The following is a 72,089-nucleotide window of genomic DNA, read 5'->3' on the forward strand; positions in this document are numbered from 1 at the left end:
GGTCTATCAATGAATGAGATTCTATATTTTTGGTCTGCTCCACCTGTATTGTCCAGATATCAATCGCTATAAAACTAAGGCCCTGGAGAAAAGGGGCATCTCAGATTGTGAGGAAGATTTGAGGCACACTTCATTAGAGGGGACCATTGACTCAGAGCTTTGACTCAGTGTTTTTTTTTGTGTGTGTGAGTGTGTGTTTTTTCAGATTGGACAATTTTGAAAATTCCCACAATAGAGAATTCAAGTCCAATTAAACAATTAAACTTGAGTTGAAGTCATACGTCTGACACATTCAGACTGCATTACCCTCAGCAAGACTGACAGGTACCAATATGCATCGGTAGAGGGTGATTCATGATACACAATTCCCTACACCAATGAAATCACAGATTAAGTAAAACACACAGTTAACATGAAATGTGTAAACAAAAGTCTTTATATGGTCCAAAGGTGGGGGAAGATCATTTTGGTTTTGGCAGGTATCTTGGTGTAGTGTAAAGAAGGTGATCATAGAAGCTTAATGAAGGACAAAGCATTTTGTTTTGTTTTTGTTCTTCTTTTTTTCTTTATTGTGGGTCAATGGGGGTTAAGTAACTTCCCCAGGGTCACACAGCTAGTAAGTGTCAAGTGTCTGAGACCGGATTTGAACTCAGGTCCTCCTGAATCCAGGGCCAGGGCTTTATCTACTGTGTCACCTAGCTGCCCCCCCCCCCCCCCCGGGAGAAAGCATTTTAATTGGGTTTTGAAGATTGGGGAATATTTTAACAGGCAGAGATGGAAGATAGAAAGCTTTTTTAAGTATAGAGAAGAACGGCCAGATATGTATGTCACTCAAAAGGCTCAGAGTCTTTTAGTGGCTGTTGGCTATTTAGTAAAGGGGGAGGGGAATAAGCATTTATATATCACCTACTGTATGCCAGGCTCTGTGTTAAGTTCTTTACAATTATTAACTCTTTTGATCCTCGCAATAACCATGGAAGGCAGGTGCTATTGCTCCCATTTTACAGATGAGGAAATGGGGCAAAGAGAGGTGAAGGGACTTCCCCCCTGGCTCAACTACCTAGTAAGTGTCAGGATTTCTTGACTCCAATTTCAGGGCTCTACTACTGTGCTACCTAGATGTCCTGTAAAGTTAACATTCTTTATCCTGGTATTTAAGCATGTACCTTGTTTCACTGCACCAAACCTTTCTAGTTTTGCCATTTTGTTTTACTTCCCTCTAGCTTTTGGACAAACTTGACCCTGCATATGGTTGTATGTCTCAGCTCCGCACTATTGTAATGTGCCCCAAACACTCTGGCTCTCTTTCTTGACCTTCTGAATTTCTACCTAACTTTTCCATGCCACCTCCTCCAGCAAGTAGAGTGAATTGAAAAGTCACCGGATCCGGGTTCAAATCCCACTTCATTCAGTGTATCCTGAAGCAATCTTTCAATATGCTTGGACCTCAGTTTCTCCAGCTGTAAAATGACAGGGTTGAACTAAATGACCTCTGAGGTCTTGCATTGTATAGTGCATTGAATTTGGAGTTGAGAAGTTCTGAGTTTAAATCCTGCCTATGTCACTCTGGGCAAGACACTTAAACACTATCTCAGTTTCTTCACCTGTAAAATGGGGATAATAATAGCACCTACTTCCCAGTGTTGTTGTGAGGATAAAATGAAATAATATTTGCAAAATCCTTTGCCAACCTTAAAGTGCTATATAAGTGCTAGCTATTGTTATTGTTTTGATGGCCTTATGAAACTTTCCTTTATCCTCGACAGGTAACAATTATTTCAACTTGAGTCTTCGCAAAATATTTTGTTTTGTATGGCTATAATGATCAGATCACATATTACTTTGTGTTATAGTCATTCTCCTCTGTGCTGTATTCCTGTATGAGACTGTAAATTATTTCAATTTACGTTATACAATTTGTGTCTCTTCCAGTCCTGACTACATGACTTTATACACAGTAGGTACTTAATATATATTTTTTGAATTGTTAAATTCTCCACTTAGCCCAAGAAGAGCAGGATGAAAATGGGCTCTGGCCAGACTGGCTTTCTAATTTCAGGGTGGTGTCTAGCCAACACTTAACATCTATTTCTGTAACTGCTGCAAAATCCTGAACTTACCTTCCAAATGAATGCAAAGTAAATAGTCCTGGTAAATGCATAACTTCATTTAAAAATCCAAATGGATACCAGTGGTTAGAGTGAGGTTGATGACTTAAAACCCGGGGCCTCTTTACTTTGGTAAACATAAAAACTTCCTTGAAGTTTGCTAATGTTTTCCTTTTCTGTGACCCCCATGGCTAGCAGCCGAGATGGTATCTGAAATTAGACCTATCCGGTTCCCAGAAATGAGGCCTTCTATGTTTTCCCTGGCAAGCAGAGGTTATGGCTCACTTGGCCAAATGCTGGGAAGTGTCTCAAGATTGATTGACCCAAACATTTTCTTGGTTTCATAAAATGCAAATCAGGTTGGTCAGCGAAGTAAGGATTCCTGAGCCTGTGTCTAACCCTTTAGTTTAGGAAAGCATTTGAAAGGGGAAAAAAAAAAACCTGAAGTGAACAGTAAGAACAATATTTAATTACTACCAAATTAGACTGAGTTCAGCTGTGATGATAAAAGTTTGGTATTTCAAGTAGGTCACAGTTATGAAGAGGAAGCAAAGCATTGTAGTCAATGTGAAAGCCAGGGGACCAAAATGGGGAAAAGAGCCCTGGGTTAAGAGTGAAGGAACCTAGCCTTGAGTCCAGGCTCTGTCACCTACTAGCTATGTGTCAAGTGACTTGGCCACTGTCATATAGGAAATCCTCTTTGAGAATTCCTCCATGACTTGAATAGTGATACTTCTCTACCTTCACACACCTAAGGCCTCCAGCCCAGCTCCCAAACTCATCAACAGTTGGTCATTGTCTCTGCTGTCACACCTGGAGCCCCATGGCTCCTTGTTGCATCTGGATCCCTGAAGGATATAGTAGATGCTGCCAAGTTCTTATTAAGTACCCAAGCCCATATTTCTGAAAGGCCAGCTCCCCAGTGTTCACCTGTCTGTCTGTCTATCTCTCAATAGTATTTTATTTTTTCCAATTACATGTAAAGATAGTTTTCAACATTCAATTTTTATTAAATTTTGAATTTCAATTTTTTCTCCCCTCTCCCCTCTCCCCCTCCCCAAGACAGAAAGCATTCTGACACAGATTACACATGTGCAATCATGTAAACATATTTCCACATTAACAGGGAAAAGCCATGCAAAACAAAAAAGTGAAAATAGTACAATTCTATATGCATTCAGACTCCATAGTTCTTTTTCTGGATTTGGATAGCATATTCCATTATGAGTCCTTTGGAATTTTCTTGTATTGCTGAGAGGAGCTAAGTCTATCATAGTTGATCATCACACAATATTGCTGTTACTGTATACAATATTCTCTTGGTTTTGCTCAATTCACTCAGCATTAATTCATGTAAGTCTTTCTAGGTTTTTCTTAAATCCACTTGTTCACCATTTCCTATAGCATGATAATATTCTATTACATTCATATACCACAACTTGTTCAGGTAATTTCCCAATTGATGGGCATTCCCTTAATTTCCAATTCTTTGCCACCAAAAAAGAGCTGCAGTAAATGATATTGTACATGTAGGTCCTTTCCCCTTTTCTGTCTTTGGGATACAGACCTAATCATAGTTTTGCTAGATCATTGACCATTTATCAGTTGGAAAATTACTTGCTTTCTTATCAATTTGACTCAGTTCTCTATGAGAAATGAGGCCTTTATAAGAAACACTTGCTGTAAATTTTTCCTCGTCTTTCTACTTTCCTTCTAATCTTCATTGTGTTGGTTTTGTTTGCACAAAACCTTTTTCATTTAATGTAATCAAAATTATTCATTTTGTATTTCATAGTAATTCCTATCTCTTGTTTGATTGTAAATTCTTCTCTTCTCTATAGATATGACTGATAAATTATTCCTTCCTCTCCTAATTTGATATTACCCTTTATATTCCCCAATCTCCTTTTTAAAGGGAATCTGTTATTGTTACTTATGTGACTTCAGACAAATAACCTCTTGTATTGTTTCCTCTTAAATAAAATGAAGAAGTTGGGCCAGGTGTTTTCTAAGGTCTAATCTAGCTCTAAATGTATGACCCAATGGGGAAACAAGCCATATACATATAAAATATTTAGAGAAGAACTTATGAAAGTAAATAATCATTACCAGACAGTGTAAAACATTTCAGGGAGAGAGTTCTGGGATCACTCCGTGACCTTAAGGAACTTACATTCTAATAAGAAAGATAATATGTACAAGATATACACATAGGTGGCATAGCAGAAATAGTGCTGAGCCTGGAGTAAGGAAGACCTGAGTTCAAATCCAGCCTTAGACACTTACTAGCTGTGTGATCCTGGGAAAATCACTTTACTGTGTCCACCTCAGTACCCCTATCTCTAAAATAAGCTGGAGAAGGATATGGTAAACTATTCCAGTGTCTTTGCAAAGAAAACCCCAGATAGGGTAACAAAGTCAGACACGACTTAAAAATTACTAAACAATAACACATACATAAGTAAATACCAGATATATGCAAAGTACATGGAAGGTACCTTTAGAGAGGAAGGTACCATCATCTAGGGATGAAGGTGTGGGGGGGAATCCTCCTTCAAAAGTTGATGTTTAATCTGAGTCCTGAAGGATTCCAGAGAAGCAGAGGCAGAAGTGAGGGGAGCAATGAGTTATAGGTATGAGACACAGTCACTATATGGAGGGTGGTATGTGAGGAACAATAAGAAGACCAGTATGGCTGAATCATAGTTTGCGAAGGGCAGTAAAGAGGAAGATGAATGGAAAAGTTGGAAGGGGCCATGTTGTTAAGGGTTTTAAATATGAAAGAACTTTATATTTCATCCTGGAAGTGAAAGGGAGCCAATAGAGTCTATTGAGTGGGTGTGAGTATGTGTATGTTGGGGTGACATGGTCAGACTTGCACTTCAGGAAAATTACTTTGGTAGCTGAAGGCAGGAATACTCAGAATGGGGAGGGACTTAAGGCATGAATTTATGGTTCAGGGATGGAAAAACATCAAAAAGAGACCAATTTCAAAGTGGTCTGGCTTGCCTTAGAAAGGAGGTCATCCTTACACCTATTAGAGGTCTTCAAGGACAGGCAAGATCCCCTCTTCTTGGGGATGTTGGACAGGATGGAGATGTCCCAACTCAATGATACTGTGAATCCAGAAGAAGTCCAGAGAAAGCTGAGAACAGTGTAGACTGGAATAACCAGGGAAAGTTTTGTTAAAGAGTAAACATAAACTGGGTATTGGTGAATAAGTTACTTCTAGACAGGCAAGGAGAAGAGAGAACCTTATGGTGCATTTGTTGAGGGGGACACGGGTGGAATGATTGAGTGAAGCCACAACATGCTATTAGTATGTTGGGTTAACAGTGGGTAGACCTTTTGGGCTCGAGTGGCAGAACTACAAGGGGGAGTAGTTGGAGTTAAGATTGAGCCATATTAGGAATGTCAATAAAACAAGTTAGACTTGATCCTATCTGAAAGGGAACATTTTGTAGGAACTTCCTGCTTTTCTGTCTATTCTTTAGGGCAGCTAGGTGGTGCAGTAGATAGCCACATCTGGATTCAGGAAGATATAAGTTCAAATCTGGCCTCAGACACTAATTAGCTGTGTGACCTTGGGTGTCACTTCACCTCAGTTTTCTCATCTATAAAATGGGAGTAATAATAGAACCCACCTTGCAGGGTTGTTGTAAAAATCAAGCGAGATAATATTTGTAAAGTGTTTATCATGGTGTCTGGCACATTTAGGTGCTATATAAATGTTAGCTATTCTTATTCTATAATACCCAAGTGGTTAAAGAGTAAAAGGCAGAACAGTTATCCCTATGGTGTCTAAATACTTCATTTTTCTGGACTTATTTCATCTGTGTAGGGACCTTGAAATGAGGAAACTCCCTCCATCATTCAACTGGCAACTATTTGGTAACTTATATTCTTAGAAATGTGCCTTGGGCACTAATTTGCTTAGTGTACTGAGAATTTGAATGACTTGCCCAGCTTCACACAGAGACATGACTTGAATTCAGATCTTACTGCCTCCCAGGAAAGTTTTGTCCAGATGTGGTAAAACCCCACACTGTCCATGATACTTCCAGCAGTGCTGAAACCAATGTCCATGAAATTGCTCACTTCTTTTCCTTTAACCCTAAGATTCAAAGTCTTGCTTGGGTCTGAAGGTTTTGACTGGTGTAGGTGGCATCTTTCCCCACTTCTTTTGATGGGCTCTGTGATTCCCTTAGAGACAGCTGAGCTTCCAAATCACCCCAAACCTGGTGCTCCCCCCTCCATGAGGGAAATAGTGCAAACATTTGTATTGTACATTTATTTTGCATATTGAAAAAATGCCAAGTTTCAAAGGGGTTAGATGACTTGCCCAAGTTTACATACCTAGTAATAAGAAAGGATTCTGGGAGTGAAAGACAAATAAAGGATATTCATGATGGGAGAACACATTCCTTTAATATAGGCATATTCCAAAGAAACTAGAATATATTTCTAAAGAACTGTTAAAGGAAGTCCCCAGACAAAGCTCCAGAAATTGTAACCCAACCAGACAGGGGAATGGTGTCATTATATTTAGAGGAATTTTAAAATGTATTATAAGAAAAGGTATATCCTTGATCTGAATCATGGGAAGTAATTTTCTCATTGTATTCTGATGATCAGACTCCATTTGGAGTATTGTGTTCAGTCCTAAGCATCTCACTTTTAGAAGAGACAATGATGAACTAGTAAACAGGCAGAGGAAGGCAATCTGGGTGGCAAAGGGCCTGAAAATCATGTCATAAAAGTGATGGGTACAGGAACTGGGAATATTTATCTTGAAAAGATGAAGACAGTGTGGGGAACATAATGATTGTCTTTAAGTATTTTAAAAGGCTGTTAGGTTAGAAGATGGAATAAATTTGTTCTGCCTGGCCCTACAGGGCAGAACATTGGTGTCATGAATGGGAGTTGCCAATAGTTAAATTTCAGTTTGATGCAAGGAAAAACTTGCTAACAAGTACAGTTGTCCAAAAGTGGAATGGACTGTGTTGGATTGGATCTCCTTCAGGGGAAGTCTTCAAGCAAAAGCTAGGTAGCCATTTATCAAGGACATTGGAGAGGGCATTCTTGTTCAGGTATGGGCTGGATGAAATATCTTTTGAGGTCTCTTCTAATCACTGATATTCAGTGTGCATCATCTTTGTCTTTAAATACATAAATGGTTGACATATTGAAAAAGATAGACATTTTGTTGAAATGTTCTAGAAGGTAGAACTAAGACCAACAGGTCAAAGTTATAAGGAAGCATATTTGGGCCAGCCATCAGGAAGTTCTTTCAATCCATTAGAGATGTCCAACAATGAATATGCATATGAAATCTTGACTGCCCTGCCACTGGAGGTATTCAAGGAAAGGCTGGCCATGTCTGGCATTTTGAAAAAGGAACTCCTTCATTGGTGAGAATTTGGACTCAATCTCTCCAAGTTTTTAGGATGCTAAGGTTATAATTCTGACATTTAAAGTTTTAAACTATGATCTAATATTTTACAATAGACTCATACACTTCAAGTGCCTCTTTTTTTTGGCTAGGCAATTGGGGTTAAGTGACTTGCCCAGGGTCACATAGCTAGTAAGTGTTAAGTTGGATTTGAACTCAGGTCTTCCTGACTCCAGGGCCAGTGCTCTATCCACTGTGCCACCTAGCTGCCCCCATGACTCATACACTTCAGAGTTGTAAAGGATTTTAGTGGTGCCTTCCAACTAGTGGTCATGTGGATCAAGCCATACCTGGAACAGATTCACTACAAAATGCTGATAGTTATCCAGATTGAAGACCATCAGTAAAGGGGAACCCACTCTATCTTGAGACAACCCATTTTGCTTTCAGATAGTTTAAATTATTAGGAAGGTTTTTCCTGATATCAAAAATTAATTTGACTCTGAAGACCTTCTATCCTTTTCTTTTAGTTCTGCTTCCTGGCATCAAAGAAATCAAGTATAATATCTCTTCTATAGAACAACCCCTGCAGATACTTAAGGGCAACTAGTCATCTCCTTTCCAGAATAGTCATTTCCAGTTCCTTTTATCCATTTTCATGTTATGAACTTGAGGTCCTTCACTATCTTGGTTGATTTTCACTGGAGTTTCTCTAGCTTATTAATGTCCTTCCTAAAATGTGACACACAGAACTGAAGACAATACTCAACAATTCCTGATTTCTAGCATAACCAGGAATTTTACTGAATGAGCTAGTCATGATACCAAAGTCAATTTTTTTTTTGCCATTTTCTGATGTTGAATTCAAAAGTTTAATCCAACAATGGTCCAGCTACCTTCACTTAGAGTTTTTTTTTCTGAGATTTCTACTGTTGAAATAAAAAAACTAGCACCTCTGTTGTGGGGGCTTTCCAAGCCCCATTTAGGGCTGCTCTTCCAACTTTGATGTCTACCTTTCACCCAATTCTCACCTATGGCTCCAAGAAGATGTAGCATGCACAGTGGTCATACCCAGCAAAACCATCTCAGCAGATGGCCTAACCCAGGTTGAGGGTAACTGACAGGCCTCAAAACGATTGGTGAGTTAGGAGGATGTCTACCCCAAACATGTGAAGACTTCCCCTGGCAGAATGGGCAGATGAGAAAACTTGTTCCAATGACCATGAAAGTGGCTGAAGCAGGCACTGTGGCATACTGAGTGCTTGGTCAGATGTCAAAGATGCCAAGTCATTCACTGAATCCTGAGCCATCACCAGTCATCCTGACTTTTGCCTTGCCACTTGACTTTGATGACTCTGGGAGAAAGAATGAGACTGATGACTTTGTCAAACTCTGCCTCACTTAAATCCAATTCACTCACAAATCAGTACATTACCTCATAATGTCATTGGTCCTCTAAGACAATGGAAGATCAATAAGAACAACAACTGACCCTCTCTATCCATTTGAGAAAAATGCACATACTTGTCAAAGGGGAATGATGAAGAAAGGTCATTCATTAATGACTACTGGCAAAAACTGATCTTATACTGATGGTGAGTTACATAGATTATTTGCTCATCTTAGAACCACTAAAACACAGAAGGCTAAACCTGAAAGTCTTCACCAGAGCCATAAACCCATTATGTCATTTAGTGGGTATTTCATCATTGGAGATATTCAGGCCCCAAATGAAAGTCTCCACACCCTTTAGATTCTTGCCATTTTCTCTGCCCCTAATATTATGTGTGTATGGGGCTTTGATTAAAAAAATTAAAACAAACAAAACACATGTATATGTTCCTGATTTCCTAGGCAAGTAAAGCATATTTTGTAGCAGTCAGTGCAAATCGTGGGTCACACATCTCAGAAATGCCAATTTATTTATAGGAGTCAAGATATGTGCTTTCCCTTTTGACAGCAATAGTACGAATTTAAATGGAAAGAAAGTGTATTTATAGGTAACCCTTCAGAATCTCAGAAGCAAAATTTTCAAAGAATAGAGGAGAATTAGGAGGGACTCCCTTGAAAACTATTTGAAGTACAAATTTGTTGGTCAACACCAATCTTCTTTTTTTTTTGTTTTGGGTCAGGGCAATGAGGGTTAAGTGACTTGCACAGGTCACACAACTAGTAAGTGTAACACCAATCTTCTAAAGATGAATTACCTCCCTCTTTCCCTTGGGACCCCCTCCATGACTCCTTGGCTTATAAAAGCAACCAATGTCTGTCCTTTGAGAGAAAGAATGTGGGTGGGATGGTTCTTGGTCCTTTTTGCTATTCTGTTAATTGGGCTATTCATGGCATCATTTCCATGAGGAAGACTGAAAATAATCCACAATGGCTTTTGGAGATGTGTGTATATATATATATATATATATATATATATATATATATATATATATATATATATATACACTCATATATATACACATATACATATATATATGTATCAGTTTACATTTGTAATGAGAATATAATCTTTTCAGTGAGACATGCCACATTGCTAAGTCACGGAACATTACATAATAGTACAATAAGATGGGGGTGATGAGAGGCTGCTTTTGCTCTTGTAGGTTCAAAAATGGTAAGCACTCCTGAGCCTCTCACCTGAGAGAGAAGTATTTAGCTCATTTCTCTATCTTTTCAGCTGAGGCAATGTCATGAGTCTTTATATGCCAAGTGCTTCTGATAGTCCCATTGCTCCCTTTTTTAAGTTGGTGGAATAGGTACCTTTACTCTCTCTTCAGAGGGACCACATTGACAGGTCATTACTTTTTCAAGAGTTGGAGAGCTAATAAAGTTGAGCTCATGTACTCCCTCAGTGCTGATGCTCTTTTAAAGGTACCGATGAGTCAGAAGGGGGCCTGCTTAGGTGAAACAGCACATTATTCTTTAATATCTCATGCACTTAATTCTTGGGGGGGCGAGGAGGGTTGGAAGAGGTGATTGATGGATAGGAGTTTTCCAGGGGAGCTGGAAAGCTGTATAAGAATCAAGAGACAAAAATCACAGAGTTCCTGAGCTGGAAAGGATGGTTGAGATCACCTACTCCAAACCTTTCAGTATGGTAGAGATGGGGGGCAGAAGTCTCAATCAATCAATAAATAAATACCAACTATGTATCAGGCATTGAGAATACAAAAATAAAATTGAAAGAGTGCCTGGCTTTAAAGAGCTTAAGTACTATGGGGAAGATAATATGCAAATATGTAGGTATATGAAATACACATATAAAATAGACATAAGGTAATTAGGACGGGAGGGCAAACAGCACCTGGGGAAGTGTCATGAAAGCTTTGTGGTGAATATGGTGCCTGAACTGAGTCTTGGAGGAAATAAAGGATTCTAAGAGAGAATTGAAGGTGGGAATGCATTCTAGGCAGGGAACATGATCAATACAAAGGCACAAAGATAAGAGATAGATTGTCATTTATGTGGAAGAGAAAAAAGGCCAGATTGGATGGGCCATCAAGTGCTTGAAGGGGAGATATGTATAAAATGGCCAGAAGGTTTAGTTAGAGCTATATTATGAAGTTTTTTAAATGCCAAGCAGAGGATTCTGTATTTGTTCCTAAAGGTGATAGGAAACTACTGATGCAAAGTGAATAGGAGAGTGATTTGGTCAGAACTACAATTTAGAAAAAAAAATACTTAGGCAACTTTGTGGAGGATATATTAGATAAGGGGAGAGATTTGAGGCAGTGAGACCAAGGAGGAAGGTACTACAATAATCCAGGATAGAGCTGATAAGGGACCAAATTAGTATAGTAGGTGTGAGTAGAGAAAAAAGGGAAGGATGGGAGAGAGGCCATAGAGCTCTGGGAAATTTCTGCCCAAGGTAAAAGAGTGGTTCATAGCCAAGCTTGATTCATAGGATCATAGATTTGGAACAAGAAGTGGGCAACAGAAGTCATCCAATCATCTTAAAGATCTTATATATGAAGAATCTGTAGAACATGTAGAATGTTCATCTTACAAATGAAGAATCTAAGACTCAGAGAGATTAAGTAACTCTATTACCAAGGCCATATAGGTAGGGAAAGACAAAGGTAGGATTTGTAGCCATGTCTTATCACTAGATCTCTTGGTTTTCATTGCTTTGTACCCATGAGATATCAGTCCTAGATGTAAGTGGTTAAGACATAAAATGAATTGTCAAATTCGTGTCATAGGTCAATAATAAACTACCCAAGATATCCTCAAATGGGATGATTACCGTATTCTTCATGGTTCTGTGATCACTAGTTGAGGAGATGAAAAGGATCCTCCATGCTTTAGATGGATGACAATCTTGAGACTGAAACACACTCCAAATCCTTGGTACACATCTATCATCCAAATCATCACACTTCCAACTATCCATGCAGACTGCAAAATTTATTTTACTACAATGTGGGAAATCTCAGGGTACATACTAATTACAGAGAGGGTAATTACTCCCCTGTAGCTGCCTAACACCCTGAGTTATTTTCTTGCTTGCTTCTTTGCTTTTTTTGTATTCTGGTTCCTGAAATCTTTCAACAGATTTATTCACTTGGCCCCTTCCTTCCATTCCTCTCCTCTTTCCTATCCCCTATCCATTTGTATGTATTTTTCCTTCCTTCCTTTCTTCCTTTCTTCCTCCTTCCTTCCTTCCTTCCTTCCTCTTCTCTCCTCCCACCTTTCCTCCTGTCTTTCTCAAATTTATATAGGCATCTAGGTGGGATAGCAAATGTAATGCTGGCCTCAGATACTTTCTAGCTGTGATACTGAGTAAGTCATTTAAACCTCTCTCAATCTCTTTCCACATTTGTAAAATAGAGATAATAACTCCTATGCTATAGGGTGGTGGCGGGGATTGAATGAGATCCTACATGCAAAGCACTTTGCAAATTTTGAAGAGCTATAGAAATGTTGGCTAATGCTATTTACTTCATGCAAACCACTGTCAGGCTTATAAGGAAGGGTGAGCAATAGCTTTCCCTTCAAGGACCTTACAGTCTGGTTGTTCTCTCCTAGTAAGCTCATAGGCTCCCACAGTTTCAATGATGGCCTCTTCATAGATAACTATTTGGTCTTCATAACTAACCAAAATCGTTGGCAGAGATTTGAGAAGATCTGAGCTTGAGGTCAAATTCTGCTACTTAATGGAGAAGTGATCTTAATTAAGTCACTTCTCTTCCCCAGTGTCCAGCTACCTCATCATTAAAATAGAGTCTTGGTCTTTAAACTGATCTTTAGAGTCACAAGAGGAGTACCTCAGTTTCCTATGTGTAAAATGTGGAGATTGAGCCCTTTCTGATTTATGATTCTATCCTTTGAAAATTTCATAGGAGGTGATTTATCATAAAGAATGTTATGATATATTCAATAAATGAATATTTTGATAGGAGGTTATTTATCATAATGAACAAATATATTTTTTGCATTTTGAAGGAAGTAGGATTTTCCTCCTCAATTTAATTTCCTTCCCCCTCTGACCCCCCACTGCTTTTTGAATCCCAAGGAACATTCTTTTCCCTGAATAGGTCTTATTCCATGATAGGATGCCATGAACATCATAAACAGAGACCACAAAATACCAGGAAAACACAGGATTTTGACATTTTATTGAGTTCAACAATTGGATTTAATGAGAATCTTTTTCACTTTTCCCTTTGTAAATCTCATATTGCAGCCAGCATTGAGGCTGGGAGACCAGGGGAGACTCAATTCTTTGCTCATCTAAGTCTTGGTTGCATCTGTTCTTGGATTAAGCCTCATTGGCTTTCTTCGATCATATTTAATCCATTCATTCTTCCTATGCACATGTTAACAATTGAAGGGTGCCTCTGCTTATCATGTGCCTCTCATTAGCTGTTCAACTCATCCTGAGCTTGTAAAACAAAACAAAACAAATTAACAAGGATCAGTCAGAAATATGACTTTTGAATTTTTTTCTTCCCTAGTAGCTACCTTATCCCAAAGGAGTACTTAGATTCCTCTTTCCCTGGGCCTGAAGTTATGCAGAGATCCAACCAGAAAGAGAGCATGAGGGCAATCACAGATAGCAACTGCCAACCTGGATGGGTACACAAAGCAGAGTGATAAAAGGGTGTTTTGAGGAAAGCAATGGAAGGTCTACTGGTATAATTCAGTCATTTTTTTCCCCAGTCATTTTTTCAGTCCAACTTTTTATGACCCCATTTGGAGTTTTCTTGGCAAAGATAATGGAGTGGTTTGCCATTTCCTTCTCCAGCTCATCTGACAGATGAGGAAACTGAACAGGGTTAAGTGACTTGCCTAGAGTCACATAACTAGCAAGAGTCTGAGGCTGGATTTGAACTTGGTTTTGTGTCTCCAGGCCTGGCACTCTATCCACTGCACTGCCTAGCTACCCCTGCTGGTAAATGGAGGGCAGGGAAAAACAAATTTGGGCAGTGATTAGTCAAGCAGTTAATTAACCAAAAAGCATTTATTAAGTATTTATTTACTATGTGCTAGGCACTGGGGATAGAAGCACAATTAATAAAGCAATTCCTACTCACAAAGAACTTACCTTCTAATGCAGGTGACCACAAGGGCATGTCTAAGTCTAGACAGAATAATTATAAAGAGAATAAATACAAATTAATTAAAGTAGTTTGAGAGATGGGGGACCAGTACTTGAGAGGATCAGGAATGGTTTCATGTAGAAGGTGCTTTGGCCATGGAGAAGTTAGGGAGAAGAGGACTTGAGTGGCACACCAGTACACTACAATTTGTAAAGGTACCTGGCTCCATCTGATCCCAGATCCTTCTGGGAAAACAGATCCAAGAGGTTCCCTGGGAGTTTAGCTGACTTTTTCTTGGAAGAAGCCTAGTAGCTTGAGAATCTGTTTGTTTCTAATGGAATCGTTTGCTTAACAGTCCTTTTTTCCCCCTTCCCCTTTCACTTAGGTGGAAAATATGATTCTAATGAGCTCTGTAAAGAAGGCAGTGCAAATGTCAGGAATAGGTCATGTTAATAATACCAGTGTCCAGATGAGCCTGAATGATTTTGCTAAGTATGATCTAGAGTTCCAGCTCAGCTTCTTTCTTTCTTTCTTTCTTTCTTTCTTTCTTTCTTTCTTTCTTTCTTTCTTTCTTTCTTTCTTTCTTTCTTTCTTTCTTTCTTTCTTTCTTTCTTTCTTTCTTTCTTTCTTTCTTTCTTTCTCTCTCTCTCTCTCTCTCTCTCTCTCTCTCTCTCTCTCTCTCTCCTCCCTTCCTTCCTTCCTTCCTTCCTTCCTTCCTTCCTTCCTTCCTTCCTTCCTTCCTTCCTTCCTTCCTTCCTTCCTTCCTTCCTTGCTTTCTTGCTTTCTTGCTTTCTTGCTTTCTTGCTTTCTTGCTAGGTACCTAGTTGGAACAGAGGAAGGGTACTCTGAGGTTAACTGCTTGGCACAACACTTTTAATTCAGTCTTCGCTAATTATAGGATCATTACAATATAGAGTTCAAAGTGAAAGGGAATAGAGAGGCTATCTAGTCTAATGCCTTCATTTTACAGATTAGGAAATTGAGGCTTAGAAAGGATAAGAGGCCTGCCCATGGTCATATATAGCTATTAAGAATCTGAAACAGGATTCTTTCACTGCTGGCTCTCTAGAGATCCTTTGACAATATTATGTGGATCTACAGGGAAGGCCTCAGGATAGTCATATCCAGTGGGAAGGTGGGCCCAGAAAAGGAAAGTGAAGGGTTTGGGGAGGGGTAGGACAAGCAAGGGAGCCATCTGGTGAGACAGGCAGTATGTCCTTTGGGAGGAGGCAGGGAAGAAACTGCCCAAACCAGATGTTGATAAATAGGGCAAAGACCCAACTGACTTGTTCTGGGTCTTACTCAAGGGATGGTAATCCCTGTACTAACTATGTGCCTTTGAGAGTTCAGTGTGAGGATCAAATGAAAAAAAAGTGTGTAAAGCTGCTTATAAAAGGGAAAAAGGCTGACTGAATATCAGCTGTTTGCATGATGCTTTACATGTTGGCATTCTTGTTACACCATGATGAAAAAAACAACTCCAGAGATGTGGAGTAAAAAACATTATCCTATGTGAGTTCATGATAGATTTCTTGGAGATGATGTTAACAATATGATTAAGTGGAATTTTCCAAGTGTTCTGTGCACTGTATTCTCTCTTCAATTTGCTGTTCATTGGCCTTTTTCCTCCTAGGAAATCAGTGCTCTTTAGACCCTTTATCCTCCAATTTCTACCCTCCAAGATGTGCCCTTTAGGGACAGAATTCATTTTTTTCCCAAAGGAGACTTTGGAAACAGTTCTCCATAGAGAAGAGAGGGAGTACTCTCAGTGAATTGTCACAACTCCATGTTTTAAAAGGATAAAAATTTCTCAACCTCTCAGTATGCTATTCCTGGATGGATTGATATGATACAGTCATTTTTCTTAAACATATGAGTCCCAGGAAGATCTCACATTCTCTGTTGAAGATACTATGGCAATACCTCCTCTGGCAGATGATGTATTTTATATTTACTGAGGTATGCAAACAGAAGTATTGGGGCATTTTTTGTTTGTTTTAGTTAGTGCTAATTCTCACTAGATAATGGGGAATGGTGGATTGAGAGCTAGACAGCTGCAGAGTCAGAAAGACCCGTCTTCAAGTCCTGAGTCTGACACATACTGACTGTGTTACTGTGGTCAAATCACTTAACCTTTCTGTGCCCCAGACCAACTCTCTAAGACTAGAATTCAGGTGCCAATCTACATTGGGATAGGGGGTTTCCTTTCTGAGATATCTCTAGGTCTGGTCTTCTTCCCACCTCCAAAAAATTATCTTCCCCATGGCATATAGGTTACCCTGAGATATTTTAAAAAATGAATAATTAATTGATTATTTTAAACATTCATTTAAAAATGAGTTCCCTATTTTCTCCCTCCCTCCTGCCCCTTTCCTAGCCATTGAGAAAGCAAGCAATATGATATCAATTATACATGTAAAATCATATGAAACACTGGCTATGTTGCAACCCTCCTCCCAAATAAAAAAACTCCAAACAACAACAATAATAAAAAGCAAGTAACATAAAGAAAGTGAAAATAATCTGCCTCAATATGTACTCAGAGTTCATCGGATCTCTCTCTGGAGGTAGGTAGCATTTTTTCTCATTTGTCCCTGAGTTCTTGATGGATATATCAACAGAGAAAAACTCCATTAATTCCTATTAAGTCAGAAAAATTTCTAAAATGGGTCCCAAAGACAGACTGTATGACACCTATCCAACAAGTATCCCAGTGAAAGCCAGATGCTCATCACCAATGAATTGGTCACCCAGGATTCATTCATTCATTTGCTTATTTGTTGGCTGCTATAACTCACAATGGTCATCTAGGAAGTCATGTTATTTATAGATGGAAGAGCCTTTGTTGTTGTTCAGTCATTTGGTTCTCGAAGACTCTATGTGACCCCTTAGTAAAGATACCAGACTGGTTTGCCATTTCCTTTTCCAGCTTATTTTAAAGATGAGGAAACTGAGGCAAACAGGGTTATTCAGCTTGTTCAGGTTGACACAGCTAGTAAGTATCTGAGGCTGGATTTAAACTTCGATCTTCCTGGCTCCAGGCCTGGTGCTCTATCCATTGCACCACCTTGCTGCCCCAGTTGAGCCCTTCTTTATATTACAGAAGAGGAAATATAATCTCAGAAAACTTACCTGTCTTGCCTGAGGTCACAGAAGGAGATATAGGCAGACCCAATGCTACAATGAATTTCTCCCAACATACTTTCCAATGTTCTTTCTGCGCACTGTGCCAAAGGATCTTAGATTTAGAGCTGGTAGAGATCTTCAAGGTCATATGTTTCATCTCCTTCATTTTACGGACAGGAAAATGGAGGCCCAGTGGGCTTGAGTAACTTGTCCAAGGTCACATACAAAGTAAGTATGGCTGGAATCTGAATCAAGCTCATCCAAATCCAAGGTTAATGTCCCTAACACTGTGTTATGCTGGAATTATAGACTGAGAGCTGAAAGGAGACTTACAGACCATGTAGTGTATGCTTTCTCTAATAAACGAAGAAGAGAGGAGTGAGCTCTGCAGTCCAAACACTCTTCTGTTTCAAAATAAATTAAAAACTTAAATGGCAAGCCATTTGGTACTACATAGAAAAAAAGAAGATGACCTAAATTTTACACGTTTAGACCAATGGTTTTAGCACTGTGTAGATTGCCTTTGGAGTTCACCACAGATATAATTCCCTTGAAAAATAACCACAAATGGAAAGGAGAAGCAGAATATATTAATTTTCTCTTGGGGCTACTATTTTTTTAAGCACTCTCTCAATGGGAGTTATTTTTTTATTATTAACCCTGGACAAAACACCTCACATCTATTTCCATGAGTATTTTATCTGTTCCTTTTAATCACCAAGATTTAAAATATTCACTATAAATTGGTTTTCACCATGATATTAGCTACTTGACAAAGAGATTTTGAGTCTCCCACTCATCTATCAATAGTGACTTCTTAGTACTGGATAGAGTATGAGACTTAATAATAGATAATGATAATAGTAACAGTATTTGTATAGCACTTTAAGGTTTACAAAGTACTTCACAAATATTATCTCATTTTGTAATCATAATAACCCTAGGATGGAAGTGCCGTTGTTATCGTCACCTTACAAATGAGTAACATGAGGCAGAGCTTGAGCAATTTGCCCAGAGCCACATAGCCAATAAATATCCGAGACTGAATTTGAACTAATTTTCTTGACTTTAGGTTCAGCATTCTATTTATTGAATCACCTTATTGCCTCATGACATAAAGTCAAAATTTGGGTTCAAATACTTCCTCTGATGCTCACTCACTGTCAACTCTCTAAGACTTATCTACCAAATTGTAGGTTTTAATTTACCTTTAGTGGATAACATTCCAAGTAATGATCTACCAAGCTCCATGGCCCCCTGGTTGGTTACCCCAAATCCTCTGCCAAAATTCAAGACTCTCCACATTATGAACCCCCTCACTCTTTCTGCCCTTATTTATGATTCTTCTCACACTGGGATGTGGAATTCTAATTCAGGCAGTGTCTTTACAATAACATGACCATGCCAAGCCTAGGGAAGGACCTGGGAGCTTTCAGTCATACTGTTGTACTCACCTGACATGCCCTGCTTTCCCCCTCCTCCTTCTACAGTTCTACTTATCCTTCTAGTCCCATGGGCTTTACCAGATGGTCCAGGGGTCTACAACATAGCATTGCAAATATGACTCATAATTTCTGTCAATGTGTCCTCTCTTCACAGGTTGTGATCAATGAAATCAGCAGTTGGGCTTATAGACTTATTATACAGGCACACCTCATTTTATTGTGCTTTGCAGAGATTGTTTTATTTTTAATTTTCACAAATTGAAAGTATGTGGCAACCCTGCATCAAGCAGTTCTATTGGTGCAATTTTCCCAACAGCACATGCTCACATCATGTTTCCGTGTCACATTTTGATAATTATCACAATATTTAAATCTTTTTCATTATTATTATATCTTTGATGGTGACCTGTGATCAGGGATCAGTGAGCTTTAATGTTACGATTGTAATTGTATTGCAGCACCACAAACTGCCCATATCAGACAGAAAACTTATTCCAGAAATGTTGTGTGTGTTCTGAACTATTCCACTGACCAGCTGTTATCCCATCTCTCTCCCTCTCATTAGGCTTCCCCATTTCCTGAGGAAATTTTGTTGTTGTTGTTTAGCTGTTTTAGTCATGTCTGAGTCTTTGTGACCCCATTTGGGGTCACTTTCTTCGCAAAAGATACTGTAGTGGCTTGCCATTGCCTTCTCCAGCTCATTTATAGTTGAGAAAACTGAGGCAAATGAGTTACATGCCCAAGGTCACACAGCTAGTAAGTGTTTGAGACTGGATTTGAACACAGGTCTTTCTGACTCCAGGCCTAGAGCTTATTTTAAAGACCAAATGATCCTAATTTTGAAATTAGGCCAATTTAATAACCCTACTATGGCCTCTAAAGGTTCAATAAAAAGAAGAGTCAATTGGTGGGACAAAATTTATCGTTGTCTTATTTTCAGAAATTGCCACAGCACCCCAACCTTTAGCAACCACCAACCTGAGCAGTCAGCAGCTATTTACATAGAGGAAAGACCCTCCACCAGCAGAAGGATTATGACTCACTGAAGGCTCTGATGATGGCTAGCATATTTTTAGCAATAAAGCATTTTTTAAATTAAGGTATATACTTTACTGTTTTAGACAAATAGTGCTGTTGCACACTTAATAGGCTAATAGCATAAACATAACTTTTATGTTCAATGGAAAACCAAAAATTTTGTGTGACTCACTTTATTGTGATAGGGGCTTTATTGTGGTGGTCTGGGAACCAAGCCTGCAATATCTCTGAAATATTCCTGTATAATTGTTACTCTATCTAATGACCCAAAGGTGGGGGCTGCTAGGTGGTGCAGTGGATAGAGTACTGGCCCTGGAATCAGGAGGACCTGAGTTAAAATCTGGCCTCAGACACTTGACACTTACTAGCTGTGTGACCTTGGGCAAGACACTTAACCCTCACTGACCTTCAAAAAAAAGAATGCTTTGTAAGCCTAATGACCCCAAAGTGACCAACCAATGAGTCCCCCTTCCTAGCATCGATGAGAAACCAAGACCAGTTCTGAGATGCTAGACTTCTGCTGCCAGTGGAGGGCTCAGAGTTGCTGAGCACTGGGATGTCTTGGCTCTCCCTCTGTGGATGCTCCATCAGCAATTTAGATAAACAAAAGAAGGGGTTTGAATGCACATCCAGTTGCCATTCTTAGGCAAAGATGAACTGGCCTGGAAAGGGTTTATTTTCAATTTGAAACAATAGATCAGGGAGATTTGTTTGGAATCATTAATTTAAAGGTGGATGGGACTCTGGAGGCTGTCCAGTCCAACCCTTCTCCCCCTACTTTTTACAGTTGAGGAAACTGGGCCTCCAACCATTAAAATGGCTGATCCAAGGTCACCCAGGCAGAAGGTGACACAGGGTTTTCCAACTCCGAATTGGCCATCCTTTTCACTATACCACAATTCTTCCTACCTCCCAGCCACACATTTTACTCATAAAAGAAGAAAAGCAAAAGCCATTCTTTTTCTTTGACTATATTTTTCAGACCCTGGTGAAAACAAATGAAGAAATATACTTCTTCCATGGTCTAGTGGCAAGGGCACTGGATTTGATGTCAGGACCTGGGTTCAAATACCTGCTCTAGACTTTGGGGCAATCTATCAATCAAAGCCTTAGCATTTATGTCTCCCATGTGCCACTTCTGTGGCTGGTACAAAAACCAAGACTGAAACAGTGCTTACTCTTAAGGAGCTTATCCCCTAGCACCAGTCACTTAACTTCCATTGGTATCATGGATAGAAATTGAGGGTTTTAGACTACATGGCTTCTGAAGACCTTCCATCTCTGTCTCTCAAAGCTGATGATTCCTTCACTAGAGATGTGGGGGACTGTGGTGGATACAGAAGGTGGCAAATGCCTGCAGATATCATTTCTATGTTGGTCTTTTTGTTCAACTGTATTTCTTTGTTAGAAAAAAGAGTTATATGGGAAGTCTAGCAGAAAACAAATGTGGCATAAAAATAAAACGCAGCAAGAAAAATGTGTGTGTGTGTGTGTGTGTGTGTGTATATATATATATATGCAAAACACATATGTATATTTTTCTATATACATATGTATACATATACCTAAAGCTGAGTCTATATGAATGCAAGTACTGTCAATGTTTTGTTGATGTCTTTTTAATATTGCATTTGTTTCCTGATATGCCCTCTCCTAACCTATACAACTTTCCCTTCTAATGAGGACAGTTAAGGAAAACTGAGAGATGGTGAGAAAATGAGAGAGAGAGAGAGAGAGAGAGAGAGAGAGAGAGAGAGAGAGAGAGAGAGAGAGAGAGAGAGAGAGAGAAACAGAGACAGAGACAGAGACAGACAGGGAGACAGACAGACAGATAGAGACAGACAGACACAGAGAGAGATACAGAGAGGCAGAGACAGAGAGAAATGGACAGTCAGAGAGAGAGACGAGAGACAGAGACACAGAGAAGCAGACATAAAGAGAGAGACACAGACACAGACACACAGACAAATAGAGACAAAGAGACAAAGAGAGACAGGGAAAGAGACAGAGAGGGACACAGAGAGAGAGAGAGAGACAGACACACAGACAGAGAGGAATCATTTCCTGCCTGACTGGGCAAATTGCTTAACTTTTCAATGACCTATCCAGTTCTCTAAGTTGCAGAGCAGGGACCTATTTGCATTGGTAGACTTACAAGGGAAATTTCTTACATAAATGAAAACAAGTTTGGTCTGCTCCCCTCCCCACCATGTCTGTCTCTGTCTTTGTCTCTCCCTCCTTCCTTCTCTCTCTTTCTCTCTCTCTCTCTCTCTCTCTCTCTCTCTCTCTCTCTCTCTCTCTCTCTCTCTCTCTCTCTCTCTCTCCTCTTTCTCCTCTTTCTCCTATCTCTGTCCCTCCATTCTCCACCCACCCCAATGGCTCCAACCTTTTCAGGCAACCTGGTTACTCCGTTATTTCTGAAGGTCTAGAAAACAAGTTTCCTTATTTATTTAGTTGTTTTTTACATCAAATATTTTCTACCAAACTCTGCTGAGTTTGATTCTGTTCTATAGCCACTGTATAGTACATTTAGACCAAGATATGGATAGGCAGAGATTGTACCTCATTGGGGGAACTTGGGTTCTTATGAAAAATCAATGTGATTTCCTTGTATTACTCCAAAGCAGTGCAAAAGTTAATAGCTTCACATGGTGAAGAATTATTAAAAGCCTCTAGGAAACTCCCCTCCTCCTCCATAACCTGCCAAGTAAGAAAACCATCTCTGTACTTTGCAAAACAGAAAACCAATTTCTCCAGTTCCATTTTTTGAAATACAATATTTACCAATCCACTTATTACATTTATTCCCTTCTAAAGACATGTTTAATTAGAACCTATTATTACTGCCTGAAATAATCACATTTCATTTATTTAAGAATAAAATATTCAGTGCCTCTTGCAATGTTGGGGGACAGAGTCTCTGATTTTCCTGCTTAAGCCCCAGGCCAAATTCCATCCATTGCTAGACAGAAGTAACACCTCCTTCAGTCTGGCAATTAAGTATTATTATGAATCACAACATCTCAGTTAGAGGTAGCTTTGTGAACCAAGGATGTCAGCAGGTCTTGGAGTAAGGAAGACCTGGTATTCTATAGAGGGGAGAACAAAGGATTGTGAGTCAGGGGACTTGGGTGCCCAATGCACTTCTGGTCCATAGCATATATGCGACCTTGGGTGTCTCACTTCCCTGAGTCTCTGCGATGTTTTCCAGTTCTAGATATGATACCATCCTCCCCTGCCCCACCCTGTTCAGTAACAACTGTTATTTCACCTTAACTCAGTGTCTCTAATTCTCTTTTCCTGTTGGGAAGGGAGGGGGTAGGGAGTTGGGGAGACATCTTTCCCTGATAACATCCTGTCTCCTAAACCTATGTGCTTGTGTAATAGAAAATCAAGAAATAAAGAGGCTTCGTGAACTTTTAGGAGCAAACAATTTATTTGGAAACAGTTTGTTCTACAGCCTGGGTAAATAATGCATTAATCCATTAAGAATGAATAAAGTTTTCATTTTGAAAAAATGTTCTTGACATGTTAGTTAAAAAACGTTCTTCAAAATATATTAGTGGGATGGTTCCAATGGACAACATGAATCCACTTAGTGTGTGGAACTCCCCCTCGAGATTCAGCGCACCTGAATTCTGTTATAAGGCCAAACCAGTGGCTGGATTCTACCTTTAAAAGAAACTCATCCTGGGCTGGCCTATTTAATACCATTCTTGTTTAGATGATCTACCTTTTAGCAGAGTTTTGGGCACCTTCTGGCAAATCTTAAAACATCTTATCACATCTTGAGGGGAAACCTGCTGTTGTTTAAAAGATGGTAGGAACAATTCCCATCTGCAAATGGTTATTTATGACTTGGTTATTTTTAGATCTATTGGATGCATCTCTCCCAGTAGCCTCTGGGCACATTTGCAGGAGTTTAATAATTAGCATTCCCATTATAGCTTACAAACAACACAGAAGACAACATAAACACAGGATCCATTCACATGCATCTGTACATAACCAGAAACAGACAAATAAAGAGATGAGCTATTATACCTTCTGCCCAGAGGTGCTCATCAATCAAGGGAATGATTAATTAAAAGCTAAAGTTGTTGCCAGACCACCAGACACAGTACAAGTAGTTCTGACTTAGGGAGACTCAATTTATGAATGATTTAGGAAACCCACCAATTCAGGGAAGGTGGACCATAGTGGAGAATGCTCTTCCCAAAATGGGGAAACTATCTTTTGTTTCCCAAATCAGAACAAGGGGTGGAGAGGAGAGGGAAAGATGAACAATCAGGAGAGTTTCCACTTTTTTTTGCAGAGATGCTTTTTATACATATGTAGAGCTAATGAATTATTGGTACCAGAGCCTCTCTTTTGATAGTTTGACTTCTCAAAGGAGCCCCTGTCCTCTAAGTTCCCTATCTAATTTTTGGGGAACCAAGAATGGGAGGGGGGACTATATAAAGTATAGTTCAGGGTTTCTTAAACTGGTGTCTATGAATTTGTTTCAAAAATATATTGATAACGATATTTCAATATATTTGGCTTCCTTTGAATACATGTTATTTTATTTTATGCATCTGAAAATATTATTGTTAGAAGGGATCCCTAGTTTTCCAAATGGGTTCATGACCCAAAACAAAAAGGTTTAAGATCTTCTGGTAAGCAGAAAACACTTCCTATTTGGCATCAGAGGCATTGGGTAGAAATCCTGGCTTTATCACTTACTACTTGTGTGACCTTGAATTTTAGCACCCTTTTATGTAAAAGAAAAAAAAAAGGTGGGGTGGATGGGGATTATTAGTTCAGACGTATCAAAGAGCCATTGCAGTTGACGATGCCACCTGAAACAGATCAAAAGTAGAATTGGGGAATATTTAACAAAATAAATGAAAACACAACTAATCAGACAATGTTAATCTGTGGTTTTCCAAGTCAGTATGTGGCCATCAGGGATGCTTAGGTATGATTTAGGTTAGTGATCCTATTTGAGTCTGATACCACTGGACTAGATGACCTCCCAGGACTCTTCCTACTCTAAAATATATAATTTGATTAAATCCTAGAATAATAAAATAATTAGCATATGTGTATACACACACATATATATGTATATATATATACACACACACACACATACACACATACACTCACAAACACACATGTATATCTCAGCCCTGGGAAGTAGGTGCTGTTATTATCCCTGTTTTACAGATGAAGAAATTGAGGCACAGAATGGTGAAATCACACAGCTAATAAGTATGAAAGACATCAACTGAACTCTGGTCTTACTGCCTCCAACTCCAGTGCTCTATGCATGGGGACATCTAGTGGCTACTACCCTCATTATTGAGTCTGTCAGTCTGTCAGTCAGCAAGCACTTATCAATAACCCACTGCCAAGTGCTAAGGCATACAAAGAGAGGCAAAAACACTGCGCCTTCCCTTAAAGTCTTTCTGGCTAAAGAAACCTATGTTCTACTGCAATAGCCTCTGTTCGATCCATCAACAGTCATTTATTAAGTATCTGTCTTATGCCAGGCACTGTGATAGGTTCTGGGGATACCAAGAAAACAAAGAACAGCCCCTGCCTTCAAAGAGCTTACATTTTATCAGAAGGAATAATACAAATAGCACACTTATTTATAAGGCAGTAAAAATATAAAGAGAAGGTAAATATGAAGTAATTTCAGGGACAGGCACTTACCACCAGAAAGGTCTCAAGTAGGAGATAACATCAGCTAAGCTTTGGCAGTTATTCCTAGTATCTTAAATTGGAGCTCAAACTGCATTTCCCTGAAGGAACCATGTTATGGATGTTGACTAAGTGTAATTGAAATGGCAAAAATACTGCTATACTACTATAGTTCAAATGGATTATGGGATGAATAGACTTGAGTGAGTCAGACTGGGAACTCAATAGGAGGAACCTTTACCTAGAGGGGATCTAGATTTAATTCTGTTTCTCCCACTTAATAACCTGGGTAGCCTTCGAAAAGTCATGGTGGTGGTGGTGGTGGTGGTGGTGGTGATGATGATGATGGTGGTGGTGGTGATGACTGCTAGAATTTATATAGCACCTACTATGTGCTAGGCACTGTACTAGTTCTTTTACCTCTTTGGACCTCTGTTATTTCATTTGTAGATTCAGGAGGTTGGACTAAATGATCTAAATATAGATACTTTCCATATTTAAATCCTTTAATCCAATTTCCATGGGAAAATGCCAAGAACTAAACAAGGGATTTGCAAAATCTTTTAAAACATCACCAATTCTTAGTCTGGATCCTGTCTATAAAATATTTTAAAGATTGAAGCAAACATCATTGTCCCTGATACCTGCTAAGGTTGTCATCAATCTTATGGAATCAATGAACCAATCAGCAGATGTTTATCAAGTATATATCATGTGCCAGACACTGTGCGAGGCACTAGAAAAAGAGGTGCAATTTATGATATTTTGTGTGAGAATCCATGAGGTAAAGACCTCTCCTTAAAATTTCAAGTCTCCTTGGGATGGATTTTAGATAATCAAAACATATTCAGCATCTTCTATATCAAGGTGACCTGTAGTACAATGAAAAGAGGACTTCATATAGACTCAGACCACTTGGGTTCAAATCCCACTTCTGACTCTTATTCTCTGTGTGACCTTGACAGGTCAACTCTGGGTCTCAGTTTCTTCTGTAAAAGAAAAGAATTGGACTATTGGACTGGTTGACTTCTACAATCCATTAAACTTTGTGATCCATGGGTCCTACAGTTTTTGCTGCTATTGTCATTATTATTAATCATTATCATTTTGGTTTTGAGTAAGTCAAAAAATAGCTAGTAACTAGTAGGGGCAGGAATCGAACTTGGGCTTCTAAGTTCTGTGTTCTTTCTGTTTTACCATTCTGTCTCTCAATTTTTACTTATCCAAAGCTCCACTGTGGCATAGAGGTAATCTTGGGCTCTTAAAGACTCCTCCAGCTGAATTACAGTCAAGCAGTCAAGAAGCATTTATTAAAGATTTACAATATACCAGACGTTATTCTAAGAACTGAGAATGCAAATACAAGCAGAAATACAGTCCCTGTCCTCAAGAAGCTTAGATTCCAATAAAGGAAAGACACAACATAGAAGCACTTGTAAGGTTTAATAAACTGGGAAAATTTTGAGTACAAGCTTAGAGATAAACTGTATGGTTTTTTTGTCTAAAAACTTGTCTAGCTAAATTCAGAAATGATGATCACCTGAGGATAGTTATTCTTTTTGGCAAGACAGAGGTGAGAGAAACAAAGACCATCTACAAAGTCATAAAGGGGCTGTGTATGGAAGACATTAATTCAAAATGATTCTTAAGTATTTATTAAAGTAACTTCAAGAACTCCTCCTAGGCTATACTTTATTTACTCAATCCTGTACTTTTTGCCTACAGTCTTGGGAGGTTACCTGGGAAACACTGAGAGGTGGCTTTCAAGAGAAATAATAAAAGGATAAAAAAAATCATGTTAGTCTAGTATTTCCTAAAGCCATGCTTATAATGGCAGCTCACCTTTCTCTCAAACTTTGTGGTTGATAAAAGCCCTGTAGAAAAAAGGTGAGCTGACATCACAAGCATGGCAGAAGGAAGCACTTGGCTAACAGGAATTTTTTAGCCCCTTGTCTAGGATGATGTGTAAAGACAACGAGACTGAAAGCTCAGAGGCCCGAAGTCCATTTATCAGGTAGTGAGGTTTATGACACAGAGATGATTGGTGTATCTATCATCCAAGTTTGAAAATTTCTATGACCACATGGTTTTTTGTAGGGTGATAGGTTTTTTAAAGTCAGAAATCATGAAATAGTTGACTAAGGCATGAAATGGTTACAAACCAAGTTAGTGAAAGGGGGTACCCATCCTCAATGAAATCAGAGTAGTGCTTGAAGCCATCAAGTTGCCAAACTATTTCCAGATGAAGAAACTGAAGAACAAAATGGTTGCGTGACTTGCCCAGAGGCACACAGGGTATAAATGTCAGAGCTAGGATTAGAATGTGGATCTTTTCATTCCAAATGCAATTCTCTTATTCCTACATATATAAATATTCCTAGATATACTCCTAAATATGCAGGAAGCAAATTTAAAAGTGCAAAAGGGAAAACAAGCTTACTTGACATTTCTTAAATGTCCACTATAGGCCAGTCACTGTGTTAGGCATGGGGATAAAATAAAATGACCCTGGACTGCAAATACCTTTCATTGTGCTGGAGAAAAATGAGCCCAGATAAACCAATATAAAATATATACAAAATAAATACAATTTCCCCTCTGGGAATGGAAAACACCAATAGCTGGGGGGATCAGGAAAAACCTTGTGTAGGAGATTGCCCTTGACCCTTGAAGAAGAGCAAAGACTTTGAGGCAGAGTCGAGGAAGGAAAGCATTGCAGACATAGGGGGCAGAGGTAATGATCATGGAAGATGGACATAAAGATGGAGTGTTGTTTATGAAGAAGAGTAAGTTGGCTGATGTAGCTGTAACAGGTGAGGGGGATAAGGTATAACTATTCTGGAAAAGGAAAAAATAACTGGGAAGGACTGAATACCCAAGGAAAGAATTTGTAATCTATTTTAAAGGCAATAGGGAGCCATGTAAGCTGCTTGAGCAGTGGAGTAATATTGTCAGGTGTGTGGCTTAGGGATATCAGTTTGGCAGTTGCATGGAGGATGCACTGGAGAAAGAAGAGGCTAGACACAGGGAGACCATTTAGGAGACTATGGTAATAGTCCAGTTAAGAAGTTCCAAATGTCTGAATGAGGGGTGTGCTCATGGAGAGAAGAGGATGGTGTGAGATATGTTATGGTACCCATGTAAGCTCACTCAGGAGTTAATACCTCTGGGGCAAACTTTTTCTTACATCCCAAAGGAAACACTATGAACAATGACATGGTTTTCGTTGAAATATTAAAAAAAAAATTGACAGAGAAATTTTTTCCTCTGCCCTAAGATCTGAACAGTGTCTATCTGGGTAAGACAGGAGTGGGTAGTGGTGGTGAACAAGCTTTACAAATTGCACCTCCAAGAAAATAATAGGGGAATGATTCACATTTTACAAGGGATTGTGGGATGCTCAGCCCACCTGCAACAAAGAAAATAGGAATAAAAGGCATGGAATGAAAAGCTTTCCAGAGTTTCCTCACACCCACCCTGGTCCAAAGCTCTCAGAGCCAAGGGTTAGTGGGGAGGACCAATGTGGGTACTGTGGTTGGGGGGGAGGTCTTAATGTTAATAGCAAGCAGTGTGGGCATAGAAAAAAAACTGGACAAAGAGGAGAAGAAAGGGGATGAAAGTCATATATACTTTCCTGATCTTGCCCCTGATAGACGTTGTGGTTAGCAAATGACCCTTTTACGGTCCCATGATGATAGCGGTGATGACGATGATGATAGCAATTATCAGAGACTGTGTACACTTAAGACTAACCTGTATGCATTTGATGCTGAAGTCTGGATTTTTAGTCCTGGTCTCTCTACTGAGCTGCAGATATGCAACTCCAGCACCCCCATAAGACACCTCCATCTAGATTTCCAATTAGTATCTCCAATAATAATAATAATAATAATAATAATAATAATAATAATAATAATAATAATAATAATTAATATTTTTAGAGTGCTTTGAGGTTTGCAAACAATCTTGGTCAAATCCGACCTCATTTCTTTTCTTCTTAAACATACTGCTTTTGAGTTACCTTCTTTTGTTTGTGGCAGCATCCTTTACCTTCTCATTCAGGTGTAGAGAGTTGGAATTCCCTTTGCCCCTTTCCCTCACCTCTTATATCTAATCAGTTACTAAGTCTTGTTGTTTCCACATCTGCCACATCTCAACCAATTATTTCCACTCTCTGAGCCATCTCCCCAGTATAGGGCCCTCTTCATTACATATTTGACAGTACTAGGTAGTACATAGTGGATAGAACTCTGGACTTGGGGTCAAGAAGTACCAAGACAGCTGTCTGTGATCCCTAACAAATCATTTCACCTGATCAGTTCTCTTTGTAAAATAGGAATAATAATAGAACCTACCTCCCACACTTATTTTGATGATCAAATATGTAAAATGCTTTATAGTCCTTAAAGTGATCTTTAAATGCTAAGCTATAATCATTACTACTATCATATGCTTTCCCACTTCCAGGTACCCTCCATCCAAACTACCATTATACTATGCTAATACCAATATGTACTATACTAATAAGAGCTTACATTAATATAGTGTTTACTGTGTGCCAGGCTCTGTGCTCAGCTCTTTGTAGTTATTATTTATAATTATTATCTCATGATCCTTACAACAACTCTGGGAATTAGGTGCTATTATTGTATTATTCCCATTTCTTATAGATGAAGAAATTGAGGCAAATCAAGTTTAAGGGACTTGATCAGAGTCACACAACAAGTAAGTAAGTATCTGAGGCTGAATTTGAACTGAGGTCAACCTGACTCCAGGCACTCTGCTTTATACAGTGCATCATCACCTTGCTGTCTGGACCATCTCTGAATAATCTTTCTTAAGCATAAATTATACATTCTGAAGATCATAGTTTTTGAGTTGAAAGAGTCCTTTAGAGGTCATTGAGTCCAATTCTCTCATTTTACATGTGAGAAAATTGAGGTCCAAAGAGAAAATATTACTTTTATCAAGGTTATAGTTAACAAATGGTAGAAATAGCACTTAGACCCAGGTCTTTTGACTCTAAATTCATGGCTCATGCCACTGGGCATGGCATTTTTATGCTCAAAAATATTCAGTGGGTTCTTGAATTCTAGATAGTAAATTGCGATCTCTCTCTTCTCTCTGTGTCTCTTTCTGTTGTCTCTTTCTGTATCTCTGTCTCTGTCTCTCTTCCTATTCAAGGTCCTTTACAAGTGGGTTTCAGTTGGCTGACACTCCCTTGCTGCCATGTTGGACCACTCTACCTGTTCTCTGCCTTGGTTCAGATTGTCCCTTGGGCCTGAAAGGCTTGCTAGTTTTACCTGTCAAATTTCCTCCCCACCCTTTAGAGTCAGCCTAATGAAAATGCCATCCAAATCCAGCACTAGGAGAAATTCGTGGAAAGTACAAAGAGGTCAATTCATGTGGGATCTCAGGGACAATGTCCCATCCACTGGAAATTTCCCAAACTTCAATAGGCTGCCTCAGGAGGCCCTCCCTGTAGACTTTCAAGCAAAGACTGGAGGAGCATGTTTGAGGCACTCTGTTGATGAAATTCTGGTACGGGGACAGGGTTGAACAGGATGGACAGTGAGCTTTCTTTCAACTCTAAGCTTTGGTGGTCTCCCTGGAAACCTTGTTGGTTATGACTTCCCTGTCAGACCTCATGTATTTTCTAAGACAAAAGCTCTTAACACACAAGATTGAGTCTAATGTAGTTTAAGTGTGACAGTGTCCTTTTCCCTTACTAGACTGTAAGCTCCCTGAGAGCCCATCTTTTCTAAGCTTGGTATCTCATCTAACATCTAGCATAGTCCTTTTTACACTGTGGGTGCTTAATAAATGTTTGTAGTATTGTATAGAAGATCTCAGGATTAGAGGTAACTCTATGGTACAGTGGATACATAGCTCCTTGGACCTGTAGGCAGGAAGACCTCTATTCTGATAAGATGTCAGGCATGTCAAAGCTGGTGTGACCATGGGCAAATCACACAAGCTTTGTCTCCATCTGTAGAATGGGCATGGCAATAGCACCTATCATCCCATGGTTGTGGTGAGGATCAAATGAGATATTTGTAAAGGGTTATAGATATATTAACTGTAATCATTACAGGATCACAGATTTAGAGCTGAGAAGAAATTTAGGGATCCTTGTTCCAATCCCTTCATTTTATCCATGAGGAAAAGGAAACCTAGGATATTTAAATGGCTTGCCTGGGGTCATGCAGGGAATGGATTTGAACCCTGGTCCTCTAATGCCACAGTGGATAGAGTGTACGGCCTGAAGTCAGGAAGACTCATCTTCCTGAGCTCAAATCTGGCTGCAGAGACTTACTAGCTCTGGGACCCTGGGAAAGTCACTTAACCCTCTTTGCCTCAGTTTCCTCATCTGTCAAATGAGTTAGAGAAGGAAATGGCAAGCCACTCCAGTGTCTGTGAAGAAAACCCCAAATGGGGTCATGGAGAGTTAGACATGACTGAGATGACTGAACAGTAAAAGCAACCTCTACTGCCATATTCAGCACCATTTTTACTGGACCATGCTGCATCTTGTCAGGGAAGAAGACAAAAGAAGCAGGGGACTGACAGAGTTGCTACTTCTAGAGAAAAGTAAAATCTAATTGAAGAATCAAGGACTGCTATGAAATAGATAGTCAGCAATTAGACGACAATATGTAATCTCAATGCAAAGATATCAATTATTTATACAAATGCGGCTGGAATTCAAAACAAGGAGATGATGGGAGGAGGGTGGGTTTTCCAGGGAAGGCTTTTTTTTTTTTTTTGATGAAGTCTTGAGGAGCTAAGGAAAGAATTTAAGAATGAAGGAGAGGGGGGCAGCTAGATGGCACAGTGGATTAAAGCACCAGCCCTGGATTCAGGAGGACCTGAGTTCAAATCTGGCCTCAGACACTTGACACTTACTAGCTATGTGACCCTGGGCAAGTCACTTACCCTTGTTGCCTGCACCAAAAAATCAAAACAAAACACACACACATAAAAAATGATTACCCACATTAATAATTTGGGGCAGCTAGGTGGCACAGTGGATAAGACACCGGCCCTGGATTCAGGAGGACCTGAGTTCAAATCTGAATTCAGGCACTTGACACTTACTAGCTGTGTGACCCTGGCTGGGCAAGTCACTTAACCCTCATTGTCCACAGCAAAAAAAAAAAAAAAAGAAAGAAAGAAAGAAGGAGAGGACTCAGTTTAAGAAGACAGAGGACTGGTTTGAAGTCAGAAAGGTTTGAGTTCAGTCCTAAGTGGCTACTCATTGAATCTCTTGGAGCTCTTAGGCAATTCTCTGACTGTATAGTATGGTGACTTGCATTGGCATAGCGAGTCCCTTCCCTGGGAGTTCCTAATACTAATGCAATCATAGCTCCAGTCCCTAGTGCCACCCTTTCTTGTGCCTCTTGGATTAACATTTAAAGGGCAGGCTTTAGAGTCAAACTTCAAGGTCATAATCTGCCTCTAACATATATCAGCTGTGTAATGGTGGGCAGGTTATATAAACTCTTAGTGCTCCAGGTGCCTTAAATGACTTGGACAGTTCCCCATTCTGATGAAATATTAAGTCTGGACCAAAACCGAACAAACGATCACTTTTTTTCCTTTTTTTTTCTTTTTTGGCAATAGGGCTTAAGTGACTTGTCCAGAGTCACACAGCTAGTAAGTGTCTGAGGTCAGATTTGAACTCAGGTCCTGATTCCAGTGGCAATGCTCTACCCACCTAGCTGCCCCCAAACATCATTCTTTAAAAGGCCTCCGTGGGACCACAGATCATTGTTTTAGAGGAGGTAGGGAATTGTGAGGTCATTTAGCCCAATTTCCTCATTTATCAGAAGAGGAAACCCAAAGGGGCTAAGTGACTCACTCAGTGTCACAGACAGTGGCAGATTTGAAACTGGGTTTTCAATAAAGTTCAGGCCTTCCCAAGATTTCCTTATGTTTCATCAGTTCTCCTTTCCATATTCTTGTTACTTTAGAAACATGCTGTATATTTACAAAATCCTCCTGCATTTTAAATTATAAAAAACAAAACAAAACAAAAACAACCTGAGGCTGTGCACATGGTAGAGGCAAACAAAACATATTTAGAAGGATATTTAATACAGTCTTAACAAGTTGGAAGACAATGTCTTGCTTTTGATAAAGCTGCCATCTTGGGGACATCATTCAATCCCATTTTCCAAGCCACTGACAACACTGGGCTTCTGATTAATTTTATAAATTGCTTTGGAGCCAAGGACCCTGGATCCCTGTTGCCTTCTCTCCTCCTTCCTTCACACTCTAAGACATTTTCATTTTGATGAGACAATGGCTCTATATTATATTTGCTCCTATTCATGAGGAGAGTTGGAATAAATAGCATTTATGTAGTTCTTTCGGATTTGCAAAGTTCTTTACATATGCAATCTCATTTGAGCCTCGAAATAGTCCTGTGAAGCAAATGCTATCACTGTCCCCATATTATAGAAGGGGAAACTGAGGCAATTTGAGATTAAATGTTTTGCCCAGGGTCCACAGCCAGTAAGCACCAGGCAGGAGTCAAACTCAGAAATTCCTGATGCTTGAGTCAGACTCAGGCACTCATTCTCTCCACTAGGACACCAAATTGCCCTAGAAAAAGTTCTTTTTGCTTTTTTATCCTGGGCAAGGCTTGACAACTTCACCCCCGGCTTTCCAGTTCTTACTTCCTATCCACTGGAGGCTTTGAGCCCTCTCTACAGGACACTCAACTTGACTTGTAAAATACATTCTTAACTCCCAAGAGGATCAAATAAGATATTTGTAAATCACTTTGCAAACCTTAAAGCATCAGGTAAATGCTAATATTATGCTGCAGAATGTGGAATTTTCTGGTGTTAAAATAGGTGCATTCATAAAAAGCAGGATGAAAAATGTGGCTGAGACAGCCCATGTCATGACCTAGGTAAAACTGTCTACCTTGCTTCTTCCCAATCCCCCTTCTGGCCCAGTGCAAACATTCTTAAATATCTCACTTTTTTAAAAGACCAATCCCTGTCATTTACTGGATGAGCTGCTGAGAGAGACAGAAGAAGAGCCTGAGGTTAGAACACGCAGGTAAAGGAAAAGGTCTATTTCTCTTGCTTCTCTTGCCCTCAACCAGAGGCCACAAGTGACAACTTTCAGGTTTGATATCAGGTTTTAGTAGCATCGGTTATGGGAGCAGCTGGGTCCTCTCCCGGTTCTATTTTTTTAGCATCTTTATTCAATATATATATAAACAAGCCCATTGTTATTATTTCAAGCATCCTTTCCCCAGGCCTCTTTCTACCTGTCTGGAGTGGAGAAGTGTGTGGAGGCATATCTATAATTCAACTCCTGAATATTTCTGTCAATAATTAATGCATCGCCACAAAGGGAGAATGCCAACACAGTCTGTGAACAAAGCCACCCTTTAAGGGTTGGCAGCAGCCTCTGGGGAGAAGGCAAGCCTTGGGTTGCTCAGGTTTGTCCTCCCTTTGGTCAGATGGGGAGAGTAGGGAAAGAGGGAAGGTGGTTGAGTCAAAGATCTCAGGTGCTGGCTGGGGCAATTCTGACTGCTGAGGAAGGGGACAAATGTGTAATTGTGACCAGTCTTCCTCTCCTCTTCAACCCCTTTCGTTTCTCTTGTATAAAAGTGAGAAATCCAAGGAACGAACTTAGACCAAAAAACCTCTTGGGTTTTTTTTTTTTTCGTTTTCTTTTAAATGAACCCCAGGCTACATCCCTTTTAAGGGACCTATTAATGGCCAAGACTGTTGACAAGGAATCTGCCAAGGAAGGCAGATCCAAAAGGAACTCACGCGAAGGGTCACCTGCTGCCTGGATGCAGATTCCCCTGGCTGTCTGGACAAGTGTATATGTGTCTATGTGTGAGCCCGCTGCATAGGTGGGGATACGGGGGCCACAGTCACTCAAGAGCTTCACGGATCGGAAATCTTCCCCCAGCCAAAAAAAGAATTGGTTATTGTAATGTTTTTGTGTAGGAGGGCCTCTAGCCCTTCCCTAGAAAATGCACCCCCCCCCCCGAAAACGCAGGTCCAGGATGGTGGGAGAGTGGAACCCCAGACAGGCTAAGTACTTGGGAACTGTTGCATCTATCCTCCAAGACTTCCCATTAGGGAGGGGACGTGTATGTACGGGGAGGATGGCTTCATCCTTTTACCCCTTTCCAGCCCAGACGCCCCCAGCCCTTTCCCCGAAATCCCCTGGGGCAAAAAAAGGAGAAGGAGGAGAAAAAGGGGGAGGAGAAGGAGGGGCGGGAGAAGAGCATCCTCGCTCTGAGGGGAGGAAAGAGCGGAGGATGAAGAGAAACTCACCCCCACGCAGCTCAGGGACAGACGAAGCTAGGGGCTAGGGGGTGCGCTTAGAGCTTAGAGGGGAAGGTAGGATTGGAGGAAGGAGACCACGCGAGAAACAAAGGGAGAGCAAGGAGAGATGAATGCACGCTTACACACACACACACACACACACACACACACACACACACACACACACACACGCACTGGGAAGGGAGGAAAGGAAGAAATGGGTCGGGGATGACGAGATTCCAGCTGGGAAAACCAGAAAACCGAGGTTTCCGTAGCTCCAGGCCCCGCACCTTTGGGGTCCCCCGTGGGGTCCCCAAGCCCTGGTACCTCATCTCAGGTCCCCGGCTCCTGCTCTGGCCGTCGGGTTCTCCACCCTCCCACTTCCCAGGGCTCCTCCTCCTTCTCTTCCTTCTCTCTCCCGTCTCCCTCCTTCTCCCTCCCTCCCCCCCCTTCTTTGCATGGGGGGTGGTGGTGATGGGGTGCGCCAGAGAGGACCCTACGGAAGGGCCTCCAGAGTGGATGAACCAGAAGCAGCATCCCAGACAGCCCGCCTTCCCCAGGGGGTGGGGGGCGGCTGGGCCCCTGGGGAGGGGGTGGGTCGGGGGAGGGAATTGCGGCGTCGTGACTGCGCCCGCCCCCTGCGCCCTCCAGGGTAGGCGCCCCTGGCGACAGCCTTGATCGCCACACCCTCCGCCCGGCCCTGGCCCCGCCCCCGCCCGGGGAGGCGTGTGCTGCTGCTGCTGCTGCTTTGGGAGAGAGGGAGGAGAGAGAGAGAGAGAGAGAGAGAGAGAGAGAGAGAGAGAGAGAGAGAGAGAGAGAGAGAGAGCGCACGGGAGAGAGGGAGAGATGGATATTAGGGAAGGAATTCGGGCTTAACAAGTGAGCGCTGCTGTCTAGGATTTTTATCCCTTCCCTTGGCTCTCTCCCCCTCTTTTTTTTTTTTCTTCCTCCTCTCCCTATGTGTGGCCCTCCCGTCCCCTCCCAGTCCCCTCCAGGAACGCAGATCTCCGGAGGCAACTGGACGCCTGGGTCCTTCCCAGGGTAGCATCTTCCTCCCCCCAAGCCGTGCAGCAGCTGGGGCTCTTTGCCTCTTCCCTCCACCACCCTCACCCCCGCCCGATCTGAGAAGTCGCTGGCTGGGCTTATTTTGGCCTCTCCACCTGCCCCCCACCTGAGCGCTCCTCCCTTTTCTCCTGCATCCCTCTCCACCATTCATCCTTGGCTTGTGAAAACAGGGAGACCCCCCCCCCCATCCCCTGTCTGGGAACGGTAAGTATCCTTGAATTCTTCTTTTTCCCTCCTCTCCTTTCCCCCCGCCACGGAGGGGGGGGGCACAGAGTTTCTGTTTAAAAACAAGGCATGGATGCGGGGCGGGGGAGGGGGCTACCAGGATCTAACAGAAGGGCATGAATGGAAGGCGGTTAAAAATAACCCTGGGAGGTGGAAGAAGGGAGGTGCAGAGGATGCTATTTGCTCTCGTTGCCAACAGTTGTTATTTTCCCAATCCCGGGGAAGGGGCTTCACGTCCCGGGTTTCCTATGCTTAGGCATGAACCTGTATCCGGAGGCGACTGTTCCATTAAAGATGTCGTTTCCCCAGCGGAGGGGGTGGGGGGGGGGCGGGTGTTCGGTTTAGCAGAGGCTGCCTGCCTCATCCCTGAGTCTGGTCCGCTGTTCCTTTGGGGAACAGCTGGTGAGCGGGTTTCGTTTGCTTGCTTGCTTCTCCCAGCTCTGAATTTGCATGTATTTTTATCAGCATATGATGAGCACACACTTAGGGGCTATATAAATGGCGAGTGTGTGTTTGGTGTGCTCATTTCTCACAGTGTGTTGGCCTTTCAGATGTGCACACACACTCAAGAACAGAGGGAATGGGTCCAGGTACCACCCTGGATCTTTGGAGGAATTAGAAATAAGACGAATTATATCCTGAAGGTGGTGGTGGGTTGGAGGGTAAGAGAGTAGGAGGAGTCTAAAGGCTGTGTGTGTGTGGGGAGGGAGGGAGGAGGAATTGTGTATAATTCTATTAACCTAATGGCCTTAAGTCAACGAATCAGGCTACAAACATTTATTATACACCTACTGTTCACACTCAGTATCTATGGGAATTCAGAGATAAAAAGGGATAGCATAGGGGTTCCTTGGTTAGGTCCCTACTGAGAAGCCCTTGGGAGTAAATTTGAGTCAGCCTCGCTCACCCTGGGGAAGATTTGACCTAGTCAGGCTTGTTAGGTAGGAGGGAACTCTTTAAAGGCAAGGGACAGTGAGGTAACTGGTGACCAATGACAGGAAAGGGAGATGTTTGAACAGAAGGAGAGGGGAATGAAAGAGTGACACCCACTTCCCCCCCCACCCCCCACACCTCCTAAATCAGTTTGTGGAGTGGGAGTAAGGGGCAACTGGATATAAAGGAGACAGCCTAGCTTGTTGTCTGAGAGTCTGTGTGGGAGTTCCTGAGTCCTGAATGTCCAAGAGTCAGGAGAAAGAAGAGATTACACAGAGAAAGTTGTAGTTATGGACTTTATCTATATATACAGGTTTCAATTTACTGATATAGTTGAATGGGCATTGGGAAGTAGGGATAGAGCGATCTGAAATTGCAAAAACAAACCAACCACCTTGGGCTAATTTGGCCCGGACTTGATTCTAAGGAGTCTGGTTTTTGTTTGTTTGTTTGTTTATAAATTCTCTATTGTAAAAATGAACCCGAAGATGTATTACATTTAGAGACTAGGACTTCCCCTAGCATGCACAAATAATTTCTTAGGGACATGGGAAAAGACAATGTAAGGCACCTTGAAAGATGTAGTCTCCCAGTTCTGTTGCCTGGGAAACCTAGAAATGGGGACTTCCTTTCCATCCCAAGGAGAGGTCTTTTAATTGGGGAGAGGTATATGGTCCCCATTTGCCACAGCTGGGCTTGCATGTCCTTAATGCTTTCTAGGGCCTTCAGGGCTGACACACTTCAGTGAGGAGCAGCAGGTGGTCAAGAGACAGATTCTCTCAAGGATTCCCCAAATGCTTTTTCTTTTGGTCCCATGCAACTGGATGCATCTGGTAATAATAGGACTTGAAAATGCTATCAGAAATGGTCTGGTAGTTGCCCCTCGAATCATCCCTCAATTCCATGGCCCTAAAGTCACACCATAAAGTCTATTGCATCATATAAAGGAAAGAGGAAGGGAGATAGGAAATTTGGGGCATTAATGAGTGACCACATGGATTTGAGGAGCCAGGAGGGGGATGCAAGATAAAGAAAGCAGATTGGTGGTCCAGAGGGTAACTCAGTGACAGCAGAACCCAGACTAGGCTTCAGAGGAAGGTATATTCTTCAGTAAAGAGAAGGTTGGAAGGAAATGTGGATATTGAGAAAATCAGAGAGAGAAGACTTGAAAAGATGGGAAGCAGAGGGGAACTGGATGAGTGAACAACTAGTGAAGGTAAATCTTCTAGACTGCTAAGGGATATAAAGTGACCATATGGTGTAATGGTTAGAGTCCTGGACATAGAATTGACTCCCACCTTAAGCACAATCTAGAGTCCCCCAGCAAATCCTTTAACCTCTCTGCACCTAAATTTTCTCATTTGTAAAATGAGGGGGTTAGCTTTGATTAGTTCCAAAGTCCCTTCCAGTTCTAAATCTGTGATCCCATAAGCTCTCATACAGGAATTGTGCCAGGACTCTTGAAAACAAACTTGGAGGAAAGGAAGGGAGAGAGGTGGATTATTAGGAACTGGGATTAATTGCCCTACCTCATTTGGATACGGGAACTAATATGGAGTTTGGGGGCATGTTATCACACTCAAACAAAATATGGGAGAAAAGGTCCAGGGAATTGGGAATATCCATGCATAAACCAGCACTTGAGAGTATAGACCAGATTTCTTCTTTGCCCTCTCCTTCACCCAGCATGCTTATGGGGATTGTCAAATATGGCCAGGGACCAATGGATGGCAGAAACATAGTATAGTCGGACCACTCCTGGGATAAGATAACTTCAAATCCTTAAGATATGGAAGGATAGGAGTTGCAAGGAGGAACTTATTTAACACTTAAAATTATAAGAATGTTGTAAAAATGGTGAAAGAAATGGGGAAGGACAGAAACACCTATGAATAGTGTTAGAGGATCAATAATGAGAGTATCAGCAGTGGATAGATCATCAGAAAATCTGGGTTTTCCTCATAGCTTTTTCCCTACCTAGGCATATGACTTTGAACATGGACCATTCCCTTTGAGCCTCAGTTTCTGCATCTGTAAATAAAGCCTGGAATATCTCCGAGGACCCTCCTAGCTCTCACAGCCTATCATTCTGTGATTCTTTTATTTGGAAGAGGTGAAAGCAAAGGCTTGGGTCGAGAATCATGTGGAGATAGAGTAGAAGAAAGAACAGACTAAAAGGTGCAAAGAAAACAGACTGAGTAATGGGGTAATTGGGTCAGAAAACAGACTAAAGTGGGATCAAGAAAGAAAAAAAAAAGCAAGTGAGAAAGGAATGAGAACAGATTATAACGCACTTTTAGTAAATTCATGGCTTTTGACTGTTCATTTGAGGTCCTTTTCTTCTACTTAGGCCACTTAGGACGAGAGCTTGGGACCTTAGAGATCCAGTGAGCATCCAATAGAGAACCATTTAGGTATTCCCATGGAAGTCCAAGACAAGTTGGTAATATTTTTATTAGGAAAATGACAGTCTTTCCTCTTCTCCCCCTCCCCCACCCTACCCCATTTTTTTCTTCTTCTCTTCAGGTCAAGCACAACTTCTACATGGTCTTAGCCAAAGAGTGACTCATCTCCACCTCCGTGTCTTCTATGGAGACCTCAGAGTTGAGTCTGACATTGCAGTGGCCTCTTGTACCCTCTGTTGCTCCTAAAGTCTTTGCCTCTGCTCAACCTTTGCCCCTGGGCTTGAGACATTGTTGATGGACTGATGTGTAGGGGGCTTCAAAGTCCTCCTTGCTGAGCTTGAGAAGCAATGGCAGGACCTACATCACAACACCTGATGTGGGTTAAACCCTCACCCGAAGGCAGATGTTAAGACTAAAGACATCTGTTTTTTATTTGAGTTTGATAGATCAAGTTCTGGACAATTTCCATGGCAGGAGAAGAGAATGCATTTTCCTGGAGCCATTACTGGCTGGCTAATGCTTGCTCCTTCTGAACCTCAGGACATCCTTATAGACTGGCTCCCAAACCATTTTTGTGTTTGGAGTTCCCAGGCATAAAGGAATGCTTGAGAAATCCCATCTTTTCTGACCTAGATTTAAAACTGCTGCTGCTGAGTGCTACACAACCAAGGTCAGTGGTACAATGTGGAACCCATGGGAGGCAAGAGGTTAGGGAGCAGATAGGCTGGAAAATGCAAAACTGGACTGGAATGATCATTTTTCTTCCAAGAAATCCATCTCTAAGCATTCAGAGCTTCCCCTGATTTGGTGAGGACAGGAACCATCCATTTCCTTACCATCCTTCTGCTCCTAGGGCCAGCCCTTGCAACAAACCAGCGCCATGGAGGTTGCAATGGTAAGTGCGGAGAGTTCGGGCTGCAACAGTCACATGCCGTATGGATATGCAGCCCAGGCCCGGGCAAGGGAGAGAGAGCGGCTAGCGCACTCCAGGGCGGCTGCAGCAGCCGCGGTGGCAGCGGCCACGGCCGCGGTGGAAGGCAGCGGGGGTTCAGGAGGAGGTAGCGGCTCTCATCACCACCATCAGACCCGGGGGGCTTGCTCTTCCCATGATCCCCAGAGCAGCCGGAGCAGCAGAAGACGAAGGCGACAGCAGCGGGCAACAGAAAAGAAAAAGATCCATCACCGGCAGAGCAGCTTCCCTCATTGCTCGGATCTCATGCCTAGTGGCTCCGAAGAAAAAATCCTGAGGGAGCTGAGTGAGGAAGAGGAGGAGGAAGAGGAGGAGGAGGAAGAGGAAGAAGATGGGAGGTTTTATTATAGCGAGGATGACCACGGGGATGAATGTTCTTACACGGACCTGCTGCCTCAGGATGATGGGGGTGGGGGTGGCTACAGTTCGGTCCGCTACAGTGACTGCTGCGAGAGGGTGGTCATCAATGTGTCAGGCCTACGCTTTGAGACCCAGATGAAAACCCTTGCTCAGTTTCCAGAAACCCTCCTGGGGGATCCCGAGAAAAGGACTCAGTATTTTGACCCTTTACGCAATGAATATTTTTTTGACCGGAACCGGCCCAGTTTTGATGCCATCTTATATTATTACCAGTCAGGGGGCCGGCTGAAGAGGCCGGTCAATGTCCCTTTCGACATCTTCACCGAGGAGGTGAAGTTCTACCAGTTGGGAGAGGAGGCGCTCCTCAAATTTCGGGAAGATGAGGGTTTTGTGAGGGAGGAAGAAGACAAGGCTTTGCCCGAAAACGAGTTCAAGAAACAGATCTGGCTGCTCTTTGAATACCCAGAAAGCTCCAGCCCGGCGCGGGGCATTGCCATCGTCTCTGTCCTGGTCATCTTAATCTCCATTGTCATCTTTTGCCTGGAGACTCTGCCGGAGTTCCGGGATGACAAGGAGTTGATTATGGCCCCGAGTGCCGGAGGGCGGGGCCAGATGCTTAATGACACCACTTCTCCACACCTGGAGAACTCTGGACACACTATCTTTAATGACCCCTTTTTCATCGTGGAGACAGTCTGCATCATCTGGTTCTCCTTCGAGTTTGTGGTCCGCTGCTTTGCCTGCCCGAGCCAAGCCCTTTTCTTCAAGAACATCATGAACATCATTGACATAGTTTCCATTTTGCCTTACTTCATCACCCTGGGCACCGACCTGGCCCAGCAGCAAGGGGGTGGCAACGGTCAACAGCAGCAGGCCATGTCCTTTGCCATCCTGAGGATCATTCGCCTGGTCCGGGTTTTCCGGATCTTCAAGCTCTCCAGACACTCCAAGGGCCTTCAGATCCTGGGCCACACCCTCAGGGCCAGCATGCGGGAACTGGGCCTTCTGATCTTTTTCCTCTTCATCGGGGTCATCCTGTTCTCCAGTGCTGTGTACTTTGCCGAAGCGGATGAGCCTACTACGCATTTCCAAAGCATCCCGGATGCCTTTTGGTGGGCTGTGGTGACCATGACAACTGTGGGCTATGGGGATATGAAGCCCATCACGGTGGGGGGCAAGATAGTGGGGTCCCTGTGTGCCATTGCAGGCGTGTTAACCATTGCTTTGCCAGTGCCAGTGATTGTTTCCAACTTTAATTATTTCTACCATAGAGAGACTGAGAATGAGGAGCAGACGCAGCTGACCCAGAATGCAGTCAGCTGCCCGTATCTCCCCTCTAACTTGCTGAAGAAATTCCGGAGTTCAACTTCTTCTTCCCTTGGGGACAAGTCTGAGTATCTGGAGATGGAAGAAGGAGTTAAGGAATCTCTTTGTGCAAAAGAGGAAAAATGTCAGGGGAAGGGGGACGACAGTGAAACGGATAAAAAAAACTGCACCAATGCCAAGACTGTGGAGACTGACGTGTGATACTCTCCCCCTTCCAAAGTTTCCAAATCTATTTATGCATAGAGAGTGCAGTGAAGAAATGGAAATATGCAAACGAGTCTAATGCATACAGTAGTACACCATTTATTGGTTAAACGAGACCTAATTATAACTAAACTTGTATTACATATCAAGCAGATGATATACCTTGTAAAGGGGGTTGGGGCTAAATGAAAGCAAATCAATCTTTATATTTTTATTAGAATGCAAGAGTTTTGCACATCGGTTGGAAGATATGATAAAAAGCCAAGATCATTTGACAAGGAGTGTGTGTGTATGTGTGTGTGCGTGCATGTGTGCGTGCCTGTGTGTGTGACGTCAACATTGCTAGTGATTAATGGTAGAAAAAAAGTTGGCATTGGAAGTATTTACTATGTAAGAATGAATACAGTCAAATGATCACTTACCAATGCTTTCATAGAATCTCTCAGAAATCATTGGATTCCATAGTGGTTGTTTTTCCAAAAATTTGTATGAACTGCTGTGTAGACTTAAGGGAGTAAATTGTCTAACAGAATAGAGGCCATGGTTTTATCCTGGATTTATCAGAGTTTATTTTTAACTGGAAATTAAATTTAAAAAAAAAACAGGCTGTATGGGCCCACAGAAATCAATTATTTTTATTATTAATTTTGGAAAGGCATCAGTAGCAGGTGTTGACAAAAATCCCAGAGGACATGAATTTGGAGGAAATGTACCAAGGTTGGGACCATATGATAAAGGGACTGGAATGCTTTTTTTTTTTTTTTTTGCACTACTTTTATGCTGGAGATCGATTGAACGAGACTTCAAACTGTGAATGTTTACTAATGTTACAATTCAATGACAATCATTGGAAGAATGATTTCTGGGTCTGATTTGATTGTTCTCCGTTTTTCTTTGTGTGAGACTGTTAGCCACACAGATAACAGCATATTGATTCCATCCTCTTTTAAAAGTATAAATAACTGTGATCTGGAAAAGGAATTGTCAAGTAAAAACTCGCAATCAAGCCTTTTGAAATCGGTCTGTTACAGTGATGCTTCTGAAAACTAGACTCTTTTAAACATGCTTCTTTAAAAAAAATTAAGCTTAGTATAATCTAACTAAAGTTAATAATTCCCTGCTAAAGTTCTTAAATGGGTGAAAGGCCCAACAACTGCAGTTGATGGGTCTTAAGACCTGTCTAGGAAGTGGGGTACTTAAATATTGCATTTCTTCCCTAAGTACAGAGAGAAAGCTACATAATGCAGTGGAAAGATTGTGGGATTTGGCTTTGGGGGAGATGGATTTGAATCCTGGCCTGTCACTTCTCTTTGTGACCAGGGGGCAAATCTTTTCTTTCCCTGGGCCTTAGTTTTCTAAAATGAGGGGGTTGGATGAGAAGACCAACCTCTATTTCCTTTTCTAGCTTTGTGACTGTCAATGCAGGCCACAATGACATTCCTTTCATTCATTCATTGAAGGGATTTATGACCATGGAATTTATTCTCATCCAGTCACTTTGGTAGCCTCTCACCTTCTTTTCCTGCTGCAAGGGAAGATTCTTTACATTGCTTTGAGAATTTTGCATCCCAGTAAAACTAAAATGATCAAACAGAGATATTGCTAGGCCACTCTGTGTTGTAATAGCATCATGCCCAGCATCGTAATGAATTTATTCCCTGCCTATCTTCACATGACTAGGTGCTGTTGAGATAGAATGGTTAGAGGCAGGAAGACTTGAGTTTGAATCTTGCCTCAGATACTCACTATCTGTGTGTCCTTGGGCAAATTACATATCTTTTCTCATTCTCAAGTTTTTTTCATCTGTGAAATGGAGATAATAATAACACCTACCTCACAGGGTTGTTGTGAGGATCAAATGAAATAATGTAGGTTAAGTATCTGAAAAACCTTAAAGTGCTATATAAATATTTATTATTATTATTGTTGTTCTTAATAATAACATTATTAAGAGTGAGCTGACCAATACCATCCTACCTTGAAGTTTAAGGATTGTTGAAGTATAAATCAGAAAACTTAGTAGAAATAATAAGAGACATGAGGAATTCTTTATTCTCCTTTAAACCTTCACCCCCTTTTTGCATATAGAGATAGTCAGCCTTGGAGAGGCACTATGTAGACTGTGCCTTCATGGGGTAATCTACCAAATGCGAATTTTAAGAACATAGGTAATTTGGCATGCAGCCAGATGGAAATTCATTTTAAATGCTGTTGGACACTGTTAAAAATGGGCATCTCAAAGGTTCCAGCTGGACAGTAAAGGATCAAGTCAGTAGAGAAGCCTAATTGATCTGGTAGACCATGGGACTGAATTTCCATCGTTTCCTCTTGCAATGTTGCTGAGTGGTGTTAGGCAAGAGACAAGGAACCAGGATTTGTGGGAGACCAGTCTGACAATAGGTAGCTGTGTGACTGGGCAAATCACTAAACACTGTTCCCTTCAGTTCATTCCTCAGTAAAATGAGGTTATCTGCCCTACTTGCCTCACTGGGTTGATGTGAGGATCTTGTGAGAATGTGCTTTACAAAGCATTGAATGCCACCCAGAATGCCAAGCATTATCCTGCTTAGCCTTTCTCATCCCAGGCATCTCAAAGTGGCTGTGGTGATCAATAACCCCTTGGCCACCTCTGGCTTTGTGAAATGCCCAGGTAATTTCTCTAGACATTCTTGTTCCTTAAAGAAAGTTGGCTATATACAAACACTAGCTATTTTTACTGGTGAATTGTCACTAGGATTTTTCCTAGGGAGAGTTGCAAGAGTGTCATAGAATATGAAAAGAGGTCCCTGAAGACACCATCCTTTCTAAGGTGACACCAGGCTGGGTCAGATTGTCTCCAAATATTTTCCTGGTTCTCCCACATAAGGTACTTCCTGAGCATTCTGTCCTGGCACTGACTCATTTACCCAGTTTGGAATGGCAAACAATAGCCCAGAGCTCCTCTTGTTTCTTTTCACCTATGTGTTTTATTGAGAGGGCAAGAGAGTCAATTCTGGGCCTCTGAGTTGACTGTCTTTAGGTAGCACTAAATTAAAAATGGTCTGGGTTATTAGGTACATCCCCTTGAGTCTTGTGACTGACATATTCTAGGTACTTAATGTGTACATGTTGTTAGATTGGTTGCAAAAGGGGCAAGAAAGAATTCCACTGTGGATAGCATTTTAGAGTAGCCCCATCTAATAATCCCTGTTGAGGCTGCTGTTATGTAGAAAGTACTAGGCTTGCAATCCAAAGATCTGGGGTCAAACTATGACCTAGGCACTAGCTGTATACTTGTGACCAAGACACAGCCCCTCTGAGAATCAGTTTTCTTATCTATAAAACAGGAATAAAGGAATTTGTATTGAACAAAGCCCAAGATAAGAAATAATATCTCACACTTCTAGGTGGCTTTAAGATTTGCAAAACACTTTGCATAATAGTAGCTTACATTTATTTAGCACTTTAAGGTTGACTGAACCCTTTACATCATTATCTTATTTGTTCCTTACCACAAATCCTAATGAGGTAGGTTCTAGTATTATCTTATGTAATAAATGAGAAAACCAAGGTTCATAGAAGTCAGGTGACTGACAAGAGTCATATACCAAGCAAGTGTCAGAGGTACGCTTTGAACTCTGGTTTTCCTAATTCCAAATCCTGTGCACAAACCCATGACATTACGTACTCTTGTATGTGGACATACTATCTTTGCCAGTGTATGTACATATATGTATGTGGGAGACCCATTTTTATGGAAAACTATAGTTCACTTGGTGTGATCTAAGTCTGTTTAGCTTCATAACATTCACTGAATCTCAGAGATAGAAGGGAGGTATATTAGAGGTCATCTGACTTAAAACTTTCCTAGAACATAATTCCATGATGATAAGATCAATCTCTGTTATCTGTTATTAAGTTAGGACAATATGGAACACCTTATGAGTTTCCTAGAAGGGTGACAGGGAAACAAATCCATTTTCACAGACTTGGGTTTTGGTGTTTTGAGATTCTCTTAGTTGGTTTCAAAACTCTTTGATAATGAATAGAGTTAATAACCTGGATTCCTTGATAGGAAGAGATTGGGTCTGTGATTTCACTGGTATATTGAACTTCCAAGTGAGGAAATCCCTCCACGAATTCAGGTTGACACTTTCTCTATAATGGGTAGCTTAAGAGATTTGCCAGAGGAGACATTAAATGATCTACCGAAGGTCACTCAAACTACATGTGACATGGGTGGGACTTGAGCCTTGGTCTTCTAGGTTCCAAGGACATCTCTCTATCCACTGTGCTACTCAATCACTCAATTCCTTGAAGGTCATGATAACGGTCATAATAGCTGATGTTTATATAACATTTTAAGGTTTGCAAAATGCTCTCTGTATATTCTCTTATTTGATCCTCACAATAACCATATGTGGTACTATTATCTCATTTTACAGATGAGGAAGTTGAGAGCTTGAGTGATTGACCCAGGGTCACACACGTATACCTGGAGACATGCTGTGGCTGATACATTGCCCTTTCTTATCACTAAAAAAAGAAGCAGCCATACTTAGTAATTGGGTCAGGGGAGGCAGGGATTAAAATATTCTTTTTGGTCATTGTAGAAATCACTACAAAAGAAAGGCATCTTTGTGTAGTGAAAAGATCACTACACCAGGGAGTCAGGAGATCAGTTCCAGCCAGGGCTAAGTCATTTATTAGCTGTGTGACCTTGGACAAATCACACCCCTTCTCTGGGCCTTATGTGTTAATTGATGGGATTGGATCAGATTGCTAAAGTTCCTTCTAGCCCAGCACCTTGCACAGATTAGGCTCTTAGAAGATGGATGTTTGTTAGTAAATACATGTTGGCAGTTTTTTTTTCCATTTGGATTTCAGTCCTCCCTTAATACCCATGAAATCAAATATAAAGTTTCATGTATGAAGAAACTAAAATCCAGCTACTGCACAGCAAACCAGGACTCAAGGATGGGTCTTTTCACCTCCCAAACCTTAGCACCCTGTCATTGATGAATAGCCATTCATTGCAGTCAATCCCAATGAGCTATCTATTAAGCTGGTCATGGAAAGGGAGTGGGATAAGTCATAGCCCTGGAGCTGGAAGAAATCTTGGCACTCACTTAGTCCAACTACTTCATTTTACAGATGGAGAAACTGAGGCCCAGGGGAAGGGCCTGAGTAGAGAGTATTGGGATGTTTTCAAAATTCCCCAAAGTGGGAATATCAGAATTTGGATTTGGTAGCTGGCCAATTGCAGCACCACCAACAATAACTTTTCATGATAATAACATGACTCATTTCTATACTTCGAGATTTTCCAAGCACTTTCCTCACCATAACCCTGGGATATGGGAAGTACAAATATCCTTATCCTAGTAAGAATGTAAGCTTCCTGAGGGATGGGACTATTGTGGGAATGGGTGGAATTATGGATTGTCTTTATATCAACATAAAGCCTTATGTAAGGAGACCTGTTGGATTCAATTGGATTCCACCTCCACTTTTGAAATGAGAAAACTAAAACTGAATTAGTTAAGATGTACCCAGCAGGGGGGCAGCTAGGTGGCGCAGTAGATAGAGCACTGGCCCTGGATTCAGGAGGACCTGAGTTCAAAGCCAGCCTCAGACACTTAACACTTACTAGCTGTGTGACCCTGGGCAAGTCACTTAACCCTCATTGCCCCACCGAATATATTAAAGAAAAAAAGATGTACCCAGATGATAGTCTCCCAGTTAACAGATGTTTGATATGGGATTAAAATGGAGGTCCAGTAACTCCCGGGTCATCTCTTTTTACTCTACCAGCCTGTTGCTTTGTAACGGTGACCTTTTATATCTTGCTGTTATCCAAGGATCATAGATCTAGGGCTGGAAGGGACTTCAGAGGCCATCAAGACCCACCCAACCATTTTACAGACAAGGAAGAGGAAGGAAACCAAGGCCCAGGGAGGTAAAGTCAATTTAGCCAAATCATTTAGGGAGTAAATATTAGAAGCAGAATTTGAACCCAGGTTTTTGGATCTCAGTATCACAGTTCTTAAATGTAAGGGAGTGAAAGAACCAATTCAATTGTGGATTCAAATGTTGGTTCATATGAAGTTGATTTTGGCCTACTAGGTATGAGCATGTTTCTCTGGCCAATGGATGATCGGTAGACCTTCTGAGAAGAGAATGCAGTTAATACACTTCCATATTTTTACTTTTGTTTTACAGAAATGCTGAGAACTGGTAAGTCAACCTGAAGATTTCTTTTCTCCATGTGGTGTAGAGATACCACCTTCTCAACTCTTTTTAATGTCTAGATACTAGCATCATTTTGGCAAAATGCTTTCAACCTCCTTATTGGAGCCCTTGAAACAGAAATGCCAAATGCCATGCCCAAGACTTTTCCTTAAGCTTATATTGGTGGAGACATCAGAACCCAAAAAAAGGAGAGCTGAGAAAAATATGTTAAAAGGAGGGAGCCTTAGAGTCTTCTTTCAATTGCCTTTTTGTTGGAGGGAAACTTTTCGGTTGAGGAAGTCCTTTTTAAAAATATTACCCTGGATTTATCAATAGCAGCTCATCCTCTACTGGAATCTGAAACGTTTGCATAGCATTTGTGTTCTTTTAGGGCCTAGAGGGCTGGCTCTTTCCTCTGTGGAGTGGGAGCTGCCTTTCTCACTTCCATTTACATTTTTACAAGAGAGCGTATGGTTTGTGTGTTCTATGCCCATTGTAGAGTGTAATCTTCCTCTTTTATATTTTTTTTTATATTGATACAGTTTGTAATGAATACAGGGGGCCATTCAGGGCCAGAGGGCCTGCAACAGGGGATTTGCCAGACACAAATGCCCTTCTGAGTAAAGAATACTTCAAGGGACACTTGATGGAAACAAAAGGTACCTCTTAGTTTTCCTGCCAAAAGAGAAACGTCTGTTTGCATTAGAAGGGAGGGTTTGTTTTCTGCACCCCTTTAACCTTAGCAGGTTAAATGACAAATCCTGTCTTCTGGTTCAGGGTCCAATAAAAATGAGAGAGGGCCAGTTGGATAGAGACTGTATTGTGTTAGAGATGAAAGGAAATCATCCCTATCAATGGGAATACTTATTTCTTATTGTGAACTGAGGATAAGGGCAGTGAATGTTATTCCCTTAAAGGCAATGGCCGTATTTCTAAATAAATATAGTAGGCCCTATGGGAAAGACAGCATCATATATTCGAAATTGTGTGGCATAGGGTTTAGATCCTGAGCAGTTTGTTTCAAATCCTGGCTCTTCCATCTATTACTTGCATGATCTTAGGCCAATTATTTCCTTTTTCCTAGTCTCAATAATGAAGTGAGGGAATTGGACTGAAAGACCTCACATGTCTCTTGCATCTCTTAATATATGATCCTAAATCTCTCTGGATTTTGTTAGGTACCACAGAGGGGCTGAGCTTGGAGGACATAGAGCAAATTGAGGCTATGAACCTGCAGGAGGCAATGGTTTTCCAAAAATTCCAATCTTAATACTCATAAAGTGAAACTTGGCCCAAAGTATTCACGTATCACCAAGATTTTGTATCTTTTTAGAAAGCTTTTTATCTGGGTATAAAGTTTACCATGACAATTAATTAAATAGATCTGAGTTTTTGTTTTCATAGGTTTATTTCAGAATGACTATTGGAACCCTGATAAAGTAACTCCCAGCCCAACTTTTTTTTTTTTTTACTAACCAGTCTATAGATAGTCAATTCTCACTTATACATGTATAGATCTTGTGTTTTCTGAACTATAGTCATATTTTAATTCCAGACTGTCTTCCTTTTTTTCTTGTGCCTCTCTTACCCTCCATGAATGCCCCATCTTCCTAGCCCACTTTTGCATCATTTCTTCTCATTGCATAGTCAGTTTAGATAGTGAAAATTAATTTTAAAATTCTGCCTCCAACTCAAGAACTTCTCTAAAACATGCCTTCTTGATATAAGATCCAAAGATAGAGTATGTAGGGGGCATTAATGTCATGGTTTCTTTCTATGAACTTGGATGATTGAGTTGATTGTAAGACCAAAGGAGGAAAAAAGCAAGAACATTTAAAAAAGAAAATAAGAATTTACATTTTCTGTGAAAATGTTTGAAATGGAACACCACTTAGGAGAGTGGTTTTAATAGTAATTATATGGGTGCCTGATAAATATTAAAATTTATTTCTGCTAATGGAATTAAAAAAAAATTTGTATCTGGAGTCTGGTGAGCATGCATCCATATCATTATTATATTTTCTGATTCTGAAGTCCACTGTGCATTCAGGCTGGGTTTATGTGTACAAACATCTCATCTTAACTGAGTGAACTAAATGGTCCTTATTAACAAATGACAGTGGAGTATGGTTGAAAATACACTGAGTTTGGGGTCAGAGGAGCTGTGTTTGAATCTAGATCTGCTGCTTGGTAGCTGAGTTTTACTTTCTTCTGCACATTCTAAATACCTTCTTGGTCTCAATTTTCTATGCCCTAAGGCCATTTACAGTGAAAATGTTCCACGTTCTCAGATTCTTCTCAGTTTTGACATTTTATGTTCTCAAGTCCCTTGGAACTTTAAAACCCGAGCTCTAAGTACCCTTCCATCTCTAACATTCTATTCTATGGTCCCTTTCTGCTCTATCATTGTACTGTATAGTTTAAGATTCCTTTTAGCTCTAATATTCTGTATTCTCAGGTTCCTTTCTGTTCTAATATTCCAACTCCCCTTCTAGGTTTGACATTGTTTCCATATTCTATATTTCTATAAGGTCTTTTCTAACCCTAATATTTTATATTCTATGGTCTAAGATATCTTTTAGTTCTAACATTTGTGATTTTAGATGAATGACTGTTCAATTGTGTTCAAATGGTCAAAGTAGTTTTATAGATAGGTAGACACAGATACAAAATGGTGGTCATTCTGCTTGTTATTTCATGCCCCCTTTTTCTCCCTCTTACTCCAATATCTTCCTTCCTCATCTACTGCAAGATAGCACTTGCTCTCAAAATTAATCTGCCAGTAGTCGCATCATGTATGTAATGCATATTCTGGTCTTGAATATTATTTACCTTCTGCCTCTCATAGCAGCTCTTTTTTTCCTCTTTTTTAAATTTATTTTTTTCAATGAGCAAATATCTATTTTCTCTCCCTGCTCTTCCCCCTCCCCCCCTAAAAAAAGAAAAAGAAAACTCTTGTTACAAATATACATAGTCAGGCAAAACAAATTCTTGCACTGGTCTTATCTAAAAATATGTTTTCATCTGTATCTTGAGACCAACACTTCTCTTTAAGGAGGTGGGCAGGTAGCATGTTTCATCATCAGTCCTCTGGAATCATGGTCCTTGGTTACATTGTTCAGAGTGCTTAAGTTTTTTGTCTTTACTGTGTTGTTATTGTGTAAACTGCTCTCCTTCCTGGTTCTGTTCCCTTCCCTTTGCATCAGTTTGTACAAATCTTAAGAAGTTTCTCTGAAACCTTCACCTTTATGATGATTTTTTTTAGCAGAATAGGATACCATTTGATTCATTTCCATCTTTTGCTCAGATTCTTTGCAAATCTTTAACATTTTAACTTCGTATTTATAGTCTTTAACATTCCTTTCTTTTTAAATTTTGAGTTTCAAATTCTCTCCCCTCATAATACCCCTTCTCACACCCACTAAGAAGGCAAATGATATATCAATTATACATGTGAAATCATGCAAAACATATGTCCCTATTAGCCATATTTCTTTGAAAAGCAAGAAAATTAAAGAAGAGAGGAAATTATACCTCAATTTGCATTCAGAGTTCATAATTTCTTTCTCTGGAAGTAGATAGCATTTTTTTTCATCATGAATCCTTTGGAACATTGTATTGATCAGAGTAGCCAAGTTGATCATCATTACAACGTTGCTGTTACTGTGCATAAGTACCTCCCAGTTTTTTTTTTTGCTTCACTTTGCATAAGTTCATATAGGTCATGTCATGTCTTTCTCAAACCATTCTCCCTTGTCATTTCTTATAGCACAATAGTACTCCATCACAATCATATACCACAACTTGTCCAGCCATTCTCTAATTAATGAGCATCCCCTTGATTTCCAATACTTTGAACCAAAAAAGAGATGCTATAAATATTTTGGGTCCTTTTCCTTTTTCTTGGATCTCTTTGAGATACAGACCTAGTAGTGGTATTACTGTGTCAAAGGGTATGCACAGTTTTATTTGCTCTTTGGCATAGTTCCAAATTGTTTTCCATACCAGTTCACTACTGTATCAGTAGGACATTAATGTATCTATTTTTCCCTCATCCCCTCCAGCATTTGTCATTTCCAATAGGTGGTACCTCAGAGTTGTTTTAATTTTCCTTTCTCTAATCAATACTTATTTAGAGTATTTTTTCATATGGCTATAGATAATGTTGATTGCTTCTTTTGAAAAATGCCTGTTTGTATCCTTTGACTGTTTATCAATTGGGAAATGGCTCTTATTTTTATAAATTACTTAGTTCTATAACCAGTATATATTTGATAAATGAGGCTTTTATCAGAGAAACACTGTAAATTTAAAAAATATTATTTCATGTCTATGATACCTTTTAGCATAATGTAGTTTCCCTGATTATCTCTTTTAATTAGGTCTATCTTTGCTTTTGCTTTGTCTGAGATCATGGTTGCTTACCCCTGCCTTTTTTACTTCAGCTGAAGCATATTAGATTTTGTTCCAGCCCTTTATTTTAACTCTGTGTATCTTTCTGTTTCAAGTGTGTCTCTTGTAAACAACATATTATTGGATTTTGGTTTATAATGCATTCTGCTATCTGCCTTCATTTTATGGGTGATCTCATCCCATTAACATGCACAGTTTATGGTTACTGTGTATTCCCCTCCATCACATTTTTCTCCTGTTTCTTCCTGTTTCTTTTTTTTAATCCTGTCCCTCCTTAAAAGTCTATTTAGTTTCCAATCACTGCCTCCCTTAATCTGCCCTCCCTTTTTTTATCATGCCCCACCCACCCTTTTTCTGTTATCTGCTTCCCCTCTTATTTGCCTTTTGGGTAAGTTACATTTCTTCTATACACAACTGAGTATGAGAAAGTGGATGAGCAACATGTTGGAATAGAAATGTGTTGACTCTGAAGCACTTAGACACTTTCAGCATTAGGGTTAAGTTTCATGTATGGTTTTCTTGCATAGTGGGGAAATTTTGAGACCAAAAGATTGAAAAAAACTCCCATTCATTTATTCATTCATTCTGGCCTAAGTAACTTTGGCAAGGTTTGTATTCGGCTCTTTAAAATTCCTCTACAATTGCTATATGAAAAGCCACATTACCAAGGTGAGTTGATTTTTATACCTGATAGGGAGGGAAGAATGCTAATTTCATTTACTTATGTATTTATGTATTATTTACTTACCATATATGTTCCCCCCCCCCCTGGTATACATGAGACTGTTAGAAAGCATTATTTGGGCTGCTAAATGTTTTTTAGACTTTATTTCAAATTGGATCTGACTGATAAGTATAATTCTCTTGGATATAGTATAGATTGTGTGACATAGTGACTAGGTTATAGAGACCAAAATATCTATTTTAAACTTACTAGAAATAGATTTGCCTGAAAACGCAATATTTCTGCACAACAACAGCCCTGTTGGTTTCTTGCTGTGACTTCCTCATTGTTTTAGGTTTTCTTATGGCATGCATGAACTCTCTCATTCTGGCTATTTTTGATCTGTCTAATATCTCATATTTTTCAGTCAACTTAGAAATTAAACAGTGATGGGAATGTTGAGCAACCCCAAATGCCTTCACATTTTCAGCCAGTCTCATTTCAGTAGCTTCAGTGATGGGGAATTCTGTAAGTTATCATCCCTCTTCTCTCCCTTCTTTCCTTGTTAAATGGATCCTGCTCAAGACCTGCCCATCCAGGTGATTTTGTTTTGTGCCAGTTAAATTTTTATTCTCTTTCTATATAACTGGTCATGTTGATAACACCAAGAACAAGACTATTTTTCCTTCTGTCAAGTGGTGGGTATTGTGATCCAAAAGAGAATTTCATTTGCCACTGGGAAAAGTAGGAAATAATTAATGGTGCTCCCATTGGACTGAAATCTATAATGGGGAAGAGGGGTGGCATCTTCTGGGAGTTCAGTAGGCTTTACTAATTGGTGTCACTCCTGAGAGTGCTGTTGAAGGCAGTGTTGCTGGTGAGCATGGTGTAGTCAGCTATGCCATTGATGGGAAATTAATGAATCAACTACAAGTTATAAATTCTCTTGTGAGCTGTAGGGTTTCATCCACTTATTCTCTAAAGATTAAAAACATAGTTTTGTGAGAAGGCATTGTAATGGTGGTGACAAGAACATTGAATTTAGAGTCAGATGACTGGGGGTTCAAATGCTAGCTCTGTTATTTAATACATACATTATTTGGAGTGTTATTTATTTTTCTTTCTGTGCCTCTCATTCTCTTCACATGAAAAATGAAAAGGTTGTGTTAGATGACCTCTGAAGTCCATTCCAGCCCTAAATCTGTGATTGAAATATTAATATGGAGCTATTTATTTGGAATGTATTCACTCTCAAAAATAGTTATCAAAGCCTTATAGTTTCATGAAAGAGAGATGGAATTATTTCTCTTTTTCTGGTATTTGTAAACAAAAATTTTCACTTCTAAAAATTCAAGCAAAAGGCTTGGTGAATAAGTAGTCTTACTTTGTCAATGATAGCTAAGGTTACTCTACTGAATAGGAGACGTATATGGCAAATAGAGATTAGTTTTAAGATTAACCAGCAGTAATATATATATATATATACATACATACATATATATACATATATATATGTGTGTGTGTGTGTGTATGTGTGTGTATATGTATATATATGTATGTGTGTATATATGTATATATGTGTGCGTATGTGTGTATATATGTCTATATATATGTGTGTGTATATATATGTTTATACACACACACACACACACACACACACACACACTTTTGTCAGCTCTTGATATAGACTAGAATTGTTACCAGTTAGGGTCTTTCTCTGGGGTCCCAAAGGTATCATGGTATAACTAGGTTTGATTAATCTTCCTAAATCTATTACTTTTAGTGAGGAGTAACTAGCTCACTTTCCAGTGGTTGATCAGCCAGTACTAGGGTTAGAAAGTATCATTAATTCCACCAGCCAATAAGTATTTATTAAGCCTTTCTATGTCTTAGGCAGGGTAGCTAGGTGGTACAGTGGATAGAGTGCTGGGTCTGGAGTTAGGAAGAGCTATCTTCATGAGTTCAAATCTGGCCTCAGACACATACTAGCTGTGTGACCCTGACTGAGCAAGTCATTTAACTTCCTCATCTGTAAAATGAGCTGGAGAAGGAAATGGCAAAGCACTCTAGCATCTTTGCCAAGAAAACCCCAAATGGGTCACAAAGAGGTGGACATGAGTGAAGAACCACATGTCCTAAGCACTATGCTAGACACCCTGGGTATATACAAAGACTTGGAGGTCTGATGAAGGAAGATCTCTTTAGGAATTACCATTTTCTAATTGACCTTCTTCAAGAAAGGGAACATGCGTGTGCAAGGAGACCTAATGGATCATTTTCACTGAAATTGACAAGCCAGTTCACAGTTGATTTTTCTCTAAAGAACTGATCAATCCTTGGTCTGAAAATGAATTTTAGGAACAAAGAGTTAGCATTAAAAGGGACCTTAGAGGTCACTGAGCCCAACAGCCTTATTTTAAAGATGTGGAAACTGAGGTAGAGAGACATTAAGGGAACTTTTTGTTTGCAAGTCTTAGTTTGCAAATGTCAAAAATTCTAACCATTGTAAAAAAAAGTTTAGCTTCATAGGTAATGCAGAGGATAAGAAGCACCTTTGGCATGCATAAGAAGCACTTTTAGCAACAGATAAAGGAATTCTTTCAACTCAGGAAAGTCTTATTTCTGAGGGCTGACCATTTCTGCCCAGTGTAATATGGTACTTTGCAGCTTTGAGCACAGGAAAGCCATGAGAGATTTGCAAACTGCAGGGAAGGCCAGCAACTGAGCACCCTGGCAGTGCTGAATGATGTGTTTCTGCTCAGTATCAGTGGCATGCAATTCTTAGAGGAACAGAGAATAGAACAAAATCCCAGAAACATAATTAGAACGGTGTGTTGATGTCATCTGCTCCTTGCTGATTTGGCTGAAGCTTGGGCTTGCTCCTCTCCCTTGCTGAGAAGAGGTGTCATTACAGTAAAGCATCTCTATATTTTAGCAGGTTCAGAGGCAGTGTGAACTGCAGCTGAGAAGGGATCAGCTTGGATTGATAAGAATGAAACAATACAGTCTAAGGTGTGAAGCACCTTTTGACACTTGGCTATTTTTACACATTCGGAAAATTGTATGTAAACTTTTGGGTGGAGGACAGTCTCTTCAGGAATTACCACTTTCTAAATCAGTCCTTCTCTTCCCTCCAAAGAGGGATGGGCTCTATTATTTTCCATTATAGCATCAGGGTTTGACCTTGTGTTGGGGTAATAAAATTCTCTGCATCTATCAAGCTGGTATGTTCGAAGTATATTTACTTATTCCTGTTAATCTCGTGTGTGCATCTGTCCTTATCTAGCCCACATTCTCAAATATGGACAGTCCATTTCTTGTCTTGGTATCCCCCAGTGCCTAGCTCAGGGCCTAGAATAAAGTAGCTACATAACAAGTGCTTCTTGAATTGAATCAAATGGAAAGGCCAACAGCAAGTAGAAAAATGACCTTTTGTGAGTAATTTCTCCTCTATTTTAGTTACAAAATAGTGTAGTTTGGACGAGCTATTTGCCAGATGGGGATTTGAAAGGCTTTTGTGTAAAAGGAACAAAAAAAAAGTCATTTCACCTTTACTAAGGTTTTGGGTAGAAACATCAGAGTGGTGAATTCTAGCATTAGATTAGATCCAAAATGAGGAGTTACAGTATTGATGCCTCAGTTTTAATGTCTTTCCCCCTTTATAATGGAGAGTCTGACTAATGCAACTCTACCCTCTGGGGCTCTAATGTGCTTTGGGAATTAGCCAAGTGGCCTCAGAGGGAGCCCTACAACTTTTTCATTGTTCTCCCTTGTCTCCTAAGAAGTCTAGGGAGGAAGATGCATTTTTCTTTGCCTCTCCCCTTCCCCAGAATTCACTATTTATTATCTCTCATTATTTGTCATTTGTCATTTTGGTCTTCACCCTTAGCTAATCCTGAAGTAGGCATCCATCTTTAAAATATAAATAAAATCCACATTATTTTTTCATAGTAGTTTTATCATTATGTACTTTTAATCCTTATGTAATGCCTAATTAGAAGACACTATTTCATCTTATATTACAATTACCAGAGGGAGAAGAGAAGTTAACATATAATTTTCCCCTTCCTTTCCTAACCTTTCCGAAGAGAGATGAAGCTGACATTTGAATCGAAATTTTTCATTTTTCATATATCCTCTTACAAATAGGGTATTCTTATCATATATCAATAGCTCAGTGAGGTGATATCATTTTTGGCAAGGAGGTTAACAATTGAGACCAAAGGCCCAGGAGGGAGACTGACTTGTAATTTCCAAAATCACTTGAGAATTGCACATAGATTTGGAGGGTCTCCTCACTTCAATCAGAAAGAACACGCGAAGTGTTTTTTAAAATTTAAAATTATATTTTATTGACATATTTTTACATTGCTTACCTTTCCCTCTGAATATTTTTCCTTTCCCCATGTTTTTTGCTTTTTTAAGATGTAAAGTTTTTTTTTAAACAACAGAGTCACGCCTTATAACAAAATTTCTTTTTTTTAATGAGGAAGAAGCAAAAAAAAAGTCAGAACCATTTAACACATCAAAAAAACTGGAAGTTATATGCAATGTTTTACACTCATGGACCCCTACCCAGAATTTCTTTTAACAGACAATTATCAGCAGTGTCTGATAAACTGGTTTTATATTCTTATTGTACTGTAGAAGAAGAAAGTCAAGAAAAGTACCTTAGGTTCATTATCTTGTTGGTGGTGGTGGTGGTGGGGTCTGTCATCTATGGCTTAGGAAAGTTTCTGTCTCATCTTTTGATTCATATGTTATCTCAGGTAAATATTTGCCAAGTAGATCAGCTGCTTCATGGAGTACTCTTGTGTTTCATTGGTGGCTCCCATGCCAGGGAGTACTTTAGATAGATGGGCAGTGACTAGTGTGGGAGGAAGCAAAGGCAGGGAATGAACAGGATCCTGGTAGGCTGCTTTGGACCTGGCAGAAGTAGTAGCAATCAAAGTTATTACCCATATTATTTTTGATTCCATTTATCCATTGGTCATAGGAATGGGAGACCAGAATGGAAATACATGATTTATAGTTCAGCCTCTTCTTAAATAACATTTTTAAAGCTTGATGACAGAATCATAGCCTCTTAGAGTGACAATGAACCTTGGAGTCACATAATTTTTTTTTAAATGGTGAGGCAATTGGGGTTAGGTGACTTGCCCAGGGTCACACAGCTACTAAGTGTTAAGTGTCTGAGGCTGGATATGAAGGAGTCACATAATCTTACTTTTCCTTAGTCATGAATCCCCTCAGAAACAACGTATGCTAATTGGTGTCATTCCTGGGATGGCTGATGTAGTCAGCCATTGTGTCAGTTATTCTCTTGATGGGAAATTAATGTATCAACTAAAAATTCTAAACAAGGGATTCTTAAACCTGTGTGTGTGTGTGTGTGTGTGTGTGTGTGTGTGTGTGACATAGATTCCTTGGGAAGTCTGACAAAGCCTATGGACTTTTTGCTAAAATAATATTTTTAGATGCAGAAAATAGGATTACAAAGGAAACCAAAGATTAGTGAAATCAAAATGTCATTATTTTTTCTTCATCCAAGTTCAGGAACTTTATAAAATTTATCCATTATATTTTTCTATGGATGTTAGGGCGTTCTAAGCTTCTTTGTGAATTGTGTCATCTATCTACTACTATGCTTGCATGGTCAAAGATAGCTTTATCTTCTCCTGAAGACAGCATGATCTGGTGCCAAGAGCATTGGAGGTGGAGTCAAAGGATCTGAATTGGAGTCTCAGACCTTCAACTACCTTGGGCAAGTTATTTTAAATTTGTAAATCTTAGTTTCATCATCTGTAAAGTCAGAGGGTTAGATGGTCTTTCTTAGCTATGATGTTATGGTCTTGTCTCCATTTGGCCAAACAGGTGTGGGTAATCAATCAGGTCTGTGTAATCAAACTTTGAGAGCCAAAGCTCAATCTTTTTGGATTGTGAGGTTTTGTAAGATTAGAGGAGTTGAAAACATAGCCCACATTTCCATAGATTTAAAATTCATCCTTGCAATCTTTAGAAGGTGACTTAGATAATCTCCAGAAATGTTTGCATATATTTTTTTCTTTTCTTTCTTTTTTTTTTTTTGTGTGTGTGAGGCAATTGAGGTTAAGTGACTTGCCCAGGGTCACAAGCTAGTAAGTATCAAGTGTTTGAGGTCAGATTTGAACTCAGGACCTCCTGAATCCAGGGCCAATGCTCTATCCACTGTGCCACCTAGCTGCCCCTTGTATATTTGGTTTCGCACCCAATTTTTCACTCTTATTTCATCGGCACAGGGAGGGCATCCAAAAATCCCATTCTATTTGCAAGTTTGTGATTTTTTTTTCTTAGTACTTCTTGTGCCATGCCTTGGAAAACTCTAACTTGGAATACAGTATTGGCTCTTACCAGTTTATAAATCAAGTCATATCAGCTAAGGAGTCATATACAATGAAGGACAGGAATTTGTTCTGCTCCATCGTCTCATTCACAATTGGTCAGTGTACTGTTGAGCATCTGGTCACTTGGAAACATCTGGATGGTTGGGCCAGATTTTCCAGTTTGTTTCCAGATTGTTTTTTCTTTTTTGGTAATTGTATAGATGCAATATCATGGAACAAGATGGAACTTTAGTAGGAGTCTGGCACAGGCACAAACATAACAGATGCTAAAATGCCCCTTTGCAATGAATTATCAGAGATATTCATTGAACGCTATGCTAATTTGTTTTACAAAAGCGGAGAATGGCAGATAGCTTGTTGGACATCAAGTCAGGAAGTGCCAGGTCCAAATTTTACCACTGGCATTAAATAGTAGAGACCCTGGTCAAATCATCTAACCTTTCCAGACCTAAATTTCCTCTTCTATAAAATGGTGACAGTATAAGATTCATAGTACTTACCTCAAAAAGTTGTTGTTGAAGTCATATGAGTAGCAGTGTTATACAATGCAAAGAAAAATGGATTTGAAGGCAGAGGACCTGAGGGCAAGCCCTAGGTCTGTCATTTACTACCTTCATGACCTTGGGCAAGTCATCTAACATCTATGGGCCTCAGTTTCCACATCTGTAAAATGAGAGGATTAGACTAGATGATCTCTAAGGTCCATGCCAGTTCTAAATTTAAGATAATTTAAACTGAAATATCATATTTACAGATTTATAAAACACTTTTTAATCTTTAAAGTGCTATATGAAGGTCAGTTATTATGATTATGATACATGTAAGGTTCTTTATAGTCCTTAAAATACTACATAAATGTCACTTGTTATTATTAGATACAACATGACAACACTTGAGCTTTCTTTCCATTTGCTGCTAGCCAAAGAGACTGATAACGCTATAGTCTTCTCACTCACCAACAAATCTATATTTAGTTTGTTCTTTTGTAACTTCAACCCTGAGTATAGGAGGGTTGAAATTCAAGGTCAGTAAGACTTCTTTTTTAAATGGCAATTTAGCGTGTTTATAGATCTCTCCCTGTAATATGTAGGATCCAATTCCATTGGGGTCCCGCTTATAAGTAAGCAACCTAAGGTCAACGTCAGAATAAAATGGGTGGATGGGACCTTTGGGCTGCATTAATCAAATACTTAACAAGTCTTTACTTAGCACTTGCCATGTGGCCAATACAGTGTCCAGGAAGCCCAGTTTATTACTAAATATTGATGCATCTTCTATGTGCTAGGGACCATGCAGGGTGAAAGATATACAAAGACAAAAATGAAGCAGTCCCTACCCTCAAGAAGATTACATTCTACTGGGGGAAAACAAGATATTCACACATAAGTAAATATAATAATCTTTATATAAAATAAAGTAACTTGAAACTATATCCATATGATCTCTATCTCTCTCTGTGTCTTTCTCTCAACTTCCATGTTTAAAAATCTCTCCATGTAGATGTATGTGTGTATGCATACAAACATAATATTCATATACTCAAAAGCCCTTCCATATAGAACATATGCATACTATATATATATATATACACACACACATATATACATATAATATCTTATGTATATGCACAAAAGCCTCTCCATACAAGATATATGGATATATCCATATATCCTATATGGAAAGGCTTTGAGCATGGAAGTTACAGTTTGCAAGAATATTATTGATTCTTCTTATTTTTGGAAATATAATGCTCAGTGGAATGATCACTCTGAAAAATGTCCGTGTGATTTCAGCTTCTATTTGGAGAGGCCACATTTTTATGTTATTGACATTTTGAGGAATACCCCAAAGATTATCTGTGGGGAATTCCCTCCACTAGCTCAGAGGATATGAACATGTCTGTGATTTAAAAGATAAGTCTTTGGCAGTTGCCTGAGGCATGCAGAGGTTTAATCAATAAATCGACAAGTATTAAATGGTTACTGTGCACAGAATGGTGTGCTTGACTTTGAGGATACAATGACAGAGAATGGAGTTTTCCCTTGTCTCTGACATTCTCTAAAAATTCACACAGCTAGTAAGTGTCAGAGGCACAATTAGAACCCAGATTTCCCATCCTCTGAGTTTTGGATTCTTTCCACTATGCTATGCTGACTGTCTTACTGGCATTGAGTTTTTGTAAATACTATCTTGTGGTCCATAATGTACTCCACTCTGTGTCATGGATATTGTACAAACTGTATAGTAAGTGGGACCAAATTGCCAGATTGTTTCTGATCCCTGAATATGAAATAATAGTCACAAAAATAGTGGGGGCCTCATAGACCCTAGAGTTGATTAAGAATGCCATTTGTGGTAACACACACACACACACACACACAAACACACATACACAAACAATGGACTATTTATGTTTCTACATTTTCATGGCATGCCAGTGAATTATAATGAATGATAAATAAAGATAGAGATGAAGCAGATTGCTTTTTAGTTGGACACATCTTGCTGTTTGGAGTTGGAGTAATAATTATACACTAGCCCTGTTAAGGCTGATGCCTAGTAAATTTGCTTCGATGGAGTGAAAATGTTGACTTACCCCTATGCCATGTGTCCAGGTGAATTTCATCTGTGAAGGAATAAGTTAAGGAAATATTTATATTGCATTGCAAACCATCTATTTTGCCTGAAGACATCTTCTCTGAAAGTTCCTTAGGGTCATGGTTTCATGTAAAATTTTTTTGTTTCTTGATTTACTTTTTTCTCTCCTGAATATAAACATGAATGGTTATGAGTGGTAGAGTTTGGAATTCAGTATTTATGAAAGTTTTCTTAGACATGTTATTTTTGGATATTGGGGTCTAGCATTGGAAGGGAATTTGAAGATCATCTAATCTACTAATAACCTCCTAATTTTGGATGAGAAAAGAAAGAAATGAAATTACTTTTCCAAGGTGACATGGGCTAAATAAGTTGCAGAACTATGATTCAAATTCAGACCCTCTAATTCCAAATTGAAAGATCTTTTCATTACCCTACATGGATCCTTATTTGAGACAACAGCTTATAGAAGATCACCCTAATATTAAGATGACAGGCAGTATTGTATAGTGGTTGATGTGCTGGACTTGCTGTCAGGGAAGACCTGGATTCAGTTTGTTTTTGTTACACTTTGCAACTTGGTGTGACTATGGGCAAACTGAATCTCAGTTTCCTGATATGCAAAATGGACAAATAGCACTATTTTCCTTGCAGAGTTGCTATGAGGATGAGATTAATGTGTGTAAAGCTGTTTGTAAAGCTTAAAATTCAATGTAAATGTTGACGATAACAGTGACAGTGATTACGAGGAAGACACATATGCTTTAACTTATTCTACTCTTATTTATTATATTACTATATCTGAATTATTATATCTCCATGTTGTCAAAACAACTGGCTAATCCAGTGAGAACACCTGCCAGGCTTATTTCTTAGCATCACCCAGAGAATAGCCTGAATGACTGACTGACTTAAGTATTTTTTTATTTTTCAAAAGATACTTTTTGGGTGGCCACAGATAATCTACCTCACTTGTGTGGGTCCAATCACCATGAGTTAATCTGAATGTGGTGTTAGGTTGAGTACATGAGGGGAAAGACTTGTCTTTCTGAGTTAATAGAACTCAGAATAACCATGTAAGGTTGTTTTGGGAAATCACTGATATGCCCTAACTTTATGCTAGAAGCATTTGCCCTTGGCAGTCTGTCACTGGGGTTTCAATATCTTCCTGCTGTCTTACACAATTACTGGTATCATAGAGCATTATTTGACCAGAGTGCCACCTTGTATGTATAGGATTCAAATGGAAATGTGATCTCAGTATAGTCATGTGGTTATGTAGCAGTCTAACTCATCCATGTATATCTACATACTATGGATATGCATGTTTGTATGTTATATGTTTTGGAATGGTTTTGAGGAAAGCAGGCTTGGGAATCTTGAGGAGGGCAGGGTTGTGTAATGGACAGAGCTCTCAGGACCTGAGTTTGAATCCCAGCCCTACCACCTACTTGCCAATTTTATGAGTTTGAGCAAGTCTCTAAGCCCCTGTTTTCTCATCTGCTAATTCATTAAAGGACATTTTATTAAAGGACACTTCCAGCTCTAGATATTATTCCTTGGAACTTTGTGTTAATGAATCCCAAGTTGAGTTCTAAGGTCACTTTTAGTTCTGGCTCTATTGTTTGGTGAACTTTGTTTTTTCCTTTTCTGAATCATACATCAGGTTCTAAGGTCCTTTCTATCTGCAGCTCTATTATATGCTGAACATTTGCTTCTGTTAATGAATCATACATTGAGTTTTAAGGTCCCTTTTTGTTCTGGGTCTAGCTCTCTTGTCCAGTGAACCTTTGTTTCTGTTACTGATTCATACATTGAATCTAAATATATTTGAGGAATGGTTTGGTTTCACTCTAAAGCATCTTCCTTGCTGGTACTTGAGGCAGAGTGTTGCCCCTGGATGGATACAGCTTTCAAATGATTATGTATATCCATCTGTCTAGAGGAAGCATGTAAGCTTCCTTCTAGCAGATGGTACTCTACAGATTTAATGAAGATGTGGTTTCTCTGTGACCATCTCTAAGCTGTCAAAGCCAAATGAAGTTGGGGGCAATTATGTGGGTAATTCTGACCATGCAAGAAAAGACATTTGAGGAAAAAGCCAGGCATGTGGGCAATGGGGGTTGTGGGTATGAGGGATTGAATCCTCCAGATGGATTGAATCGGTCCAATTAAATAGAAGCTTTTGTAAAAGTGCCTCAATTTCTCCCTGCAAAGAGAATGTTTTTCATATTTGAAATACAGGTTGAATATTTGTAAAGCTTTGCACCATCTCTTATTGACCTCATCCTCTGTAAATTTTGTTGGGGGGTGGGGAAATAAGTAGAACAGAGAAGAACTAGGGCATCTCTTAGAGAAAGTTAAATGTTTGCTTTTTTTTACCTTTCATGTTTCATCTTGGATAGTTCAGCACCAACCTTTTAGCTCTCCTGGAAGTCATCCTCCCATCATCTGTAATAGAGGCTGTATCAACAAAGGGCCAAGATCACTAGTGGATTCAGTGGGAAAACCCCCCCAACAAAACTTGTCAGACTGACTGCTGGGCAACCTGAAGCCCTAGCTCAAATTTTGCCTCCATGAGTACTCTATGATTAAATCCTTCCTGAATCATCTTCCTAATGTTTTGGGTTTCCAATTGCTTTGTAGCCTTTTAGGAAAATCCCCTTAATTGTGAGACCATTATTTCATGAAATTTTCAATTTTCATTTTTAGCCACCTGGAACTATTCATTATGTTTACAAAATGTGACATTTTATCCATTCCGTGCAAAGGAAACCATTATTTATCTGATTTATGAACCCAAGATATCATTTTTTCTCTCTATAATTTTTCAGCAAAGTTATTTGCAAACTTTCAAGATGTATAATTTAGCCTAAATTTAGCTGGAATTACATTACTACTACCTAGTTAAAAATTGACTTTAGGTAAAACGCTGAATCATTCATTATCACAGTATGGAAGGAAGAAGGAAGGATTTAGAATGAATGCTCTAGCCTTTTATCCTGAGTGCAAATTAGAGATGGAAGGACAAGTAGTTATTTACCATCATCAATTTTGAAGGATATTGAAAAGGTTCTGTGTCAGCAACATTCAGCGGCAGCATTCAGGACTCTCAGTTAATGGAAACCAAGTGCATTTTTTTACTCTAATAGAATTTACTCTAGAGCTAACAAAAGAAGTATATAATGTCAGAAAATAGAAAATAGAAAATTACATTGCATAGATCTAGTTTCTTTGATTGTTAACATATTCAAATTGTATAAATTATTTTCCCTCTCTTGGTTACTATATTATACAATAGAGCCGAGTATGCCATATGTGAATTTCTCCAGAATAGAGTCTGACATTTTCAGTCTATCTAAATGATACAGAATTGGGTGTAAATGGTTACACAATAATAGGTCCTTTCACTTGAATATATTTCATTTGACCTCAATATAATTTGGCTTTGGTGTTTAGGTGTTTTTTAACCAAATGGATGACTTTTCTGGCAATGAGCAGTAATTAATTGCTTCAATTGACATTAAGTGCAGTCAATTAAATTCTTACATTTAAAGTAGGATTTTTTTTTTTTAGAAAGAGGGGGTTTAGAACTGTGATTTCATTGGTGTAGGGACCTTCCAGTGTGTGAATTCCCTGTATGCAATGCAGATTGGTAGTTTATCTGTCACTTATTATTATAGAAGATGACAATGTACAGTGGAAAGAGGACTAGATTAAGAGTCAGAGTATCTAACTTCAAATCCTGGACCTGCTTCTACCAACCACTGGTGTGACCTAGAACAAATCATTTTAGCTTTTCAGGGACCAAATTCCTAATCTGCAAAATGATGGACTAGGTGTTCTCTAAGATTCCTTTTAGTTCTAAATCTAGAAAAAGATAGAGACATAGAGTACATGATGTAGAGAAAGCTGGCTTCAGAATCAGGAAGATTGGGGTTCAAGCCCTACATCTAACATATACTTGCTATGTGATCTTAGATAAGACATTTAAACTATTACTGTCCAAGGAGACTCTCCACATCTATACCTTGCAGAGAAGCTATAAATCTGGGTCAACAGAAGACACACACACATGCATGCATGTACACATGATGTCCCTAAAGTCTTAGCACAGTTTTAATAAGTTTAATTACTTAAATTTCATTTACACCTGTGTATTTTTTGTGACTTTGAATAATACATTTTAAATTTGAATTTAATTTTCTGGATGACACTTTTTCAGAATAATGGATCAATAGCAGATATTCTTTTGCTTGGCCACTTCCGTCACCTGATCTATCTCCATGTGACTTTTTCTTGTATAGGGGGTCACATCAAAACTATAGTATATGAATCAAAACTTCATCCTTTGGATGATCTTTTTTTTTTTTTTAAGTGAGGCAATTGGGGTTAAGTGACTTGCCCAGGGTCACACAGCTAGTAAGTGTTAAGTGTCTGAGGCTGGATTTGAACTCAGGTACTCCTGACTCCAGGGCCAGTGTTCTATCCACTGCACCACTAGCTGCCATCTTTGGATGATCTTAATGCTGGGATTATAGATTTGATCCTTTTAGGGACTGAGCAGCAGTCAATGAATATTTTTACAAATTTCAAAAGTCAACTAGAGTAATGTATAGCACAAGATAAATAAATTTTCAATGTAGTCGAAATTTAATAAGAAAAAAATCAATACATTAAAATGTTAAATAATTAACCTTCTTGAGGTATCTTTTTAAAAGTTTTTGGTGGGGGCAGCCAGGTGGCACAGTGGATAAAACACTGGCCTTGGATTCAGGAGGACCTGAGTTCAAATCCAGCCTCAGACACTTGACACTAGCTGTGTGACTCTGGGAAAGTCACTTAACCCTCATTGCCCTGCAGAACACACACACGCACACACACACACACACACACACAAGTTTGTGGCATTTATACCTTTGAAGATATTAAAACTTAATACTGTACACTAAGACTTTTGGGATTGACTGCATATTTATATTAATATTTAAATATATTCCTATGTTATATATCATATATAAGTATAAATATGTTTATACATGTGTATATATTCACATACACCCATATTGTTCCATATTCAGATGTGTATTTTTTCAAATTTATTGTAGCCTGGTAGTGTAATATAGACCCAGAAGATCATTATAAACCTACTTGCTAGAGTGAAGTTAGTTTAGTTCAACCCCATACAAAGTGGTGAGCTGATTAATTGCTATAGTAATTCAAAGATCTTTGTTATAAGTTTTGCTTCTAAGCAGGGGGAGTATACATGGCATGGGTCTCCAGGACTGCATTTTAGCATTAGAGCAAATCTTCTTAAACTGTGGGTTGTGATCCCATATGGGGTCATGGAACTGAATGTGGGAGTCATGAAAAATTTGGCAGCGGTAAAAGGTTATGCATGCCTATTTTATATACCTATATACCATGGGTCACATACAAATTTCTTGGGTGAAAAGAGGTTGCAAGTGGAAAAAGTTTAAGAAGCTCTCCTTTAGAGTACAGGTAGCCTTCATGTGATTCAGTTCTGTGTAGACACTTATTCAGGGTCTCATCAATTGTATCTTTGCTTTCAGTCATTCTGAAATCATTCAGTTGCTAAACACACAATTGACAAAATTGGGATCATGGGATAGGGATTCTCCCCGCCACTATCCTGCACCCCCACCCCCACCCTAGCCTCATCTCTCCTCAAGTTAGAATACATCTTAGATTAGCCCACTAGACTTTTAGGTTATAGTAGTAGACAAGGTAGACCAGATGGGCAATTAGAGGACCTGGGGTAAGATGCTAGCTCTGTCATTTATTCTCTTTGTGATGCCTGGCAAGTCACTTAACCTCATGGAGACTCATTTTCCTTCTCTGCAAATTGGGAAAACTGGACTTGATGAAGGATCCCTCTAAGCTCTATATCCAATCATGGCCTGATCTGATCAGCCACAGTCAGATACACTGTACCTTGACCCCAACATAGTGATATCATTCTGGTAAGAATGAAGGACAGCAATCAATGAACCATGGACCTATGGTGTACCATAAGTCAATTGCCACCAGAAAATCAAGTTAGCACTGTATTGATTTACAAATTCAGTGCCTCTCTCTCATAATGTTAGCAGAAACACATTCAAGTTCCAATTGCCATGTACAATAGGATATTTATCCCAGTCATTTGGGAGTGCCTCTGCCAAGAAAACCCCAAATGGGGTCAAGGGGAGCCTTACAGGATTGAAAAAAACACAACCCAACAACAACAACAAACTACTAAATAACCACCACCACTACCACAGTATTACTCTCTAGACAAAGCTCTGTTTGGCTTAGCATATGATATCAGGACAGTTGACATATTAAAGTAATTGGTCCATTGGACTGGAGGTCAATCACGCAATCAACAACCATTTATTAAACACCTAATATATTCTTGTCACTCAGACAGGCCTTGGAGATAGGATAGGACATATAATATTCAAAGGGGATTCTTAGTCTGAGATAGTCTAATCATATAATTAACAGATATATATATATATATATATATATATATTTGGGGGGCTATATCCAATTCAAGTCAATGACTATATTTTGCTAGATCTGTGACTTCTTGTGTGCCTGGTACTATTTACTCTTTTACTTTCTAGATTGCTAGCTTGTTGTGAAGTTTTGGTTTAAGAAAATTTTCATTAAGATTCACACTACATAATGGAAGAACATGCCATTTGGAACTTCTCTGTATGGTTTGTAATATTTAAAGATATTTAAAGACCAAAATTTAATTAAATATTAATGAAATATATCTGAGACATCCAGGGGCACTTTGGTCTAGTGGAGAGAAGAACTAGACTTTGAGTCAGGAGCCCCAAGTTCAGTCCTTTCCACTGCTATTTCCCTAGTGTGTAACTAGCCATGGTCAAGTCACTTAAACTTTATGAGCCTTGATTTCTTCATTTGTAAGATAGGGATGGTAATACTTGTGATATTTACCTCACAGGGTTATTGTGGGGAAAGTGTTTTGTAAATCACAGATATATTATTATATGTGTGATTTTGATGTCTTTATTGTTGCTATAAAGAAATATTCCCAGGGGAAAGGTGAGCTTCATTTATTTTGGCATATGCTATATAGTGGTAAGGGTTCGGAGTCATTGGACCTGGGTTTGATTTCTAAATCTAGTTTTTTTAAACTTTCTGACCATTGAGAAAGCAGGACTTTATTTTACTATCTCTTCATCTGTAAAATGGGGCTAATGATAAGTAGAGTTTCTATCACACAGAAGTGTTATAGAAAGCCATTGAGATAATGTAATGTATCTATGCATATACATATATACATACACATATGTATGTGTGTATATGTATACACACATATGTGTGTATGTGTGCATATATGTATATATGAATGGACATATACACATCTTAAAACTCTTATAAATGTCAGTTCTCATTAGGAGTTTGTAAAATCTTTGTAAGCTTATTGTGCCTTTGTAATTCCAAATTGGACCAAAATGTCCACTCACTGCTTTAATGTTTCCATGTGGGCACCATTTTTAAGTGTCTATTTCATTAGCATTTTGAAATGTATTTTCCTGTTGATGATATAAATAGAAAAAAATGAGAATAAATATTAATTGTAGTAGGATAAGTGGAGTGTTGTCTTGGAGGCAGCTAGGGAGCTCAATAGATCTCTGAGCCTGGAGTCAGGAAGACCTGATTTCAAATCTGACCTCAGACATTTAATAGTTGTGTGACCTTGGGCAAGTCACTTAACCTCCATTTGCTTTAATCCACTGGAGAAGGAAATGGCAGACCACTGTGGTATCTTTGCCAAGAAAATCCCATGGACAGTATTGAACTGTTATAGTGTGGGGGGTAATGAAGAGCTGGACATGATTGAATAATTGAACAACGAACAAAAGTGGAATGATATGTTGGTTACTGTAGCTCTGGCTAAAGGTTTGTTTGTTTCTTTAAATCAAGGAATTTAAAAAATAGCATCCTTTAGTATTAGAATATGCAGGGGGCGGCTAGGGGGCACAATGGATAAAGCACTGGCCCAAGATTCAGGAGGACCTGAGTTCAAATCCAGCCTCAGACATATGACACTTACTAGCTGTGTGACAGTGGGTAAGTCACAACCCCCATTGCCCCACAAAAAAAAAAAAGAAAAAAAAGGGAATATGCATTTTTCATAATGATTTAGTGGGAAGAGAAACATGTTTGCAACAATTTGCTGTTCTGTATTGACTAGTAATCATTAGCCATCTTTAGCTATATTAATAATTTAGGACATCTGTAATGGTATCAATTTTGTCAATGAAGAGCACAAGCAATTCCAAAAGAGAATGGAGACTTAGGTGACCCCAGAGATTGGTTTCTTCCAGTTCTGATGTTCTGTGATTTTCTTCTAGTTTTATGTTACCAAAATCATTTATAAGGTCACATTGAGAAATTAGGATGAGGTCAAACTTTCCATTTTTTTCTAGACATAGGGATCATCACTGTGAGTTCTTCTGCCAGTTGGAATTTGTAGCAGTAAACCAGTTCTGTTCTCCTCCCTTTGCCTGAAATCTAGTATGAGATAAATCATGGTAATAGTGAAGAGAGTGACAGACTTGGAGTGTCCTGGATTCAAAACTGACCCATGATTGTCATTTGCTGTGTGACCCTTGGACTTATCACTTAAC

General features: G+C 39.7%; 1 protein-coding gene and 1 long non-coding RNA gene across 3 annotated transcripts; one reads left to right on the forward strand and one right to left on the reverse strand.

The window, feature by feature from the left end:
- Window positions 1-13,136: 13,136 nt before the first annotated feature.
- LOC122732691 lies at window positions 13,137-36,072 on the reverse strand. 2 transcript variants are annotated; one of them, XR_006353642.1, is made up of 3 exons: window positions 35,986-36,072; window positions 13,477-13,582; window positions 13,137-13,396 (listed from the first exon to the last, which is right to left on the reverse strand). It is a non-coding gene; the product is annotated as an uncharacterized LOC122732691 (long non-coding RNA). The 2 variants fall into 2 exon arrangements; XR_006353643.1 differs by lacking the exon at window positions 35,986-36,072 and adding an exon at window positions 20,120-20,249.
- Window positions 36,073-36,762: 690 nt separating this feature from the next.
- On the forward strand, window positions 36,763-44,950 carry KCNA4 (potassium voltage-gated channel subfamily A member 4). Its single transcript, XM_043973176.1, has 2 exons — window positions 36,763-36,927; window positions 40,408-44,950. The coding sequence occupies exon 2, from the start codon at window positions 41,167-41,169 to the stop codon at window positions 43,141-43,143; it is 1,977 nt and encodes a 658-aa protein (XP_043829111.1). The 5' UTR covers window positions 36,763-36,927; window positions 40,408-41,166; the 3' UTR covers window positions 43,144-44,950.
- Window positions 44,951-72,089: the final 27,139 nt, after the last annotated feature.

The sequence above is a fragment of the Dromiciops gliroides genome, chromosome 6 (assembly GCF_019393635.1).
Source record: "Dromiciops gliroides isolate mDroGli1 chromosome 6, mDroGli1.pri, whole genome shotgun sequence".
Taxonomy (NCBI): Eukaryota; Metazoa; Chordata; class Mammalia; order Microbiotheria; family Microbiotheriidae; genus Dromiciops; species Dromiciops gliroides.

What these genes read in the sequence shown, in the direction of transcription:
- KCNA4 (XM_043973176.1), top strand. Translation starts at nt 41,167, where the DNA reads ATGGAGGTTGCAATGGTAAGTGCGGAGAGTTCGGGCTGCAACAGTCAC.